The following is a 72,089-nucleotide window of genomic DNA, read 5'->3' on the forward strand; positions in this document are numbered from 1 at the left end:
AATAAATGTATGCCACATACAACAAATTCTTTTAAATTATATACTACATCAATAACAATTCATATTCTCAGTAGAAATGCTCTTATAAAAAACTCAGTACTTGCCAATCATGTATGTGGTCTTAGAATTATGATTCTAAAGTGACTTGATGAGCATTTTTGGTTAGAAAATAATAATATCATTTAGACGAGGTAAATCGTGTTAAATCATGTTTATATCGTACAGTGTTCATGTTAAATTTAGTCAATCCGAACGTGATCTATTAAGTTTTCTTATAGAAATAGATAAACTTGAACCTATTTTTTAAAGTATCGTTTAACTTATCATTTGACATGTTAATCCATTAAAAATATATTGAAATTTAAAAATTCAAATTTAATTTAAATTTCATATGATAAAATAATTTTTACTTTTTAAAAATCTTGTAAATAGACTTGTTCGTTTTAAATTTTTTTAAAAAAATTAAATTTAAAAATAATAAATTAGTATATATTTAAATAACAAACTAAGTATTTTTAATACTATAAAAACTTTTATGCTTACAAAAATACCCCTTTTAATGGGTTTATTGCGTATTAACTTGTTTACTTGTTAAAATCCATTAACTTATTGAATGATATTGATACAAATCTGATATAGTATTGTAACTCCAAACATACAAATTATTGTATGGATTTGTATTGTATTTTAATATTTTATGAAATTTTACTAGGTTTAATATCAGTTAATCTAATAAATTATTAAAACTCTAGTACAATTTTCCATGAGTGTGGCTACCATCATTAAATTTATGTAGCAAATTTTAGATAACAAATTATATAACACTAAATTAAAAGTTAATAAATTAATAAAATTCTCCTACAAAAATATATCACGGTAAATTGATATTTAATTTTTTATTATTATTTAATTTTTGAGAAATTGATATCTAAAATATAGTTAATAAATTTAGATTGTGTTTGGATTGAAGTGAAGAAAACAAATAATAAGTTTAATGAGGAAAATAAAATAATTTAAATAAAAAGAAAAAAATTATTAATAATTGTTGTTTGGATGATTAAGTAAATAGAAATGAAATGAAATGATAATTAATATTTTCAAAGAATGATGATAATGGTAATTTTAGAATATTAAAAAACTCATTAAAATTTTTTTCTTTGCATTTGTTTTTTGTCAATTTTTGGAGGAAAACAAAATTGTTAAAAGCCTCCATTTGATAAATGATAAAATTAATAGGAATTTAATTTATTTAGAAAACTGAAAATTTTTGGTGTTTAAACATTAATTTTGAGGTGGAAAAATGTATCCCTTCGAATTCGATTGCCATCTATGTAGAAAAGTAATTCTCACATATAAAAATGCCCTTTTAAAAATCTATGACAAAATATTTGTAAGATTTATTTCAAGCACAAAATTATTCTTAATTTAAAACATAATACTAAATTTAATTAATTACAAATCCAATTTTTTTTTTATTTTTTACTAAAGTTAATAAGTGAAATATTAATTTCAGAAATTAAAAAAAATTAAAAATTAAAAATTAATTTTTTTCAAAACTTTGGTACTTTCCAAATATAATGTAAAATAAAAAATCAATTCGTTTTTCTTTCCTTTCCACCTTGATAAAAGATTCAAATCCCTTCTTTTCTATTTTCTCATTCTCCATCAATTAAAATAGACTGTTAGTGAATTTTCTATAAATTATTTAATTATTATTTTTATCGATATAATAATATGAGTAATGTATCACTAATTTTTTTATTATGCAAATTTAAGTTTCTTAAATAATAATAATAATAATATATGTATATTTACATGTTAAAATTGTATAAATATATAAAAATGGGACCCAACATGGAGACACGTGTACGTCAAGTGGCAGAAAGAGGGAGTGCAGCATGTCCGTTCCTCTACGGGGTTGCGGCTCCACCAACTTTCCTTTGTAACCTTTCTTTTCTGCCTTCTCTCCTCTCTTTAAACAAAACCTCATCGTTTTCTTTTAACTAAGTCCCCTTTCTTTCCCAAAAACACACACCCCCTCTACGAATCGATAACACGAAGAAAAATTTGCATATTTATATAATATCCAATCACTCTCTCTCTCTCTAGGGTTCTTTCTCTCTCTCGTTCAGTCATGGCGAAGAAGAGGAAGTCTGACGCCACGCGCCTCGATGAGGTTGATCGGACCATGTACACAACCTTTTGCAGCGCTGCAAACTCTCTTTCCCAGCTCTATGCCCAGGCTATGAGCCATCAACGCCTTTCCTTCCAAGCCGGAGAACGTCACGCGCTGGTTCCTCCCACTTTTCTCTCCTCATAATTCCTAGTCTTTTTTTGTTAATCTTTTTCTTGTTTATTTAGTTTTGTTGCATTTTTGGTTTGATCTCTGATTGGGGTTTTTATATGTGTGTTTTTATGATGATTTTTAATTTTTTTAATTTTTAATTTTTGTTGTGAATTTTATGTTTGCTTTTTTGTGTTTGATTGCTGAGAAAACGAATTCGGGAATTTACTAGGCGTTTTTCAAGTTAAGATTTTGTCTTTATTTTTTAATTAATTAATTAATTATTTATATTTTGTGCATATGTTATGGATTTACGTTTTAATTTACGTATGTTTCATATTTGGTGATACTGAAAATTGTTTTGTTATTTCCAATTGGGAGTTTCAAGAATCTTGATCATCGCATCTAGATTGCCAATTGGGAATTCTATATGTTACCTTATCGAAATGTTTTAAGAAGGAAGCCGATTTCTGGGTTTTTTCTTTCTTTGCTTTTAGATTCTTGGGTTTTTGTGCAATTGCAATCCAATTCTGACTCCCCCTCTCCCCCTTCCCCTCTCCATCTTTTCGTACAAGATCAATTAGCTTTATATACTGAGTGACTATCAAAAATATTAATTGCAAAATCAATAGTATTGGAATTCTGAGGTTGACTACCTCAAGGAAATTTGGTGCAAAGTTTAGCATTTTAACTTTTCATTACGATACTACTACTTAATTCTTTTAGGGATGCATCTATCCTATGAAAATTGATCTTAATAAAACAACTTCTAAATATTTTAGCTGGTTAAGCTTTTTTTTTTTTTAGCTAGTTAACCCGATTACTTTTGGTTTCCATTATATGTTCTTTAGATTACAGTCCCTCTCTCTCTATTACACACACACTTACAATCGGCATATAGTAAAATCATACAAAGTGAAGCCTCAAATTATGGTATCGTGTATTTATGATATCGCTTATTACTCAGAAAAAATTGCTATCTTATCTCATAACTTAAATTTTAGCTTTCCCTTTTCACATGTCTGCAGACAGTTTTCAATTTTTTTCAGATCTTTCGGAAACTACCTGAGAGTTGTATTTGGTAATAATTATATATTGTTCTTGAATGAATTGAAGAGTCATGCTCACAGATGTCTGCGCTCTTGCACACGCACACAAAGTGTTATCCTATTTGGTAACTTGAATGTCAGCATTGCCATCTTCACTTGCCTGTACTCAGTTCTAGTTATTGTACATCTCTTTGAAACTACGTTACCCTAGCTTTTTGTTCTGGCAATAGTATGAACATTATATTGAATAAGAAATTAAGTTAAATAATAAAATGGTCCAAATTTCTTGCAGTTCTTGCCGCATTCATTCATCTATTGTGCTTGTGCAGTCAGTACTCCTATAATTATCTTAAAAAATGGTGTCTTACATTGTTTATTTAAAGGAAATATATTCATTAATCTCTCTCTCTCTCTCTCTCTTTTTGGATTCTTGGTCTCTTGTTTTATATGTATTATATATTATGTGTCTCTATGTGTTCATATATGTATCTATTTATGTGTTTCATATTTGCTGACACTAAAAAAATTGTCTTTGAACCTGTTTTATTTTGAGTTTTTACTGACCAGATTTTAAAGAATATTAATAATCATTCTGAGATTCTAGCAGGAAATTCTATGAATTTATGGTAGAATTGTTTGAGAGGCAGTTAATTGTTGGGAATTTTGTGCCTGCAATCCTAACTTATCTTATTGCTTTAATTTGCTAGATATGACCAAAAAAGTTAAGTGAGAGTTTCACAAGTCATTAGATTGATTCAAAACCTTTAAGTACCTTTAATATTTTCATTGTCTTTCAAAAGTCTATGTGTTGACATGTGATGAATCTGTTGATTAATCAATAGTACTGTGATTAACTTCCAAGTCTTTGAATTGTCTATCTCCACCATATTTTAGCTAAACAATTTTTAGGCATCATACTCTGTTAGGTCCTTGCACACACACACATATATATATATATATATATATGCGTGTGTGCCTCTATGTGTGTGTGCGTGTGTATACATATCTATATATGCATGTGTATATATATAAATTTTTTTTTTTTCAACTATGGTAAAATTTGTTGAATTATATGTTGATTGCAAACAAAAATATGCTAAGTAAGCATGTTAATGTTTATGATCTTATTTTTTGCTTTTGGTTCTTTTTCTTTTAAAAAACTCTTTCACTTTTATGCCTTATACTGGATGAAATAATGTTTTTCCTTAAAGAAAATAGGGGGAATAAGGATGGATTTAATTAACCTTTTTTTTTTTTTTTTTTGGTTTTTTGGGTGGTAGAAATTAACCATATTTCTACCATGTCCTTGACTTTTGACATCTTAGGCAGGTTGTGTTATGGTCTAGTGTGGATTTATATAATTTTGTTAAAGTATGGTACAATTTCATTTTATATAGATAACCATCCGTCATTGAATTCTCATTTTTTAATTGGGAGAGATTATTTAATCTTTCACACAAACGCATGACTACACAAGCGCTCACACACACAAATATATATTAAATACATATACATATATAGAGTGCGTCTAGAGTAAGGTCGGACCGCACCTCTACAATCAGGACCAAAATGTTTTTTAATTCACAACCGTTGGATTTTAACATTGTGTCTGGACAGCTGAGATTGAAGGTGGGTTCACGTGTGAAAACTTTGACCAAATCTCTCCTTCCTGCTCGCTCTTCCCTTCCTGCTGGCAAATCTGATCTCCTTCCTCCACTGGCAAAACTGATTCCCACACCAATTCGAACCAGGCCAAAAATCCTTTGATCTATGAACTTCACTTTGAGTGTATGTGTCCCCATCCTTCATTGCAGAAAGCTTTAAATCTTCTTCCTTTTTAAAGTTTATTTTATTTTATTTTACCTTTCGACTTGTGCAGGCTTCAATGCCATGTCTTTTCTTCTTCTCATACTTCAAACCAGGCTCCAATGGTTTTACCTATATATATATATATATATTCATATTTTAAAACTTGCAAATAACTCGTTCAACTCCTTAGAAGTTTATAAACGGCGTCCAACAAAAATCAGAATTTTGAACTAACACTACTGACGGCACACACTTCCTTCCATTTTTCACGTATTTTGTATTGCCCTGCTGTTGTGTTTAATATCAAGAATTCCATTATCTACTGGTTTTCATGATCTTGGTTTTTTCTCTCCTCTTTTTTTTGTCTCCCCCAAGCTTCACTTGAATTGTTGTTTAAAAGAATGGGTTGTTGAAAATTTATCGATTTCATTCTCGAAAGCATGGAAAAAAGATCAAAAAGGCGTCAAGAATTTGACAGCCACATTATCGTCTGCTAATGCCGGATACCAACAACATTCAATCTTTTTCTTTTTCCTTCTTTAACTTCACACCAGAAAGTAGTGGTCTTTACTAATTATTTCTTCCTGAAGCTTCAATTTGTTTAGAAATCAATCTCCCATCTCTTTCTTCTTTCTGCCTTTGCACCAGACATCAGCTACCTCACCAACAGTAATAATGGTTTTTTCAACCTTTTATTTATATATATATATATATATATGTATATATGTATATTATTCAAGGCTCCAACTTCTCACTAACTGTGCAGTGCATACTGGGGTTGGACGGAGAGCGGGGGAAGGAGATCAGATTTGTGAGCGGAGGGGAAGAGCGAGTGGGAATGAGAGATTTGGGCAAAGTTTTCACACATGAACCCACCTTCAATCTTAGCCGTCCAAATCCAATGTTAAAATCCAACGGTTGTGAATTAAAAAACGTTTTTGGTCCTGATTGTAGGGGTGCGGTCTGACCTTACTCTAGACGCACTCTACATATATATATATATATATATGTAAATTATATAAAGTGAGGCTCCAAATTATTTTATCGTGCATCACCTGTTGACTTAGCATCTTCTCTCATAACTGGAGTTAAAATTCCTTTCTTCACATGATTGAAGATAATTATAAATTGCTTCACATCTCTTTAAAACCACCCAAGGGTTGCAATTGCCGTTAACACTTCCTCTTAAGCTGGTATATAGATATTTTCAATACTCAGGTTGGAAAAGAAGTGCATGAATTAATTTTTAGGTACAACCTTTGTAAAATGGTCACTCTACTAATATTTTGATCTGAAATCTCAATTTGTCATATTATCACTATAGCATGCATCAAATTGCAATCAACTCTATATGTGGTACATGAAATGTTGGCCTGATTATCATAAAACTTCACAATAGGCTTCTTAATTCCAATACCTAACTTAGTCATGATACTTTTAATCCAGATAACTCTACATGTTGTATAAGTCATAGCTCTGCATTCAGCCTCAGATCTCGGTGTAATAATAGCTAGTCAGTCTTTTGTTGTGACTGGAATCAATAAAATATGTAATTTGAGTTGCTTATAACATCTAGAATCAGACCTTTACCATACAATATATGCTCTTATGGTTCCTTAAATTAGCCAGTCATAGCATATGGCATCTCATTGGACCTTCTTAGGATTTTGCTAGAGTTGATTGATCACTTCTATGTTGATGTTCGATGTAGACATTGGACATCCTCATGTATGTTATTATATAGAAAAGCAGTCTAGTTGTTTTGCTGAATGACTGTTATTGGTACTGTGTATGACACTCATTTTTTCATTTCCTCTTTTTCCTTCTTCAGGAGAAACTATATCAATGGATTTTGAGACAACAAGAGGAGGGGTCAAGAGTGGCAACAGTTGATATAGTCTCTTACTTGCAGGTATCTTGATTTGCAAAATGGTTCCTTTGTTATTGTTTCTTTATGGATGGATATATTCTGTAGTACTAGTTCATGTGCATTTCATTGCATTTTGACCTGCTGTACCATTTTCATTGATATATCCTTTCTGATTAATTTATCAATTATATACACATGCCTTTATCCTTTACATGATTGAACTGCAGCTGAGGTTGTTGTATTTGGTTTGTGTTTAGCACATCACAAGCATCATCTAGTTTCTTTACTTATTGACGGTTAGCTGTATGTGCCTTATACTAAGCAGAGAAGTTAGCTTACAGCAAGCTTGATCTAACATATTATACCTCATATTTTTTATTTTTTGTCTTATTGGTATGGGAAAGTAATAGACAATTATGTATATGTGTGGATGCAGCGTGTATGCGTTACCTGATACTTAATATCCTGCATGTACGACAGTTTTGAGGATATATCACCATTTCCTTGCTGTTTCTGTGAATACATTAATGCTCTAATATTTGTTATTTCTAACTTGTGCCTATTGAAGTTGGTTAACAATTGAGGCTAGTAGAGATGGGAATTTTTCTAATTGATATTGAGTTTGTTTCTACATTATGTTGTAGATGATTTACATGTTTAAACGCCTTGAAATTGAGTACTGGTTCTGGGACACTGTTTAGTCCTGTGGTTGCACTGAGCAATGTTACTGTCTCTTGTGGCTTAGTGAAATTCCTTGTAAGATTTTATCTGTTATAACAAGTCAAGCCCAGTGGATCATTTTGATTTTTATTATAGGTTCAGAAATCTATAACATAGTATATTTCTTCTGTATTTCCAACGATGGTTAATCTTATACAGGAGTATAAGGGATGAAGCAGGCCAATCTTTTTAGAAATGGCAAATATAACTTTTTAAAAGGAGGTATGTAGGTTTAGATCTCATGAATGTTTGATGCGGGTTGCTGAGAAACATAGTGGTGTAAATAATAAAATTCTATTTTCTGTAATAGCTGATTTGAAATTCAAGCTATGTTTGGTGAGCCATGCGAATGTGAGTGAAATAGCTTCTATACTTTTTTATAAATTAGGAAGGGCAAAACGAGTTTGAGGCGAAGTAGGATCTTTTAAAGCGATTGAACTGTAGGAATTATTAATATAAAGTTTCCTTGTGTTTTGGCAGACTGTTGTTCTTCCATAGCACTGTGAAGTGACATTCTGATCTGTCTCTTGGATGATTTTGTAGAATGAGCTTGAATATGGAGGTGAGGAGCCTCCAATGTCCCCAAGGCTGCCATTTCAACAACAGCATTCGCACTCGACTAATTTAGGACCAACTGTTACCTCTAATTTGGTTGCACCAGCCACTGTTGGACAGGGAGTTCGCTGGGGCCACACAGATCAACAGCCCAAGAACTCAGTTTTTTCAAATGCTCTGTCTAGCCCTGTTCGTCGGAGCCTTCACCAAGCGGCACAAGGCGGTTACAATTCAAATAATTTTATGTCGGGAAATGGCCCTCGGAATAATGAGACAAATTGTCCTCATCAAAACAGGGAAACAACTTCCCCAACATCTAATGACTCAATGGACATGCATGCTGATAGTCCTAGCCATGAATATCCTTACTGAAATAATCTGTCTGTAAGAAAAAAGGGGGGGAAAAACAATGGAAAAGAAAATGGCTTTGATTAATGAAATTTGTGTGGTCAGAAAGTGCTGAAATTCACAGAAAATCAGTACGAAGTTCAGTTTCTATTTATCGATAATCTATTTTAAGCTTGAATGTCTAAAATGGACCCGACAAAAGCAATGCTGGAGTATAGCTATAGTAATGATATAATTTTTTTATTCAAATTAAAGGTGTGGTATTTACATTTTGTAGAGGGAAAAAAAAAAAAAATGAAGAGAGGAGGGGGATATCTTCCCTAAATTCGCTCTTTTATTAATATATTTCATGAGATAAGTTTTGGATTTTATGTTAAAATGAGTAATTTTGCCAGTCAAAATTTAAAATGAGTGGTTTGGCCAGTCAAAATCATACGCTTTTAAGTAAAGATGGTTGTAGTCCAATCTTTTATTGGCAATAATTTGGAAATAAGAAGTTTTCATTGTTGTGTACGAAAGGATTGGATTAAAAATGGGAAAAGGATTGAGAATAAGAGAGTTCTTTTTGGATAAAGATTTGGGTGCTAGCACTTGGTGATCATTGCTCTCTTTATATGTGTGTGTGTGTGTATATATATATATATATTTAGACCCCCTCACTTTAGAATTAGATTCCACTTTTCCACATTTTTGGCAAATCATAGTTTAGATCTTATATGTTAGTTTTCATTAGCTATGATTATATTTTTATAGTATTATTTTATTATAAAAATGTTGATTTTCAAATTTTTCTTTAGCCTAAACTATACAAATTAAAAAGAAAAATTGATAAATGAATATATATATATATATATATATATATATATATATATATAAACTAAAAGAAAAATAACAATGACTTTTTAAAAATATAGATTTGAAAATAATTATAGTAAAATTTAAAAAGATTGAAAAGAAAATTTTCCTATTTTTAAAATTTGCCCTATTTTTTTTGAAAATGTGATCATCTGTATTTGGGCGGTTCCAAAAAACAACAATAAAAGAAGTTCTGACCACACTATATTAATTACTACATATATTGACACTTAAGTTACATTTGATATGCAAAATAATAATTCATTTAAAACTAGAAATAACTGTTTATAAAAATAAAAAATAGAAAATTGATTGATAGTTTCTATTTATGTTTGATAAAAATATTAATTTAAAATAAAGATTTAGTCTTTATAAATATATTTTTTTTCAAAAGTATTTAAATTTGGTAAAAATTAATTAAAAATTAAGTTTTATATTTATTTATATATTTTTAATATGTAATAATCAATTTAAATTTAAATATGATGAGGATATTTTAAAGTTTATTCAAATTAAAATATAGGAATAGAAATTAAAAATTCTAAAATTTAAAAAAAAATTGATATTCTTTCAAATGAAAATATATCTATTTTTATAAAATAACTATTCTCAAATTTAAAAACTTATCAAATAATAAAATAAAATAAACCATGAAATAAGAATTTTATTACTATGTTTATTTTATAAATCAAATATACTTTTAATATTTTTTTTGCTCCATACATCGACAAGACGTAGATATAAAAATTAAAATAGCATACATTATATTTCTCTAATTTCAATTTAGGCAACGAAAAGGTGGGATGACACTGCTATCGCTACGCCCTAAGGGCCTTCTTAGATCGTTAGACTATGTCTTAAGGTACGTATATTGGTGTGAGATTTTCCGGGCTAATCCTTATCCTTAAAGATTTTCTGGGAAAGTGCTCCGTAACATCTATCTCAAACGAAGGAAGGACATTCTATCACTGCTATCCCACTAGACCCAACCCCTTTTCTCGGACAGAGCAATATTATCAAAACTCATAACCAACCTGAGCTGACATTTTTTTTTTTATTATTATTTTATTTTGGGTTCTTCACTCGTAAAGTTCGTTTTCTTCCTTGTACAATTCATATACTATTAAGTATATATATTTCTTTTTGCTTTTGTAAATACTCTTTTTTTCTGTAAGAAGCAAAAAATGTACATATATTTGCACATCTCCGTTAAAACTATAAGGCTGATCAAGTATCTCATAATAAGATCTCCATGTAGAATTACTTCCTCCAAGTGCAATTAAAATGATGGTAACAAAGAAAAGCACACTATAAGGCTAATATTCACCAAAAAACCAAAAAACATTATAAAGCTAATAGAAACCTGGTATATATGTTTGTCACTAATAAATAAAAAGCACACCATAAGGCTTACAGAAATTCCAAAATGACTTTTGAGCCGTTGATAAGTTTGATCCATAACAACAATTAAAATATCGATATGACTTACCAATTACCATTGGCTAATGGCACGCCAAACAAATTATTCAAAGTACAAAACAATTCATCCCCCAAATAACTCTTCAAAATAAGCTCCTCTAACTCAAAACCATGATGGATTTTTTTCCTATGAAGTGAAAAGAAAATATAGCCTATCAATTTAAAAAATAATAATATTAATAAAATAATTAAGTAAAATAATTTATTTTTTTTCCTCATCTACATCAGCATCATCATAACAAAGTAGCACGCTCATCCACGGTAACTGTAGAGCCCGAATCTAGTATATAGTAACGCAACATTAATCAACAAGTAATAAATTTAAATAATATTTATAAACAAGTATTACATTGTTTTAGTACCTTTATACCTCTTCCTTTAACCAATATTGAGTGTACATTAAAGTCTCTATTGCCTTGTGATGAAGTTGGTTACGATGTGCACTCACGGTTGTGGGATTATTAGCAAAAGAAAAAAAAAAAAAAAAAAAACTCTTCTACTACTATTAAAAGCAAGCTTAAAAGCAACTATATATATGGATAGTTAAAATATCTCTAGCTATGTTATGCAAGGTAGGAGATATATTTGATCTTATTCATTCTCCACCAAGACAATATACTGAACTCTTGAATTTTAGATAGGAGAGATTCATCTATATAATAATTCAACTCTATGTTCAGCTCCTGTAGTACTAAAAACAAATAATTCAAAGTTATTTATAGGATTTCATTCTCATCTATATGCAAACTTGACATTAAGGATGACATGATTAAAAAACCTATTATTTTAGTTGATGTAGACTTGTTTAGCAAAAAAAAAAAAAATGTTGATGTAGACTTGATTGGTACTTTTTCACCAAATCATAACAAATTTAACAAATCCTCTCAATCCCAAAGAAGCATGATCTCCATAGATAGTAGAAAAGTAATACTCAATCAACTTCATCTTGTGTTTAGGATCCAACACAGTTGCTACTACCATTATGCGATTAATGATGCTCCTATACTTCTCAATTTTTTTCATTCATACATGTAGCCATCAATTGTATGTCATCATTTTGATATCCCAACCATCGAAAAGTTACTAACTTTATCTCATAAATATTTAAAAAGAAAAGATTAATTGTGGGATATTTAGTTTCAGAAGCAGCTTTATGACATTGTAAAACAATTTCAACTTCTCATAGATAACCTTACATATAACCCACTCATTTTCATTAAGAAAAGACTTATACTAAAAGTCATGTTGTTTTTAATATGTGAATACACCTTGTATATAAAGCACTGTTGAGCGTCAAAATGATGGAATTCCACCTTATGACATTCAAAAACTAACTTCTTTATGCTTGGATTTTCACTAGTAGGATGCATCTACAAGCTTCTCTTTCTTTCCTTCTTTTTTTTTTTGTTTTTTTGGTCGTTGATGTCCAAAAAACAAATATCACGAATCCTCAAAATGCTTTTACTTATCAAACTTAAGTTGATGTAGGTTTTATCCTATATTCTCGAACTCGATCCATACCTAATTATTTATGCCAGAACTTGCAAGTATTTTTGCCATTTCTAAGCATTAGATGTATAGAAACTGGACGTTTTTTGAATTCGTCCTAGTTATTTATACCCAACAAGAAAACATTCTCTAGATTAGAGGAAGTGATTGGAATTTTTTTAACATAGGAAGACTTTCAATATATATAATCTGGAAGTTTTGGATCAGTCTAAATCATATCAATCAAACACAACAGTCATGTTGGAAGGACGTTGGAATGAACATACAAAAAGCAAAAATAAAAATAAAAAATAAAAAATAAAAATGGAAAAAATGTAACTAAAATAAATAAATCATAAAAATTAGCTGATACTTATTTTTTCAATGTTAAAATGGGTGATTTGCCAATCCTTCTTTTCTATTATTTCTTTCAATATCAAATCAATCGGTTGATCTCACTTTCCTTCCCCCGGTACCATAACTGGAAGGGATAGCGTATTCGCAGAAAAGAGAGTACGGAACCTTGCCTTTAATTTAGATTTTGTTTAGACATGACATACTGTGATTAGAGTCACTCTAACAATAATGGGATACTTACATAAATAACCTATTTTATTTGTCCAATATCAAATTGGTTCTTTTATTAAGTTTTTAATTTATTAAAAAATTTTGACAAAATCGAGTACATAACATTAAAATAATAGGTCTATATGATATAATATAGTGAAAATTATTGTTAAGTTAGTTTTTGTGTGTTAGGAAATTTTTATAAGTTAAAATATTAAATTGTCAAGTGTGTCTATCTCAATCAGTACTGAAGCATGAATAACAAATATTAGTTAGCTATGATAAGTGATTTAAAAAGACTTTCTATTATTTAGGTGGTTAAAAACATACAATTCCAGATATTTTATGCTTTTAACTAAGTTTTATTAGTTTTTATACTTTGGGTATTCTGATTTTTATTTTGGTTTAATCTTATTTTTACAAAATATGTGAAAGTCAACATAACTAGTTTGATTTTTTTATTTTTTCATTTATTATTATTATTATTATTATTTTTTTACTTTACTATTGTTTGATCCAGGTTGGATGTTGTTCTAACAACCATTTGCCATTTGTCGATTGAAGACATATAGATTTAGTGTTATTCAAACAATATCTTGCCACGTATCAGTTCTTCAATGGCAGATCTACATTATTCGAACAATGTCTTGTCACATGTTAGTTTCTAGTTACTTGGATTTAGTGTTGTTCAAACAATGCATATATGTTATTTGAATAACATTAGACACTGGTTGGATTTTTTACACATTTGAACAATCCCCTTATGCTGGTCAAATAACATTCCCATATTCATTAAAAATCTATCATTTCTCAGGATTTCACAAGTGAAAGAGAGCTCATAAATTCCATGTTTTTTTTCCAATCTTTATTAATGAGAGTTTATTGAGCTTGAAAATTTATGGACCATAGAAAACATCATTTTCTTACCTTTTTGTTGTCATAGATTGTTTCTCTCACTGTGGTTTAAGTTTTTACCTGGTTTTTCACTGTATCTTAGATTTCGAGAGAAAGAGAGAGAGAGTCTTAGGTCTCTACCTTTCAAACATCCCATAAACACTTTCCTACATATATTTGTTGGTATTTCGGGATTTGTTGCTAGTTGCTACAAAGCTTGGAGGAGTGGAGCCTTTGCAAAAGAGGCCTTGAAAATGGAGCTGGTGTATCATTACAAGGAATAGTAGCTCAATGGTTAAGGCTTAAAGCCACTGCATCTACAATCAAAAGGCTAGTCATCTACTATTTTTGTTGCTAGGAACGTCGACACCATTCCTTATAGTTAGGATAGGTGTGCTTGTGTGACTATATATTTTTAATTATGATTTAGTCGATTTTTAGATTAGAACTGGTGATTAGCACTCGTGGTTTTTCCCATACAAGGTTTTCACGTAAACATTTGTATATCTGATTTTTATTTTTTTGCATTTTATACTCTTACACTTTAGTTTACATTATCTGTTTTTGGAGCACTTAGTCCTCATTGTTTATTTTATTGCATTTATATTATCTGTTGGTAGGAGGACTGGGTTCTCAATTGCTGAGATATATATACAAACTTTAATTCTGTAGTTTGAGGGCTTGGAGATATGATATAAAAAAGGCATAGGTTCTTGATTGTTCTTTTTCACCAAAAGGAAATCAAAAACTTTAAAAAAGTCTATTCAACCTCCCTTCTAATATTTTCCAGATTTTCAATTATAAAATATCCTTTTGAACTTTTATCTATATTTCCATAAAAAAAAAATAAAATTCATCCATATTTGAATTTGTCTTCTAAATATTTTTTGTGGATCAATTTTCTCCATAAAATAAATCATAACGTTAAATTGTCCACCTTGTAAATTTTTTCTTGTCATAATTTGACAAAATTAACCTTATAATAATTAAATTAACTAGTTATATAAATAATATATGCCTTAGTTACAACTTTTTTCTTGAAAAACTATAAGTTAAAAATGTACCCAAATCTTTTTTATTGGTGTTATTGTTAAATCTTTGATAATTTTGATTCAAAACAAGTTACAATTTATACATGTATTTTTCAAATACTTAAATTGAATATTAGATGGTCAATTTTGTCAAGTAATAGGAAAAAAATTAGAAAAAGAAAAGATTTTGACATTATACAATAGTTTGGAAGAGAAATTGCTTAAAAAAAGAAAAGATTCATGAGGCAAACTGAAACATATATAAAAGCTGAGGGAGTATTATTTTGTAATTTTTTCTATTATATTTCATTAAAAAAACTTCCTATATAAATCGTTCTGCAAGCAGCTTAGTTTGAGATTTCCAATATTAAATCTTAAGAAAAGTTGTTTATCTCAAAAAAAAAAAAACTTAAAACTTTAATTTTATTTGATGGGTAAGAGCAAGTCCAATTGTTACCTAATATCAAAGCCCATGCTACTAGGTCGCAATACTAAAAGCCCATTTGTTTCCTTCCAATAAAATAATAAATAAATAAAAAAACCTACTAATTGGTTTCAAAACGAGGCGGCAATTTTTCTATTTTCCTTCCAAAGAGATTTTCATTCCCAAACTTTTTTCACGAACTTCGTTCCCGCCAAGCATTTCGATTCTCTTTCTCTCTCTCTCTTCGATTCAGGTACGCAAACTTCCATTATCTTAGAGATCAAATCGAACAATTTTGATCTGAATATTCAATATTTGTTTGCCTTTTTCTTTAGCTTTTGTTTTCTTTGATTCTTCATTTTATTTATTCATTTTATGTCTTTTTTTTTTTTTGATTTTTTTTTGATTTTTTTTATAAATAAATTGGTTCAAGAACATGATTATCTTGATGAATTTTTGTTTGTAATAAATTTGTAACCTTTGTTCTCTTGAATGACCAAAGACCGAATCCTTGATTTACTTGGACTCTGTGTCTCAATATAATTTTTTTTTTTTAATCTGAATTTACAGTGTTATATGTTTGCGACTCATATTTACAGGAATTTGGGTCCGAACACAAATCAACCTTCTTTTGGTCATTTTATGCTTTCATTGTGTATGCCTTGGTGATCCCCTTCAAGACCCAGCATTTTACCTTCTTTTTGATTAGTCTTGAAAATGGCGGTGGATTTGTAGCTCAGAGAATGGCAGTGGATTTTATACTTTTTAAAATAAACTAGCGCAGGATAGTTGATATAGTTTAGGTTAATTTATATTCTAGCTTATAAGTTATAATGTTCCAGGCCGGGTGTTTTGAATTGAACCTTTTTTGGTTATTTAGGAGTGAGTTTGGCAATTTGGGTAAGATTTGAATGGTGACATTACTAATTAATTCTATAAACTAGTTTTTGTATTTACCCTGTTTACTTTTTGGGATGTTGACCTTATTTTCTGGTTCAGATTGGATCAAGCTTTTATGATTCTTCTGTGGTAAATTTGGTCTTATTTTGTAATCCCTTTTGTTTTTCTTTAGAGAAGGATGAAGATTGAGTGTGTGACATCTTTGCAGGAAAGCTGAACCACCATGAGAGCAGCTAGACTGCAGAACAAGAGGACAAGCAAGGTTCCCAGAGGGTGCAGTGCTACTTTACGTGGTACTGGAGCCAACAAATTTAGAAGGACTGATCAAGGTGGCCACAATATAAAAGGTCGGAACATCGTTAATTTTTTGTTGAAACTTAATTATACCAAGAACCATAAATTTTTTTTCTATTTTTGATTTGCTGCATACATGGTATCATTGATTTACACACACACACACACACACACATAAAGTACTTCTCAGATTGATCATTCTGTATGTTCTTTTATGGGTATGCTTCATTTTTAGTTTTAAACATATTAGAGATATTATCTTTTGAATTTTCAACTAAGGGGTGTACCTTCTAGGTCAAGGTGAATTTCTAGACAAGAAAGATGAGCAGGCCTCTTCTTCTAGTGCAGTTGATGGGTTGTGTATGAAGCTTCCAAATGGAAGTACATATCTTTCTGGAACAACAGAATTGCCTGGACATAAGCTTTGTCCAGGACAAACATATGTTCCTCATACAAAGATCAAGTTACAGCTTTTCCCGATTGATGAAGTCACTGGCAAGGGGTTGGAAAAGGTAAACTTATATATGTCATAAAGCATTGAACAAGACCAAAAGTGAATTATGAGTTAAATATGTTTTCAGAATATGCTACTGATCTTTCTTTTAATGTTACTCGTTTTACTTATTCGTATTTAGGATGGACATCATCCATATTTGGAACTCACCCTAAAAGCTCGGAAGAAGATTTCTTCTGTGATTAAGCACCTTAATAGCAAATGGGGAAATTCAAAGATTGCTCTTGGTGAGCCAATGCTAGTCCCATATAATATACGCGAGCATATGTCTGGTTGCAGAAGATGGACATTGCATGACAGTGACATTAGTGCAGGAGATGTCCACGCATCTATTGGAGGCCCTGCAATCTTCCGCTTAAGGTACAAGGACTTAAAATTGGTTTCAATGACTTATAGTTATTAAGTTATATTAAGCTTCTGGCTTGATCTCATTGCATTTTCTACTATTCATTTTAAGGTATGGCTGGTTCTCAACTGTTGATCATAAAAGCTCTGAAGAGTGTTCTACATCATCAACTACCCGTGTAGATTGTTTACAATCTGAAGGCACACATAGAGGTTTTACCACTGACACAAAAAAAACAAATGAAGAGGGAATACAAACTGTGGTAACAAGTGAAGATGCCAAATCAATCAGGGTAAGTAAAAGGTTTTTTTTAATATTATTTAGTTATAGCTTGGAAGATTGTACATGTACATTAAGCTTCCACAAACCTTATTTTTTGTAAGTTTTAGGCATGTAGTAGGATTGTCAGATGTGAAAGCAATGTAGAGAATGCATTATATAGAGTGTAGGATGTTCTTGTGCCATTATGATACTAAAATAGTGCATGGTTTCGTTTAGAGGTTCAATTGAAATTTGTTTTGTACATTTGAGCTTTTCTAAAATATGCTTCTTTCTATAATTTGATTTAACCAGGATGATGGACAAAGGATGGAAAGTAACCATGGACTATCATCAGTTCAGTGGGTTGATGGTCTAACTAATATAAGCATTGGAGGCCTCCTGTCTGAAGCATCTTTACAGGCCAAGTTCAATAGCAGTGATCCAAAATCAATAGGGAGCGCTACATACATGCATCATACTAAAATAAACCCTGATTCAAGATCATTGGGATTCTGGGATGATAGTTTAACAAATATTAGCATTGGTGGCCTCTTATTTGAAGCATCCTTAAAGGAGAAGTTCAGTAATTCTGATGCTAAAGTTATTGGAAGCAATAGAGATTTGCAGGCAACACGATTAATTTCTGATTCACTTGATGCTTTTATTTCTGCGCAAAATTGTTTTCAAGGTTCAAGGCCATCTACTCATGACTCACGCTCATCTATTCTGGATGCTGAAGAAACATGCCATGCATTCCCTTTTCAAAAAGTATCTTCCTCAGGAAAAGTTTTGGCTTCAGGAGGAATTTCTAGAGGATGCAGCCAGAATTCTGGTTCCAAGTCATTAAGATTTCCTAAATTGGCAGAGGTTAGCATGTTTAATGTATTTTGAAATTAATTTTAAGCCGCATAACCGTTTGGCTTTACAATCATCCCTTTATTATCTTTACCAATAGCTGTGCTTTCCTACGTGAGTGCAAAACTTCATAGATAGATGTAAATATGCATGCACCGCTGCATGGCTGTGTGTGTCCCACACTGCCATGTGGCTGGCTGTGAGGGCTGCTTCATGGCCCAGGATGTGCAGGGATTTTTTTTTTTTTTGTGAACTATTCCTTACAGCAATACCAATGAGTTTCAATGTATGTTAATATCAATGCATTATTTCAAATAGTAGATTGAGAAATTTGGTATATTGAATTGCTAAAAAGCTCTCAAACCTATAAATATTAAATTTTTGCTTACCAATAATAGTTTTGTTTAATACAATTAATTAATTAATTAATGTTTTGATAGTTTTTGCATATGTTGAAACCTCGAGGATGTTGTAGGAATTGTCAACTTCATATTGTGGGTTGATAAGTATCAATTTCATCTACTGTAAGAAAAATGTATGATTCCTATGTTCATAAAGAGTAAAGAGATTCCTTGCCAATGATAGATGTGGACAACCTGTTATGCCCCACTTCTTATATCAGCCTGTATATATATATTCACTTTGTTTGATTATCTTTGGAGAGATCTTTTGAATTTGACTCATATAGAGTAAGAGAGTTTTTTGAGTTTAGTAGTTTCATTTTCATATTTTTCTTCGGTGGCTGAGTTTGTGAAGTGAGGTTAACTTTATCTGCTAGATTTCAAACATTTATCCAAAGTCATTGACTTCATTGGGGAATGGGGTTTTGCTGAAAGTCTGACACTTCATCTAAAACATTGCAACAATTTTTTTTTTGTTTTTTGGTTACAGGTCAAGAGCCAAGCGGGGGCTCCAACTGAGCAGGCTTGTCAAGAGTCTGAGACAGATCTTTCACTTTGTTCACGAGCATATAACGATGAAAGCAGCCTTGGGCTGACTGGCATCAAATGGGTACTTCCATTTCTTATTAAATTGGTTAGTTGATTCTTACGTACAGCTTCTTACATAGCTAAGTCAAAAATTTTACTGCTGTTATACAGAGTGATTCATTGGGACCCTTCGATCTTGGCCAACCTGCCTCCAGAAAAATTATAAATGGAGATAGTATAAGCCTCAGTGGATTTGTTAAGTAGCTGTTGGGAAGTTCAGCTGTTGGAAACTGGAACTTCTTTCCTCCCAGTAATTAAAACACATACAAATATGAGGAAACTAATAGGTAATGTAGTCAAGCTTCAAAACTGGATAATTGTCGGAGCATATTGATTGTTTGTCATACTGCTCTATGGGCAATTTGAGAGCTTTGCAGTTTTTTAGGTAAATAAAATAGTGTAGAATTCATTGTCGGCAATATTATTGTAGTCTAATTTCTTTATCAAGAAAATACCGTTTTTGCCTAACTTTTTTGATGCATCATAAACTTGCTTGCTGGAAGCTGGAGTTCACTAGAATCAATTGCAAGCAGAGGGCAATTTTATAATAAAGGGAGGTTTGACAATTGTATTTGAGACTTAAGTGTGAGTTTGCTTGCTTGCAATTGTATTAATTTTTGTTTCTTTTTTGGTTATTACTAAGACAATGACCTGGGATTTAAATCCCAGAAGAGAGAAAGCCAAACTATTTAGCTTAAGGGAATATAAATGATGATTCTAATTTCAACTACATTAGTGCACCGAGAAACTAACATTACACTCTTGACTGGCATCCATTCTTCCAGTCCCGAGTTCCAAACCAGTCTATAACTATTTATTCAAATGCAGAAAAAGGTTCAAAAAAGTGTTCTCTTACAGGAATATAAATTACATAGTAAAAATGCTCGGATGGCAGATAAAAAATGTTATTGGAATGTGTGGCAAAAAGAAGACAAGCTCTTATTTCATTTGCCATCTCAATTTGGTTGGATCCCTCATTTATTATTATTATTATTATTTTTTATTATGATATATATGGATTTAAATTTAAATTATTGTATAAGAAAATAGTGGCTTTAGCCACGGATAATTTTGGGAGATGTGGATATCCCAATTTACAATGCACCTGCTGATGTGGCAATATTGCTGGCAACCGTCCATTTGCTCAGTAGTACTTGACGCTTTTCAGCAAATTAGCTTCAAGACCCGCCAAAATCGGGTATTTCATTTTTTGTTTTTCTTTGGTGGGTGCCAAAATTGGGTATTTCAATTTCTTGTACTTTTCAAAAAACTCCCCACTTCCTTGAGATCACAGTCCGAGTCGTTGATAATGGAAAAAGGGGAAAGGAAAAAAAAAAAAAAAAGAAAAAAGAAAAAAGGAAAAATATCTTCCATATCCATTCTCTGATCTTAATGGCGTAGAAATCGGAGGCGAACAATGATCAATAACATTCTTATCCTTTACCATAATTCCAAGCTATGGCGGCCAAAGGACGGCAGTATCAACTTTCTATTCGCATTTCTTTTTTCCATCAAAACTTTCTCCTCATGGCAAACACTTTTGCCATCTTTCTCACTTTCACCATTACTATGTCACCTAGGTGGTACCGAAACATCATCGGTTCACCGCAAACGGTTGGTCGGATAATGCTTCCAGAATCATAATGGGTTGTATTCTGGACAAGACTTCTACAAATTCGCCTTCTCAGGAAGGCCTTGAAAAGCTGAAATTGGACGGTGGATATGTTAAGGGAGGTCATGAAGGGAGACCCATTAACCGAAAGCAGCCCGGTAAGGATCCCAGAAAGCGGCACCATCAAGATAGGAGTGTCAAGAAAGTGGTTGCTGTTAATGGTGGTGGAGAGGCGCAGAAGGAGAGTGATACTAATGGAGGGGGTGGTGGGAATGTTGTTAAGAAAGTACAGAATGTGAAGAAGAAGAATATTGAAGGATATGAGCTTGTTAATGGGTGGCCAAAGTGGCTTGTTGATAACATACCTGAAGATGTTTTGGCTGGTTTGGTTCCAAAGAGTGCTGATTCCTATGAGAAACTTGCTAAGGTCCTAAATTTGAACTATCTTCTTTGGATCTTGGATTTCTTTCTTCCTTTCTACTTAAAATCTGTTTTTGGATTTGGGTTTTGCAGATAGGCCATGGAACATATAGCAATGTTTATAAAGCTCGAGACAGAGATACAGGAAAAGTTGTGGCCTTGAAGAAGGTACGGTTTGATACATCAGACCCAGAGAGTATCAAATTTATGGCAAGGGAGATTATGATGCTGCAGAGACTGGATCATCCTAATGTGATCAAGCTGGAAGGGCTTGCTACATCAAGAATGCAATATAGTCTTTATCTGGTTTTTGATTTCATGCAGTCGGATTTGGCCAGAATCATTAATTGTCCTGGACTGAGGCTTACTGAACCACAGGTTCATTTTCATTTTCTCAAGTTTTTTTCGTTTTCAGCAGCTGAGAAATTCATCAATATGCAATACAACGGATGAATTTTTACCAAAAAACCTTTTTGCTTTGGTCATAACATGTTAGTACTTAATATGTTACGTTTGATTGCTAACCAAATCTTGTGACTAAATGATGTCCAAAAGGAGAAAAAAAGTAAAAGCTTGTTGCTAAAGGTTACGTTTTGGTTTAAAAAATAAATGTATTTGGTTGGTTATATAATTACATACTTTTTTAAGTCAGAAATTTTCATACTTTTAGTTAGGAAATTTATAGTGGCTAAAGATCATATTTTTTCTGCAGTGGTGATTTTGTTATGTATCTTTCTATATGTACAGGTCAAATGCTACATGCAGCAGCTGCTCTCTGGTCTCCAGCATTGCCACGAGAGGGGAATTTTACACAGGGACATCAAAGCTTCCAATCTGCTAATAGACAAAAATGGGATGCTAAAGATAGCAGATTTTGGACTGGCAAATTTCTTTCCTCCCCAACAAAGACGCCCACTTACAAGCCGAGTTGTGACACTCTGGTACAGGGCTCCAGAGCTGTTGTTGGGTTCAACAGACTATGGAGTTGGTATAGATCTTTGGAGTGCAGGGTGCCTTTTGCCTGAGATGTTTACTGGCAAGCCATTGATGCCGGGGAGGACTGAGGTGACGAACCTTTTCATCTTTTAATCTGTTTGACTTTGCATATGATCAGGTTGGAAGAGAAAAATCAAGGTTTTTTGTGTGGATTTCAGGTTGAGCAGCTTCATAAGATCTTTAAGCTTTGTGGTTCACCCCCAGATGATTACTGGAGAAAATTAAGACCCTCAACAAGCTTCAGACCACAGAACTACAAACCTAGTTTTGAAGATGCTTTCAAGGTCTTTCCTAGTTCTTCATTTGGTCTCTTGACAAAACTTCTTGCTTTGGATCCAGAATCTCGTGGCACTGCTGCTTCTTCTCTCCAAAATGAGGTGATTATATATACACATATATATGTATGTAGTCTTCCTATGATGCGGATATCCACTAGTTTTTAACTTGAAGATACATTATGCAACATGTTGCCTCAAAAATTATATATGTATATCTTTGTCTAGACTAAGCCTGTCTGACCTGTTCCAAGACTTGTTCCTCACTATAATTACTCTTAATTGCATATATTTGAAATAATGAGACACAATGAAATAGATGATCTGAACTGTTTTTCTCGAGGAATATTAACTTCTTGGAAAAGTATTAAAGAAAACACAAACAGGTGCTTTTCAAAAATGCTTTTTATAGTGAAGCATTTCATCATACTGAAGGCATTTACAAAAGGAGCCTTGCACCAACCAATTCTAGCTCTTTAATTAGTTGAAATTTCGGGTCTGTATTGAAGCAAAATCAGTGTATATAGCATCACTGTTAAAGTATAATAATTTTATAAATGTCCTAATAAGGTAAGGTTCTGTGGTTTCAGTTCTTTACTTCATATCCGTTGGCATGTGAACTATCAGCTTTGCCAGTAATGTACCAGGAGGAAGCTGAACCAATTCGAGCCAAGGAACGCAAGAAGCATCATCGGTATGATGATGATGTTGATTTGTTATTTATTTATTTAATTTTATCTTTCTTCTAATTGCCAATTCTTTAATAGCTTCACCAACTTATTTAAGAAACCAAATGCATGATTAGTTTCACCAAATCGTACCAAAACCTCAGTGTTGTCTTATAGGAGATGAATGAATTCCAATTGGGATATCCAAAAACACAAATTGATTAATTTAACTTTGTTTCTTTCTTCTTCTTCTTCTTCTTCTTTTTTTTTTTTTTTTTTTTTGGTCATGTTATAGTCGGAAGGTTTCAAAATCAAAGCAATCTCGAACAAATCTTTGTGAGGTTTATAAGGGGAAGGAGGTTCCTGAACAATCCAAGGCAGATTTTGAACCTTCTAATAAGGTAAATTTGCACCAATTTGTAAGTCCATACCTAGTAACATTTCTAGTTTACTTTAATTTAAGGGTACTCTGTTTCAAATGTTGAATTGGATTGGATTGGACTATTTTAAATTTAGAACAATTCTCTTCCCCTTTTTGTTTGTCTAACAGTGCATATAATTATGTGCCCATAATTAAAGTTTCGGGAGGCAAACTGAATTAGTCAAAGAAAAACAAAAAATTTAGAAAAAAAAAATTACATTAAAAACATTTATGTGTTTAAATTCTTTTAAGTTTTCAGATATTGCAATTTTCATTGAACTTTATTTGTTTGTGTGTTAGTTTTCTATGTGTTTGTGCCAGAACTTTTTGTTTGTGAATACTACTTATTGCTATATTATTAGCAATTATCATCAGCAATTCCACATGCAGCTGATGACAATTATTGATCGACTTTATTTTAGATAACATTCTGTTGCATCATTCGTGATGATCACTATGGATGATAAATAATATTTCTACTTAGAAAATGACTGTGGTCTCTCTCATTATATGGGGTGAGATTTAGCTTTCTTTAATTAATTTTCTCTTTAATTTTCTTGCAGGAAAAATTTGCAGATCTCGGCATGCAAAGCCAAGAGATAAGCAGCAGCAGCTACGTGCACAGCCAAGAGATGAACAATAGTGAAAGCAGCACTTCATCTTCTACAAAACCAAATACGTATGATCATCATCTTCATCACAGCTTGCAAGCTTCTCTTTCTCCAATTCTTCGTGATTTTCATCAGAAAAGAACTGCCATTACAGAGGGTCATCCTAATGCTCTCAAGAACATAAACCCTAATGCTCTTAGAAGCCTCAGGAACTTCACACTCTTGCAGGCTTCCATCACTGATATCATCAACCACAAACCAGGAATAAATGCCACATCTTCCCAACTCCGAAGGTCCATTTCTACATTGGATTTTCGAAATCTTGATCCGGAGAAATTATCTTCGCTCTTTGCATCGTCTGACAAAGAGTAACTAATAAATTCTATAACATTTTTTTCATCTTCTTTTTCTTAGTTTTTATCATACCTATCTTTCTAAGCTACATTCTGGTCTTAGCTTTTGCCTTATACCAGCTGTGCTATAAATAATGGATTCATATTAAGGACCATTTTGTGTCTGAATTACTTATGCATTGGGACAGTTATCTGGAAAAAATAATAATAAGCTTAGGATGAAAGAGAGGGGATCCAGCTGTGTAACAATTATTTAATGTATGTAATGATTAATATTCTCTTTTTTTATTCTTGCAATATATAAATATATGTGTGATTGAAGGAACTACAGCTATTTTTAAGGTTGTTTTTTCTCTTTGATACTGGGGCACCCAATATATAGAGTAAAAATAAAGATCAAAGTTTGGCTTGTACATATAATGATCAAAGTTTTGCTTATGCGGTTAATATGTATTCGCATTAAGGCTCCAATTTTGAACCTTTGGCATAAATAGTGACTTTCATACTAGGTTATTTCCTATGGGATTATTATTATTTTCTGTAAGGTTACTTTTGATGTTTAGCTCTTAAGATGATCAAAAGGCATATTCAGTTAAAATCTGCTTCAGCTTTTATGTAATATATATTACTTTCCTTGCTATACATAAATAAAGCCTTTAAATTACCCCCCCCCCCCCCCCCAAAAAAAAAAAAAAAAAAAAAAAAAGAGAAGAAAAAGAAAAAGAAATAGAGGCTTTTAATTAGTGGAAGTTTAGATATATGATTCTCGGTAAACAATGGGAAATCCGTGTGTACAACTTCATCAGTTTAATAATATTTGGGTTACATAGAGGATGAAGTTAAAGTTTGCTTCAGCTTTTATTTTGTTTGATTTTGGGTACTTGGTATTAGAAATTAGCTAGGCTATGATAACAGTTAAGAGGCTAATATAATGCAAATTATAAAGTATATATGTATATATGTATATATGTATATTTAGTGGCTTGTTTTAATTACAGTTAGAACCAATTTGCAGGTCGCTTCGCCGGTAACAGTTTGATTTCCTCTGTAAAAACTGAGAAATGGATTAAATCTCTTTGCTGGTTTGGCATAAGATTTGTTAAAGAAATAAATAAAAGTTTGTAAATTTCTATAATCAGGATAGATTTATTTAATTGGAATCGTTTAATAGTACCAAAATTACATTCCCTGCCAGGTTTAGATGTGTTTAGGACGGCCTTGCAGAATAGCACAAAAAAATAAAATCGTTGATTTTTTTAATGATATCGAATTCAAATTTTCCTATTTCAAAATATATATAGAAAAAGATAGACGAGTTCAGAATGAAAATATAGAAACAAAAAGCAGAAGCAAAATTAAACAACTTGGAATATACATCACTTGGTAGATATAATATATCAATGGATTTGGATGTTGGTTTAAAATGTTGAACTTTGTTGGATTGGACTAAACCATTTTAAATTATCATCGAACCAATTTAAAATATTTAAAATATCTAATCCTGTATTTTTCAGCATCGTAAAATACATACTAGAAATTAACCTTAAAAAAAAAAAAAAAAAAAAACACAAAACACAGAAGATGAGGATCGATCATGTATGGATATTGGTTCAATCGTCATAGTAGGTGTCCACAAACTTGCTCTTGATCCATTTGAAGCTGTTTCGCAATGAAGATTTGAACTTACCTTCTGTGGTATACATATTATAAGCTGCTACCCTCTTCCTCCTCTTGAGCTCTGGATTAGTACCATATAACCCATCTTCCTTGCTGCAGCTGCTCGGACCATTGAAGCTGTATGACTTGGACCGGTTCTCGAACCCGAACCGAGCTTCTTCATATGGGGTGTAGTATCCTGAAAATGATTTGCTCCTCTCCATTTTTGATCACAAAATTGCTTGTTTAGAGATTTTTCTTCTAAAATTTATATATGCTTGGGTAGATAAGAAATTAATTAATTTATATCATTTGAAGACCACGCAAATGAAACACTATTTTTGTGTGTTATAGTGGAGAGTGCATGGGCTATGACTGGGATAAGTTTGATGATTAAAGAATTGAAATTTTCATATTATTTGTTTACAGCAAACAGATTTGATGGCAAAATTATATGGGTTTAGTATATGTGGCAGACATCTATTAAATCCAAGGTCAAGTGCTTGAATTAATAATGTCAATATAGATGGAAAAGGGCCATTCAACCTCCATTATTGGCATTTGGGGATAAATATAATAAGGCCATTTAACTTCCATTTTGGAGCTTTACAAGTAATTATTAAATAATTTAAAGCAACTTAAATGTTTGGTAAAATTTTAATTTCTTATTCTAGAAAACCATCATTTTTTAGAAGTTGCATTTTAACTTCTTCTAAATGTCTATAATTAACGTATCAATTTTAATCCTTGTTAAAAAATTAATGTCATTTTTGTTCTAAATTTATTGGTATTCTAGTAATAAAAATTATAAATATCATTCTATTAGATTTGTCGATATCGATGGATTCATGTTAAAATATAATCTTCTACATTTTTTGTTGGCCATTGACAGACCATGACCAACAGGTATGATCAACTTTTTTTTGTTTTTTCTTTAACAAAATACTTTTTTAATTTTTATTCTTTATTTATTCATTTATTATAATTTTTTTTTATCAATATTTACTATAGTTGTTGTGATGAAAATAAAAATTGTGCTAAATACTTAATAATATATGTTATAATAATAAATGATAATACTATTAGTAAAAAGAAAATATATTTTTTAGTCATTACAGTAACAACAATTAAACATTATTATTTATCAAATACTCAAATACCAAGTGTGAATCGTGTAGCAATTATAAATAATAGTTTATTAGACTTTCAAATATTAATTTTTAAATCATGCAAAAATTATGAAATAATAGTTTTGAAACATTTAACTGAATTTTTTTCAGTTGATTTTTCTATAATACAACTTAAGTTGATTTTATAGAAGCTATAACAATACTGAACTAAGCTTAAGATATTGGAGGTTTTAATTTAAAGTCTATTGTAACTTATATATATATATATATATATATATATATATATATTATATATATATATGATTTTAATATAATAAAGGTTTTATGAGAACATAATAGTGATATTTTATGTGATAAGTTATGTTATCCGTATTGATTTGAACATAGAAAAAGAAAGTATCTATCAAGTTTAAAAATATTCAGTTAACCCTTTTTATGAAAATTGCCGATGGGTCTCAATTAATTGACTCTTTTTATTTGGAAACAATCAAAACATATTTAAAAGATTAGATATTATTTAAATAACATAGGTTTACCGAACAAAATATCTTTACTATAAGGTATTTCTAATCCTTACTACCCCTATAATTATGTGTGTGTTTATACAGGTTTTACATACACATACATACAATATATTTAATTTTATCAATTTAAAAAAAAATTATTATGATTATAAATACTTAATATTGTTTTTCAATTGATATATTATACTAAAACAATGCTATTTGTCACAAATAGTGGTTATTACAATAAACTAATATAATGATTACTAGTTGATAAAAGACATTTTTAATATAGATATTCAATTAAATATAAAAATAGGAAAATTGGATACATACATAGGAAGAGAACGAGACAAACAAAATTTTAACTGGAAAATTTCATAATTTCTAGAATAATGAAAAAGAAGTATTAGTAAAACATGAGGAAATGTTTATGTGATTTGCAATATATATAGAACATTTTAATTGTTTAGAAAACTAGAATGAAATAAACAACTTCAAAATTTGTCTTCTTTCTTTGTTAATAAAATACGAAAAGGATCTATATGGAAATTTAAGTAGATTTTTTAAATTTACTATTATCATTAGTATTTTATAATTTTGGTAAACGCTCTTCTCAATGCTTAATGAAGCAGATTCCACACAGTGGACTTTTTGTTTTTTTTGGGTGGTCGTAATAAAAGTTGGCTGATGTGGAGGAGGAATCACGAGTGCATAGGTGACTGAAAACATGGTGGCTGGGTCTGTTCTATTAGACATTCCACCACCTACACTTTTATTTGGGTATCCAAATTATGGTGGCCCCAAAGGAAACTAGGATTGTGCCTTCTCGAACTTACTAGGGTTAGGTTGGTTAGACTATGGTAGATATGGCTCACCATAAATAAGCTCTTAAGTTAAGGTGGCAAGGAGCAGTGGCCCAATTGAATTTTGGGCAATACCATACGGTTGATTTATTTTATTTATTTATTATAAGTGGAAGATGAGAAATTTCGAGGAAGAAGATGAGCAGAGCAAGAAACGACAATGTTAATGACAGGATCTGTCCTTGAATTCCTTCTAAAAATTTTAGATGGTCTTGCTTAATGAAGTTTTATTGGATAATTATTAGGAAAAGTCCGATAGAATTTCATGCCAAGCAAAAACAATCTAATACATCCTAATAGAATATTTTCTTCATGTATATATATAAAAAGAACCATGAAAGCATACAAATTTCTACCTACAGCTACAACTCATTATACTAGAGACTATTACTATATATCCATACTAAGGTTATTACTGTGTCATAATTTTAGTTAAAAACATTCTAAAAATAATTATAAATTTAAGTCATACAATTTATGCGAATAAATCTAGATAAAAATAAGGATATATAAGAGAAAGATAAATATTACTGTCATTGTGAAGTACAAAGATGAACAAATGATGCATCAGGTAAACTATCCGCTAATTATCTGGATTTAAGAGAAAGAATTAAAAACTAATAAAATGTGGGATAAAATATATTTTAGTGAGTAACATAATACAATAAGAAAATAATGATTTGTATTTATAAACATTCCTCTTTAGGACATTACATTCCATTGTTTTGAAAAATAATCATTTTAAAACCATTTCACAAAATCCAGTTTTACCACAAATCAATATTATAAAACATGTACTTTATAATAAAACCATTCAAATATTATAAATCAAATCAATATGATTTAAATGTTGGACATAAAGTAATACCAATATAAAATCCATAAATAATTGTAAAAAATACGGTAAAATCATAAATATATAAAAAAATCAACATTATACCATATGATATATTTAATCTAAATGGTGCACAGTCCTAAAATACTATAAGACAATAAAGAGAGAGAAAAAAAAAATCTATAAAATGAATCTATTTCATGACTCTTAGCGTACTAAATGCATTGTGACAATACAAAACTTATGGGAAGAGCCCAAGTTACAATCCTTAGCATACGAAAAGGCTACGTGACAATAATTAACCTATGAGAAGAGCCCAAATCACGATCCTTATTCTATAGGAATTAAGGCAAACCTATGCACTAATAATATGATAATAGAAAAGAGACAATGATACTATAAGGTACATCAATTAAAACTTAACAGTGCAATATCCATAAACAATATTTTCATTATCATACTTTTCCATTTTTAAATGAATATTATATCATAAACTAGAATATATATCCAAAAACTAAACCATTTATTTGATATTTCACCAAGTTAATTTATAAACCATAAACTTTGCATAAATATTTCAAAAACTTCCAAATCAACATTTCATGTCAAAACCTTATATGTGAATATGTAATATAAACATTAACAGTGAAACATATATAATCATAAATTATTTTTAAGCATTTTGAAAATTTAAAATATATAAACATGCTTAGAAAATTTAGAACACATATATGTAAAAGTGGGCACCCATATACGCATAAAATTAGCATTTAAATACCAAACCATATGTAAAATATTCACATCATATATATATATATATACACACATAGCAAGGATCATATAATGTCCTCAATATGATATCTAACATGAGATTTTAGATTTAAAATTAAATTTAATAATTATCAGTTTTCAACAAGATTCGCTTTTTTAAAATAGGATTTTAATATATTGTTAAACATATATTTTACCACTTTTTGAGTTTTAAATTCTAATCTTGACGTGGTCTAATGGTTATCAAATGTGGACCTTATTTTATTAAAATAATGTGGTCCTTATTTGAGCATAGTTGTATATATATATATATATATATATTGCACTACTATGTTCCAAATTTATTTAAAAAGTAAATTACTCACATATACCGCTGATGATCATTTATGTTCTTTCGTAAGGTTGCTTATGGACACAGTATGAGTGCTTATAATATAATAATAATATTCCTTAAACTCCATAGATTAAACTAAAGACAATGGTGTGTATCAAATATTTTAAAATAATTTATACAGCCATAAATTACATAAATAAGATACTAAAGGGTCTAATTATACTGTGAACCATTAATATTCGGTAATATCGAAAATTTAAATTTTTTACCTGAAGGCTAATTTTATGATATTGGAACTTTCAATGGTTCCTAATAGCATCTTGGAACATAATTCTAACATCAATTTGATCCTAGATTGTCTAACACAATACAATTTTATTCAGTATTTAACCAATTAAACAAAAATGGAATCTATAAGTCAACCTGAAATGACCAAATTTCGATGAGATCCAAGTAAATCAAAAACTCACTACCGTCGTCAGAAAAGTCACTGATTTGGATGCTTCTAGTGACGCTTGATTGTGAAATTTTAGGACTAAGGTCAGCATTGAAAGGGCTTTCCTCTTGGCTAGCACATGTGAAGTATTTTGATTAGAAAATATATGAAAGCCGGCGTGAGGAGTGTTCACAAGGGTTTAGGGACAAAATGGAGATTTTTAGATTTATGAATCCCAAGGCACACCTCACAATATTTATATAAGGTTTAGGATCCACTAAAAGGTAAAAATTGGGATTGATTTGGACACTTGTATAATACTGACACTTAAAACTTCTCAAAATCATTACTTTTAACCGTAACTCAGAATTTGATGTGCTGCCAATTTATGAATTCATGTTGATGAGCTCTACACAATGGTAAATTGATCAAATCCAAAACTTGACCAAATAAAAAATAAAACCCAGGATCCATATACAGTTCGCTTGGTCAAACTTGCACAATAGGAGCATTTTGGTATGGGTTATTATAGTTAATGTTGTGAATTCATTTTCTCTTTAACATTCTTCCTCTGTGTTCTCTTTGGTCTTTCATATGAGTGACGCTCCATTTGCATATAGTTCAGTTTGTATCCATTTTTATTTGATGTTCCTTGTTTTAGTGCTATTTTGTTAGTATTGTGTCTTTCCTTCTATTATGGCGATGGGAGATGTGCAATCCATATTTGAACATATACTAAATTCTTTTGCTAATGAGAGTTTGCCTTTGGTTGTGGAGGATGGCCATAGGTATGTCTTCATAAGAATTGTGCCGGGAGCATTTTTAGGTACCTAGTTTAGTCTCGCATAGGGAAGTACCACTTAGCAATTCTTATGGGAAAGCCTAATGGACCATTACCTAGATCATAGACAACCAACACATGCAATATAAAATAACACCTTGAATTATAGATAAAGCCATGACAACGTGCTAGTTCCAACTATAGCCAACAATTACAGCCTGTTATACTACATGTCATTACCGCCCATACATACGAGGGTCACTGTTGTACGATAATTTATATTAGAGCACTTTAAGAGATGGGACTATAATGTCCTAGGCCATCTGAGGAAGATATTGTCACTACTTAGCCTATATGAAGCTCTCATATTATCTAAAGAGCTCAAAAACATGCTTATGCAGGGTCTCTACTTTTAAATTAAATTGTACAAATAATACAAATAAGTCTAGAAAAAAAAAATAAAAAAATAATGAATTATAAAATACTGCTGCTGTTGTGGGATGCATAAACAAGCAACTAATTTATGAGGTTGTTTATGCATTACAATAATAAAATAATAATTTTATTTTTGTAAAATTTTATCTCAAGACTTCACATTCCACTTTTTTGAAAAGTTTCCCTTATAAAACCATTTCACATAATCCAACTTATACTCTAAATCAATATCATAATAAGATCATTTAGTAATTAAAGAATTTAAAATATTATTTGTCAACTGAAACATAAATTTAATGCTGAAAAATAAACAAAATAATTAAATTAATAAAAAAAAATCATGAAAATGTAGTAAAACCACCAATAAGTGTATATAAGAAAGAAAATCATATAATGTACCATACGACATACCTATCTTTGCCAGGTGGTGCATCACGTTTTGGAACACTACTATATAGTAATGAGATACAAAGAAACCATCATCATGACCCTTATGCATTTTAAATGCATCGTGGCTAACTTGCTATCGTATGGTCATAAGGGAGTGAAACACAACTCAATCATTACTCTAAGAGAATGATACAAAACCCAATCATCATTCTCTTATATTCGAATACACAAGATAACTAAACATGGATGTGACTAATAATATAGAATAGAATCATTGATACTATATGGTACATCATTTAAAAAGAATAATACTATATTTATAAACAATTTTTCAATATTATACTTTTTCACTTTTCCAAACAAAATACCTTACCATAATTCAAAATTTAAAATTCAAATTCAACCATTTATTTAAATATTCCAAAGATTCCAAATAATCATTTCATGCCAAAACATAAATACCAATAGTGAAATATATATCACCATAAACTACTTTTGAGCATTTTCAAATATAAATTACTTAAAAATGCTTACAAATATACAAATTTCAATCTGCTTTCTTAAAATCAATTATTCTTTAAAAGGATAAAAACATCAGTTTAAATACCAAGATATTCAAATACCAATATTTACAAGTTCATTAGGAACTTATTAGAATTTGAAACCATTTAAAATCTTGTTAAAATTCAAATGAAATGATGACATAGATATGTAAAAGCAAATATTCATATATGCATAAAATAAACATTTAAATCAAACCATTTATATAAAATATTCAAACTATATATATATATATATATATTGTACTAATATGCTTAAAACAATTTGAAAATATAAACCACTTTCAAATACTATCTGTAATAAGTCCTACTCCTTCACAGGATTGCCTTTAGATCCAATAGAGATGCCTATAATATAATAAAATAATTTTTAGTCTTTAAAAATCAAATCAAAGAAATTGGTGTGTACCAAATTCTTAAATAATTTATACAACTATAAAATTACATAAATTAGACGTCGAAAGGTCAAATTATACTGCGAACATGTAGGACCTGTGATCCAAAATTGGAATTTTCACCTAAAAGCCAATTTTATGAAATTGAACCTTCTAATTGGTCCAATAAACTTTAGGAACACAAATTTAACATCAATTTGATCTTAGATTATTCAAACACAATGCAGTTTTACCGGTAATTAACTAATTAATTCAAAAATAGAAATATACTCAAATGTTTTCCAAAATTAACAAATACTAATCCCATGAAAAGCCCATGAGATGGGGATCATATTGATATATTCACCTTGGTCTGAAAATCTTGCCGATAATTGAAAAACTCATTAGAAATCTCGGTCAAACTTGATGTTGATGGATTTCTTAAATCGTGGGGAATTTTAATAAGCGGAGGTTGAAAATGGGTTCAAAGAGTGCAAAATAAAGGGGAAAAGGCATGGGTCGGACTGAAATGGCAAAAAATCTGGTCAACCTACCAAAAACCTTGCAATGGCATTGTCGTGGCTTTGCTAGCCCAATATGTGGTGTGTGTGGAGAATGGCCACTAAAAATAGGTTAATTGGTGAATATCTAATTGGAAAGGGTGCTGGAAAAGTGTCAACCTAGTTCAATTTGTAGGTTTGTTGGGTTTCATGGGGTTGAGCGTTTCCGAAGGCAATTTGAATATTTTGAAAATATCGGGTTCCCAAGGCATGCAATCCTAGGTATACATAATGATAGGATCGCTCATTGGACCCTTCTTGGACAATCAAGAGGGTCTCATTTTGGAAACACCACTAAACCTCTATCGAGAGTTCAATGGGAGCTCCTCATAAATTGGATATAATTGAACAATATAGATAAGGTATCATAAACATTTTTAATAAAAATCTCACAAAATCAACAATAAAAGATAATATAAAAGTCATACATATTATATTAATTCATAGGAGCACTCTAAGGAGTACAAATGAGTAAATGTAAAATATCGAAAATGCTAAATATAATGTATACATCAGAATTAGTAAAAGAAATAATATTTACTATCATTAGAGTTAAAGAAAAAAGAATAATACATCAGTAGAGAAACAACATACGAATAATGAAGATGCGACATGATGTACATAATCTGTCAGTTGAAGCCTAGGGATACAATTTTAAAATATAAAACTATAAGACGAGTTCAATGAGTGAACAAGTAAAATATTTTGAAAATAACTATTATTTTTTAAAATCCTTTCTTTTATGACCTCACTTTCACTCTTTGAAAGTTATTATGTTTTGATAAATAATTTTTATAAAACCCATAATTGTCCTTAAAACATAGCAATTTCTGAACAATTAATTAAGAAAATTAAAATTTGATAATATGCATCACCATATAAATAATTAATATTTTTACTAATCATAATTTATAAATATCGGTAATAAAAAATATATAAAAGCATATAAACATATATTGTATCTGCAATATACTAATAATATTCCAGTGTACCATATCTATTACCATAACTTGTCACACAACCACAACTAGTGTCTTAGTGTGTCGTCGACTACCCGGGAGGGGGAAACTGTCAATGTAACCCTGTGTATCGTTGAAGCGTCGCTGATTAGGACCTTTCATCCAACCATAATAATCAGGTGATTAAGTAAGAGATGGTCAAATAAGCGTGCATAATCATAACCCAACAAATTCATATTTATGGTAAAGTATGGTACACAATAATCCATAATCTATATCTAAATTATAATCCAATATATTTAGATAACTATTCAAAAAATACCTATAATCATCATATTAAAGTTACATTATATATACCAACATAAACATGTATATATATACTTGTATAACCATAAATCATAATTATTTATGTCAAAATCATTTTTATCTAGCATAATATGATAAATTAAATAAATATTTCTTAGCATGTGATAAAGAATATGATTCAAATAATTTCATAAATAAAAATAATGATATTAGGTTAATTTATATATCATATAAAATCAAGCATGTAATTTCCAAAAGCATTTCAGAAAATAAAGTTCACTCATAGATCATAACTTAAACTAGCTCCTTTGCAAGATCGCCTCCAATATTAATTTGTCTAAAATAATAATAAAATATTCTTTAGACTTCAAAAATTAAACCAATGATATTGGGTGCATAATAATGTCCCAAAATAACTTTAATAAATTAAAAATTTCTAAAATTGAACATCAAACAGTCCAATTATATTGTGAGCCCTAAATACAGGACTTACAAAATTGAGGTTTTTCACATGGAAACCAATTTAATGAAATTAAACCTTCTATTGGGTCCCATCAACACATAATTACATTAATGCAAGTTCAATTTCATCCAATTTTTCCAATTGTGTCCAAATACAGTCTAATTTTATTCGGTATTAAATTAATTGACCTAAAAATGAAAAAATTATCAAACGATGTCCAAAATTTAGATTGAAAAGACCATGAGATGAGGAATATGATGGCATAGTTATCTTGGTTAAAAAGCCTCGCCGGTGGATGGAAAACATGTAGAAAAATTTGGGTAAACTTGGTGTTGATAGATCTCTCAAACCATGAAGAATTTTGACAATTGGAGGTCGAATTATAGATTAGAGGGTCCAAAATGATGGGTTGGGGGTATGGGTTGGCTTGAGATGGCCAAAAATTTGCTAACCCATTGGAGACCCACGACTCGATGTTGTTGGTGTCGGAGGCCTGATTTGGGTGTGTTTGAAGGTGGCTTCTCGTGAAATTTCATGGCCGAGGTTGCTGTGGGGTGGGCTTCAATCTTGACCCACACATGGTGATCTTTAGTGTTCAGAGATAGGTGAAATCCGGTTGAACTGATTTGGGGCGAAAACAGATTGTGGATACCCAATTTGGGCTTCTCAGGTCTGGAAAGGGTTTACGAGACTTTTTGAGTTTTTTTAATTGTTTAAAGAAGGCGCACTCCTAATGCATATATATAGGGCCTTGGCTCACAAATAGATAAAAATTCAATACTACTTTGTACATAGATAAATACTAATATTTAAAATTTTTCTAGAACTATAACTTTCCAATTGCAATTCAGATTAATGCGTGTTACCAGTCTACAAACTCGTATAGATGAGCTTTACATCTTGGTGTAAGAGTTAAAAAAATTCATTTCTGAAGAAAAATCAAACTTGGTCCTATTTAAAAGTTCAGTTTGATCAAATTTGGTCAAACCACCTAAATTTTCAAATCCAAAATGTTTTCTTGGGATGGGTCATTACAAACAGGTCTTTGGGTTTACTAGTAAAATAATATCAGGACTAGTTTGGAAACTTATATAATCTTGATGTTTAAAACTTCTCAAAACCATAACTTTTAACCGTAACTTGAAATTGAGTGTGCCATCATTCTATCAACTTGTGTTAATGAGTTTTACACAATGGTATATTGGTCAGATCCAATTTGATCACAAAAAAATCAATTTGGGAGCCATAAACAGTTTAATTGGCCAAACCAAATCAAAATTTTAAAATTTCAGGCATTTAATAGGATGGGATATTACATGTCTTCTCTCAAAACATGTCTTCTTGTTTACTTGGCTATCTGCTAATCCTTGTATACTGTGAATCTTATTTGATGGTTCTATGGGAACATGCAGATTATTCGCTTGAAGGGTGATCTTCTTCTCTTCAAATATTTTTTTATAGTCAGATATGGAGAAGGTATTATTACGGGGTCCCTAGAACTTTGATAATGCGCTTCTCTTATTAACAAAGGTTGGTGGAGAATTTACTCCCAATGAAGTAACCATTATGACGATAGCTTTTTGGGTTTGTATTTTAAATTTTCCATTTTTTTTTCCATATTGAATATTATGCTTAAGCGATAAATGGTAGAATTGAGATTGTTCTTAAAGTAGATATGGGGGAGGATGCTTTCTATTGGAAACCTTTTTTAAGAATTCAAGCGATTCTGGATGTTACCAATTGAAGAGGGGTTTGGTGGTTATGGCTACAAAAGACACCAAAAAGCTATATGAAAAACTTCTTGACTTATGTTTCCAGTATGGATATTTGGTTCATGTTAAAATGATGTGTTTTGATATTGATTCAAGGGGGTAAATCAATTCAGTTCTTGGCTAAAGGCTGGAGGCACTAATTTTTTATTTTTTTTCAAATTGAAAAGATAGTCGTTCTTCAAAAAGTTTTCTTTGATCCTCTTTTATTCGGTTTGATATTGGTAAGAATGGAGGGGTGAGTTTTTAGTCAGGTGAGTTTGTTAGTCGTGGTTTTGCCAGTCATTTCCATTAGCCATCGGTGAAGAAGATAATGGATGGTTCAAAGTCGACACCTGCGGGAGACCCATGTTGAGCTGACATGGACAATCTATCATTTTAGAATAATGGTAATGGTACAAACTTTAACGTCTAGTCAAACACATTAAATGCTGCAGCAAATCTTGCCAATGATTCTTCTGTAATTTTCAACCAGTCTTTAAAGTTATGTTGGAAGAATTTAATTCCATGAAAGTTAATGTTTTGGGAGACCCATCTCTCAATCATGAGGGAATTAATCTGAAGGTTTCAAAATTAAAAGATGCTAACTTTTTAGGTGCTAAAACTAATTTCAAGGATGTAACACTTTCTTTTGAGATTGGAAATATTTTCTACTGACAATGAGTTCAATTTTATTAGGCCCAGGGCTACTATCCCAAAAAAGGTGGATTTAGTGAATGGGTATGGGTGTAATACAAGTGGGCCTAAGGTTAAGAGCTCTTCTGTTGGGTCTTCTTCATTTAAGTCTTTTTCTTTTTGGAAAAGGAGGGCATGAACTCATGGGCTTTTTTCATCAAAGTCAGTGGGTTCATCTACACAAAGGTAAGCATTCACCTAAAAAGTTTTCAGATCTATCTTTTGTAGCTTATCCTTTGAAGAAAGTTATATTATCTGTGATTGATAGTTTTGAAGTTGTTAAAGGTGACGTTACTTTTACAAGTACAGTGGGTGTTATCTTTGGTCATGTTAGTCCTCCATCTTTTGATCAAGTGTTTTCAATTCTTACATCAACTGTTGACATGGTGGGGACTACTGTTCAGCCCCACCATGAGTCATAAATGCATTGAGTTAGAATGTTCGACAGCTTGGGAACCACCGGACACTTTGAGCTCTTTGCCTTCTAGAAAGGTAACAAGATTACTATCTCGTTTTTCTCATGGAAACAAGGATTTCTATGAAGAAGTTAGATTCTATCAAGTGTTCCTTAAATATGCATGGTTGTTTGAGGGTTGATAGAGTTGATTTTGGGGGAGGTTTATCTCTTTTTTAGATAGACATAGTTAAGGTGGCTATATGGTCTTAATCCTTTAGCCATATTGAAGTGGTGATTTCTTGTTTTGGTATTGATACTTTTTGGCTTAATGGATTTTATAGTAATCCATAAGTCTTTGAAAGGTTTCATTCTTGGAAATTATTGTAAAGGCTAGTTGGTACAAGAGTGGATATGAGTGGGAGATTTAACAATATCATTTCTCAATCAGAGAAAATAGGTGAGAGGCAACAAGATGAGAACTAATGACTAGTTTTTTGGATGTCATCGGTCCTTTTTTCTTACGTGGTTTGTCTTCCTTTGGATATGAGTATACATGGAATAATGGCATATTAACAAGTGTCCAAACTCATTTTGATTGGGCCTTGTTGAATAGTTTATGATTAACTCAATTTCTTCAAGCTCATGTATCTCATATTGTAAATTTTGTTTCTAACCATATGGTTTTATCTATCCTTTAAAGTGCTTCTCCGGGTGTTCTTATTTGTTCATGGGAATATACGTTGTTTTCATTTTGAGGCATCTTGGACTAAGGATATGACATGTGAAAAAATTATTTAAAACTCTTAAAAAACCATTTTTTAACACCAATATACAACTCTAAGATTACCCAAATTGGAAAGCCCATTGGATGGGGAACGCATTGGTATATTCACTTGGTTCAAAAAGTTTGATTGTGATAGAAAAATCCTTTCAAAGTTTTGGCTAAACTTGATGTTGTTGGATTTCTCAAACAGTGAGGAATTAGGCCAAAAGGAAGGTGAGAATGAATTTAGAGCGTCTAACATAAGGACAATGTTTGTCTCTGCCGAAAATGGCCAAACTCTAATGGAATCCAAGCAAATAAGAAATTTGTCCCCACCATCAGAAAAGTTATGGATTTTGCTGATGGTGTTAGGCTGTGAAGTTTTAAGGATAGGTATGAAATTCCTTGGATTTCCAATGTTGGGTCACATATATCATAAGGTGGTTGTAAATAGGTTAATGCCAGTGTGACTCTGTTGATGGTGGTGATTGGTACAGGTCAAATTGGTTTGGGTATGGGTTGCGACATGGGTTCTAACGGTTTCAAGAATAAAATGGAAAGTTTTGTATTTTTTTTTTATCCTAAGGCAAGGTTCCCTTGGTATATATCCCTTGGGTCAAAATAATGACAAAAACTGGGACCAATTCTAATAATCAAAACTTTATAAGTCTGTAATTTTTTAACCATAAACTTAAAATTAAAAATCAATTTATGAACTCGTGTCGACGGGTTCTAAACAATGATATATGCATCAAACTCAGAACCAGACTATACAAAATGTCAAACTTGAAACCCACGTAGTGTCGAGTTCGTCAAACTAGTCAAATTTGTAAAATGGGAGATGTTGTTAGAACAAGTTGTCAAATTAAGACTAACGCTTTTTGGTTTATTTTTATCATCATGGATTGATTTTGTCCACATTTCTGTGAGTTTTTTTTTAATGATTTTTCTTTGGGATTTTTAAATTTTTCATATTCATACTCAGTGAAAGAAACTCATTGGTTTTCTCACCTTCATACACCTTCAATTACTTGTCCATTATCATATTCTTCTTGGATTGTTTTGATTTTTTGTTGAGACAAAGTCTTGGAGGTGCGTTTCCCCTGCGAGGGAAGGCTTGGGGACAGTGGCTCTGGAGTCATCCTCGTGAAGAGTAGACGTTGCAAGAGTCTTAGAGAACAATTATCACATGCCAACATAAAAGATCGGGTCACGCACAGTGACTAGGGATATTGGATATCATCCTTACACTAAAATTGTATGTGCTTTGTATGATTTTTCTATTTTAGTGGATTTTATGTTAGAGGCAATGACTACAATCATGATTTTTTTCCTATTTAGGAGTTTCCACACCTATTTAGGAGTTTCCACATAAAAAAAACTGTGTATTCAATATTTAGTTTTCCATCATTTAAATTTTGCATTTACTACTTTTTATATATCTATTGTAGGAGAGCTAAATTCTCAAATTCTGGTTGTATATAGCAAAATTTGAAATTTTAGTTTAGAGGTTTGTGAAGTAGGTCTAGACTTCTATAGATACCTATTTATATATAGTTGCAGAAGAATAACATAATTCTTGAAAATGCCTATTCAACCTCCCTTTTAGATTTTTTTCTTTTTGTTATTTCATAATTATCTAAACATAGGAAACTTCATATTTTCCTAAAAACTTTAAATAAAGAGAAATTATTTGATAGTATAGGTTTACTATGTCAGCCATAGGCTTGTCCTATTATATTGCGCCAATTCTTTAAATATGACACATCATTTATGTCTTTTTTAAGATTCGTTATAATTGTACTCTACATTGGAAAGTTATTTGTTAACAAATCAGATTTCTTTAATATTTCATCCAAAAGAAATCAGTTCCTTTAATATGAATTTTTAATATATTTAATTTCTTAAACAATCTGAAACAAAAAATACAAATATTATTTCTTACTATTTATAAGCATTTTGGAAAAATTGGTATAGTTATATATATAGATATACACCTTATTTTTCTTATAAAATAGTATCAATACAAAAAGAAGAATTAAAAAAAAAAAAGAAAAATATTTCTTTCATTTTCAAAAAAAAAATAAATAAATAAAAAAGATATCCCTCTCAATTTATCATGTTAAGATCATAAAGTATGCGTGTATATATATTGGATGAGATATAAAATACATAATAACATTTTTTAAGGTTTACATATATAAATATTTATATATATATATATATATATATATATATATATGTATATATATATGTTGAATGGAATGTGAAATGCATAATAACGTTTTTTTAAGATTTTTTGAATGAAATATATTTTCTTCAAATTTGTTATTTTTCGAACCAAATTTAAATAAAGAAAATGCTTTTTTTTGGCATATAAATGATTATTTTTTAGAAGGAAACTAAATATATTAATAAATAGATTAAATCAAAAAATTAATTTGATGAGAAATAACTTACTAATTTGAAGTTTAATTATATAATCTAAAAAATTAATATGAATGACATGTCATAGTTATGAACTGACGTAATATAATTGGATCTATGGTTGATGTGGTAGACATGTCTTTTAAATTTCCACTAACTGTTCTTATTTACCAAATAAGACATAACAAAATTCAATGATCACTATAATTAAAGTGTACCTTAGAATAAACTAGACGTGCAACCTAATTAAATAAGTGGCATGTTAAATTATAGAAATAACCTTTTTTTTTTTTTGGTTTATATATATATATATATATACACACATATGGATGTGGGGTGGTTTACTTATGTGTTAAGAAAGTTCAAAATCTAAATGGCCTAGGGCTTTTTGTTGATTTGAAATTGTGCAAACTGTATAGAATTAGATGCTTGATTTGTTTGGATTTGCATCTAATTTTAATAAAATTTAGAAATTGTGTAAGAAAAGATTAATGGGTTCAGTCGGGCTGATTTTTACCCAAATCATTTTTTTTGGGATTTATTTGTGTTTTTTGTTGATTAGTATTTTCGGTATTTTGATGAATGTTTTTTGTGCCTCTGGAATGTAGTGACATGTACTATTTGAGAATACTTCTTAATATAGTTTGGGCACCAAGAAATTTAGAAGAAATAATGCATATAAATGGCATTCAATATAATTTGTTGAAAAATGTTTGCTATGCAATTGGTTTGTTAAATGATGATAAAGAATATGTCGATGGGATAGCTGAAGCAAGCCACTGGAATCTGCATACAATTTGAGAAATCTATTTGCAGCTTTATTGTTGTAAAATTTGTTAACGAGGCCTAAATTTGTTTGGCAACAAAGTTGGCAGTATTTATCAAATGATATACTTTACTGGCAACGCAACATGTTGTATCATCAAGGTTTTATATATTCATTAATGTTTTTATTTACATACTAAGAATGATTAATTCAACTTGATTGTTTATTTATTCCATTTCATAGATTTGCAATTGACTGGTGAAGAGATAAAAAATTATACTTTTTTAGATATTCAAAAGATTTTATGGAGCAATGGAAAAAGTCTTCTTAACTTTCCAATGTTGCCTTTCCTTGACACTATTGATGTTTCTATCTGCCAAAATAAACTTATACAGGATGAGCTGCGTTATGATAAAGTTGTTTTGGTTGAGGACCCACAATAAGTGTGTATTAAATCTCACAGCCGAACAAAAAAATGTTTATGAAACTATTATAGGTGCTGTTGAAGGTGTCAAACCCAATCTATTCTCTTTGTATGGATATAGAGGTACATAGAAAACTCTTGTCTGGAAAATTTTATCAGCAACATTGAGGTAGGGAAGGAAAATTTTGTTATTTGTAGCATCGAGTTGTATAGCATCTCTTTTTTCTGTTGGGAGATAGGACAGTACATTCAAGGTTTACTACACCTTTTATTTCAAATGAAGATTTAACTTGCAACATTAAACAAGGTAGACAGCTTGCTTAGTTGATTATCAAAATTGAACTTGTCATTTGGGATTAGACACCTATGATGAATAAATATTGTTGAAGCGTTGACAGGTATATGAAAGATATTTTAAGTTTTAGCAATACATTTAGTTTGGAGCAACCTTTTTGTGGTACAACTTTCATGTTAGGAGTAGATTTCAGACAGATTTTATTCGTCATCCCAAAAGGAAGTAGGTAAGATATTGTGCTCGCAACTATCAACTCATCATATTTATGAAAATATTGTAAAGTTTTGAAGTTGACAAAAAATATTAGACTTCAAAATCTTTACTTAGACATTGATAAGGATGAATTAAAAGGTTTTTCAAAATGGATATCAAGCACTAGAGATGGAACAATCGACAATTCAAATGATGGTCATCTGACGATTGATAATCCCGATGATCTTTTGATAAACGATCTAGAAGATTCATTTGCATCTATTATAAAAAGCATGTATCCTTGTTTCTTAAAGAATGTTAATGACCCATCGTATTTGCAAGAAAGAGCCATACTTACTCAAATTCTTAAGATTGTTGAATCGATAAATGAATACATGGGTTTCCTTAATTGAACTAAGGAAAAAAACATATTTAAGTTTTGACGCAACTTGCAAATTGAATTCCAACATTGATCTTATAAGAGATCTTCATACATCAGAATTTTTAAATGCTATAAAATGCTCTAGGATGCCTAATCATCAATTTAAGTTGAAGGTTGGTGTTTTCGTTATACTGTTAAGAAATATTGATCATTCTTTGGGTTTGTGTAATAAAACTGGATTGGTCATTATAAGGCTTGGGAATCATGTTCTAAAGGGCAAAGTTATTTCGAGAAGTATTGTATGGTATAAAGTGTTCATTCTAAGAATGACTATAGCTAAATTGAACCCAAGATTACCTTTCAAGTTTTTCTAAGGACAATATCTATTGGTTGTATCATATACTATGACTATTAATAAGAGCCAAAAATCAATCTCTTTCACATGTGAGACTTTATCTTAAAAAATAAGTTTTTAATAATGGACAACTATACATTATAGTATCTAGAGTTATAAATAGGAAATGACTGAAGTTACTAATTTGCAATAAAGATGGAGAAGCAGCCAATTCAACTACTAATATGGTCTTCAAAAAAATTTTTCAAAATTTGGACCAGTTATATTGACTTGAAAGTTTTAATTTAATAATATTGTTTTTATAATACTTTGTATTTGATTTCATTATAATTCCTTTTCATAACTCATTATCAAAATAACATATTACGATTATACATGCTATGTACTGCATGGGTCTATAACTAGTATCCTATCAAAATAAAGCACTCCTAAATTGAGTAAAAGAAATATAATTAAATAAATGAGTCAAATAGTCCAATTAATTAATAAACTATAGAAAAAGAGGTTTAGGAGCAAAGTGCAAAAGGGATAAGGATTAAAGAACAATAGTGACAAAGTGGTGAAAACACTTTATTTATATAGGGCTATTCAATACAACCCTGCCCTTTTATATGGTGCGCCAAACACATCCACAATAGTTATAGGATTTTTGCATGAATGCCTCTCGATCTTTACATCATTTTGCATTTTGCCACCGATCCTTTCTAATTTTTCTAGCACTTTGCCCTCAAACATGTGTCATGCAGTAAGTGATTAATTGCAGACCAACCATAAATAGATTATGGCCAAGTGGTGCAACGAAAAAATGGGAATGGGGTTATAATGCAAAAACAAAAAAATTTAAGGGCAAAATGCAAAAAGGGTAGAAAATTGGGAGGAACCGTGCCAAAAATCATAAACTATATTTTGGTTCCTTTGGAAAATGAAAACAATGTGGATGATAATGATTACACTAAAGGTAGTCCAATAAAAACCAAAAGGTTGTAAAATAAAATAAATAAAAAATATCCAAAAAACTAAAGGACTATACAAACATAAAAAAAAATAAAAATAAAATTCATTTTGGTCTATAGCGCAATAACATTAATGATAAGATCTATCGAATAAAATAAAATAGTCCAAAATTTATGAGTGATGATAGAGGTACTAACTAGTTTATCAAAATATTTACTAAAGTGTGTGCCTACAGTGCATGTTTAGCTTTTATTGGTTTAAATTTTAATATATCTAAATATAGATAAAGGAACCTTTTAAAAGATAAGTGCAAATAAATATAAACTAATAACAGAATAACTTATCACTTGAAATCTTTTGGTAGATTAGTTGCTACTTCTAACATTATTAAAAAATTAAAGGAATCAAAATATAAACAGTAATCTACATGTACCAATATGGTGACTAAAACATTTACCAAATGATATTTGAGAGTCATTACATATATATATATATATCTATAAAATCAAGATCAAATTAGATTTTTAATATCAAGACTTATTTTCTCAACTTTTGGATTGTATCAAAGGATAATATATAACTTTTTTTAATTACCAAATGTTCAGACATAGTTCACTTTTTCTAAATACGATTTTAGTATGTCACTAAAATAATATTTTACTACTTTTTAAATTTTAAATCCTAATTCTTGAGGTGATCTAAAGATCAATAATAGAAGAACTGATTTAAACATTATCAGGTCAGTCTTGATGTAAGTCTGACTATATATATATATATATATATATAGTTTTGATTTAGTGGAACAACTAACTCAGTGTATGATACCGATGTCAAACATATAATAAATGGGGACAAAAAGAAAATGCATAAATTTTTTATTATTTTTTAAATATGAATCTAATATAATTTACACACAATGTGGCAATTGGCTATCATTAAATATTCACTTTTTTTTTAATAGAGTTTTAGTATTAAAAAATAAAAATAATACTATAAATTAATATTGTCATCTATAATTTATCAATCATACACTTATATAGCCAATCATAAGATTAGCTAGATGGCTTATTAGATTGTACTTGATATATATATATATATATATTTGTATTTATATAGATATATCAATTATATATCTATATAATATATAAAAGTATAATCATATGTACCACGTGTCAGCACACAATTCTTCTAAAAATATTTTTTTTATTTATTATTTATTATTATTATTATTATTATTATTATTATTATTTATTATTTATTAGTTATTATTCATTATCTTACCTTTTATGGATACAACTAAATATATATAAAATTAAATTTTGATATAATTTAATTACATACGGTAATAATTTTGAAATATTTTTATTTTATTTATTATTTATCATTCATTATCTTACCTTTTGTAGATATAACCAAAATGAATAAAATATTTGATTTGATATTATTTACCCAATATATATTTATGGGTTTGTGTAGCCATAATTAAAGATATATACTTGTGTATATACAATATATATTTAATTAAAGATTTAGTGAATATTCCTTTGCATGTACAATTATTTAATATTTGATTTTATTTTATTTACCAAATAATTTAAACATATTTGGCTATAAATTAGTAAGTGACACCTCCTGATATTTTAAAATTTTGATATTTAATATTTTGTTAGTTTTTATTTCTCTCATATTTTTGTTTTAAGGTTTAAGTTTTTTTTTTAATTTTTTTTTATGGATCCTAAACATGATCATGTTAATTATAAGCATGTACGTAAGCCATGCTATAGATTTTAGGAAGAAATTGATGATTTTGAATCAAGATATGATGTAAAAATTATTATAAAAGAAGAAGATGATTCTGATAAAGAGTTCTTGCTTATTGATTGACCTTTGTCTATCAACTTTTTTAAATGATGGATAAGAAAAAGATAAAAATGAGAAGGAGTAGAAGATTATTTAGATCGAGGGCATGCAAGAAAAAACAATACGATTGTTCTAGCAATTAAGTGGTGCCGGAATTCCCTGATTTTAAGATGACTTTATTAACCAAAAAGCAACTTAAGGAGATAAAGGGGCTGCCCAGATATTATAATTTTTTTTTCTTATTATGCTTTTTTCTATTGGGATCGAAATAATATAATGTTTTTATTTTAGTTAGTCTAAATTACAATATGATTTTTTTTAGGCAAACAATATATATATTTTTTTGTGGTTCGTTAATATAATTCTTCTCTTCATTTGTTCATAATTATTCTCTACATTAATATAATTTATGGCTTCACTAATGGAATTAATTCTTCTGAGTGTCACTTCTTACATTGTTTTAATTGTTAGCATTCATATCCGTGCGATGCGCGGCATGTATAACCATAATAGATGATATTAAATATAATCTATAATAATTAATTATATTTAAAAATTTATTTAAAAGTTTTATTGCTAAGAAGTATATTTGGAACTTTTTTTTTTTTAATCTATACTATAAAAGTTTATTAAGAATTATAAATTTGTTTTTAAGAATTATAAATTTGACTTCTATATATAATACTATTCAATTATGAAATTCAAATTCAAAAATTACTTATATAAATTACCTATATAATTATTTCCATCTATGAAATTTTCTTATTTAATTTTTTGATTTATGGAATTTAAATCTATATAATATATAAAAGAAGAAGCGTATGCGCCACGTGTCAGTATTCCCTTTTTCCAAATTCTCTCCAAAAGCACCATTTTTTTAATTTTATTTTTTTATTATTTATTATTCATTATTTTACCCTTTATGGATATAACCACATATGTATAAAATTAATTTTGATATAAATATCCATAACTAAATTACATATAGTAATAATTTTGAAATAAATTGAAAATAAATAAAATATTTGATTTGATTTTATTTACCAAAATATATTTTTATGGCCTAATTAGTATACATATATATTATAATAGAATTATACATATATATATGGCTTCATATTAGATGGCCCTATATATATATATGGCCTAATATATATTATAACGGAATTATGGTCTAAATATATACATATATATTATAATGGAATTGTGGCCTAATATCTATGTTAATAATGTCTATTTAAAAAATATAAAAATAAAATAAGAAAAGTAACTACTAATAAAGAAAATGTTGATCTATTTAATTAATCCTAAAACTATTTAAATTTTACTTATTTTACTTGATGATAAATATCAATTTAACAACAAAATCATCTCTTACCATGATTATTTAATTTGTAAACTTTGTCTGTCACATAAATTTATTGATGCATAGATTTCTCCAAAGTATATAATAGTTATTTTTATTGGTTTTTTTTTTAATTGAAGAATGTACTTTTAATGCTTACTTTTATTAGAAATATATGTAATAAAAGATTTTTTTATTATTAAAATATTTTACATAATAATTTGACAAACTAATACATATTCAACAGGGATATGTAATAAATGAAATTTCATTATAAAATAATAAAATTAAAATGCGGTAACTAATAATAAGATTAATTTTTTTACTAATAAATTTATAAGAATAATGTATTTTTTTTAATATTTTCCAAAAAATGTTTAAGATGTACTCGTGTATATATATATATATATATATTAACAAAGGAAATAAATACTTAAAAAGATTTATATAAATATATATATATATATATATATATTAACTTGCATTTAAAAGATAATCTTAAAATTATGATAACATATGCATATATATAGTCAAATATCATTTATATTTTATTTTTTCAATGATAATTCGTCAAAACATTCTCCTCATTACTGTAGTATATATATATATATATATAATAACTGCAATTTCAATTATAAGATTAATATCTTTATTTGATATCTTTAAAATATATGTGAATAGAAATAAATTAATAATGAGATTAATCTTCTTATTTGTTTTTTTTTTTTTCTAAATCTTAAAAGATAAAGTGAAAAATATGCATATAATAAATAAATTTCTTATTACTAAATATATTTTACTTAACATTTCCATATACTAATACATATTCATATATGTATATTAATAAATTGAATTACATTATAAATAGTCAGATTAAAATATAGTAATTAATAATTGTATTGATTGCCTTCTAAGAAATTTAAGGTAAATAGTGCATTTTAAAAATATTTTCCAAAAAATGTTTAAAATGTGCTTATATATATTTATGTCAATAAAGGAAACAAATGCTTAAAAAATAATCTTAAGATTATGATAATAGATATATAACAAATAATATTATATATATATATATATATATTCATACCATATTCTCAATAAATAATAAAAGTACAAAAATACAAAAGCAATGATAAAGAATATTACATGTATTCAAATTTGAGTACATAAATTTTATATACTTAGAAGAAAATATTAAAAATTATAATCTAAATCTAAATATTTTTATTAGTTTTTGTATTTGTTTTATTACAAAATAATTAGATTTTATATACAGTGATTGATAATGAAATTAATCTCCTTATTTTATTATATAATAAAAGATGTTCTTTTTATTAAATATATTTCACATAAAAATTCTATATACTAATACATATTCATATATGTATATGTAGTAGATGGAATTTCAATATTCTAATATATTGATTTCAATTATAAAATTGATATCTTTATTTGATATCCTTAAAATATATATAACTATAAATAAATTAATAATAAAATTGATATCCTTATTTGGTTTCTTTTTAAAATTTTAAAAGATAAGGTAAAAAAAAATGTATGTAATAAAAGATTTTTTTATTATTAAAATATTTCACATAATAATTTCATAAAATAATACATGTTCATATATAGATATGTAATAAATGGAATTTTATTATAAAATAATAATATTAAAATATGGTAACTTGTAATGAGATTGATCTTCTTACAAAAAATTTACGTTGAATAGTGTATTTTTTTAATATTTTCCAAAAAATGATTAAGATGTACTCATATATATAAATATATATATATATATATATATATATGTTAACAAAAAAAAAAAAACAAATGCTTAAAATTATAATGATATTAATATATAATAATTTTAAATAATAATAATAATAATAATTAATTAAATTACATTATGAGTATTTAATATATGGAAATGAATTATTTGCAAGGACTCAAAATTCGTTTGAATTAGAATTTAAATTCTATAGATAAAAAATATTATTTAAATATATTTGAATTTGAATTAAATTATATAAATGAATTTGAATTTAAATTTCATAAATGAAAAAAATTAGATAGAAAAATTCCATATATGGAAAATATTATATCAGTAAATATTTTTGAATTTGAATTTAATGATTGTATAGTATTGAATATAGAAGTCAAATTTATAGTTTTTAATAAACTTTTATAGTATAGATTGAAAAAAAAAAAAATTTAAATATATTTAATAACAATAAAATTTTTAAATAAGCAGTTAAATATAATTCATTACTATAAAGTATTTTTAAAATTATCTATGATAATTAGATATACCGTACATCGTACGGGAATAAATGCTAGTATATATATATATGCAAAGAACTTTGCTTAGCCCCATGCTCATGAAATGACACTGTTGCCGTGGATGCTTAAATAATGTTTCTAATATCAACACTAATATCATGACTTTCTTTTTCAACCCTTAGATCGTATTAATAATTAAAGTTTAAAATTATATTTATTAATGACCGAATCCTGGTATGATTCACTTTCCTAAATAGGATTTTTTTTATTTTATTAAATGCATATTTTATCATTTTTTTGAATTTTAAATCTCAATGATCTAAAGACTAATAGAAAAAAAAAATCTAATATTAAAAATATTAAGCTGTCCTGTAGTGAACTATATATCAATTATTAGAGCAAGACAACTTATACTTGACTAATTTATTCCTTAATTACAGGTGTTTATATTTTGCATTTTATTATTTACTAAGAATAAGCCAAAAAAGAAGAAAAAGGAAAAGAAATGATAAGAAAGAAAATGACAGAAATACGTTTATAGAAGTTACACACAATATCTATGATATGACGTCTAACTATTATCTTAGTTATTTCCCAAAAATGATTGATGTCTAACAGTATCTAGATGTTCCTATAGATTATTTCACCAAAATTACCTGTTTCTATTATATTTGTTTTACAAGAGATCTCTGTGTTTGTTATTGAAATAAATCTTACAACCCAAAGAAATCTCAATTTCATACATAGAGAAGGCAAGACAGTAATTTGAACTAATTAAAGGAAACTGATTATCTAAAAATTGGATTGCCTTCTCCCTATCTATTTATAAACGCCGAATATATAAAATTGTGGATATTTTAAATAATTTATGCTGAATATATAAAATTGTGGATATTTTAAAAAATATTATTGGTCTTCCCATTGTGGCATTTCAATGGTATAATATACATAATAAGTATATATTTTGCATGCTAGTCTAAATATCTGAGTGACTGTATGTAATTAACACTATAATCTTCTAATTTGCATTGATTAATTCTACTTTCCATGATGTTTTTCACGGACGCAGGAGCTTCATATCAACCTGTTGATGATGTTTAGTATTGTCTCATCAATTTTAAGCACAGGAGATGGCCAAACAACTAATTTCAATGTGTTGGATTATGGAGCAAAGGGAGATGGAAAAACCGACGATTCTCAGGTATTTAATTAATTTTGATTAACTAATATTTTACTTTTAAACAAATTCTCAGGTATTTAATTAATATTGATTAACTAATATTTTATTTTTAATGTATAATTTATAACCTTTTTATTTGTACCCACCGTTTTAAAAAGCATTCAACTCGAGGTAGACATGCAAAAGATGTCTCAGATACAAAATTTGGGCATGGATTCGTGGGCAGTATAACTTGATGCGTTTTTTTGTGCTTTAGAGGGTGGCATATGCCTATGTAGGAATACATATATATATATATATATTTTGATAAGAACTTGTTGGAGTACTTTAATCCAACTTTAAAAATAAAAAATAAAAAACCTATTTCACCATCATTTAGAACTTTTAGGTTATTATCTGTAAGTTAGAAATTTGTACAGTTGCATTATATATGCTTCAACGCCTTAAGGCGTAAGCCTTACTTCATGGCAGATCAAAACAGCTAGCTGGCCTTTTTTTAAATTGTGGATAAGAAATTTATATATGGTCACTAACCCTCTAAGGTTTTACATGTTGGTCATATATATCATATAAAATAAAAGGCATTCTTAAAGGCATGGGAAGGTTTGTGTACTGAAGCTGTTGAAGCTCCTCCTGCCCTTATCATACCAAGTGACTATTCGTTCTTATTGCAACCTCTGCTGTTTAGTGGCCCTTGTAAGTCCAACACTGTTCATATTCAGGTAAAATATATAGTACTGCTTTGTTAGATACTTTAGGTTTAATTTTAGTTTGATTTTTTTTCTAATAACTATGTAGTCAAATTTGAATGAAGTTTATTCGGTAATATGTCTATCTTGATCAATATTAATGATGACCAATAACAAGGATATTCATTTTTAAAACTCGAGCATACAAAACTTCTCTACTTGAAAGATGAATTAATTATAAATGCCTAACACAGTATTTTATTTATTCCACAAATAACAACTTTTTTTTTTTGGGTTATTATTTATTTATTTTTTGGGTTATTGGTTATGGGGTGGAGCGCAGCTTATGGGGAATGTTGTGGCACCAGACAACCTTGATGCATGGATAAATTGCAGTACATTGTACAAGTGGCTGGCCATACATTATGTAGACGGTCTCATCTTCAATGGATTTGGACATATCAATGGCCAAGGTTCACCATGGTGGGATAATGGAAATGTAAGTAACATTTCGTATAAAAGGAGGCTTATTGCACCCTTGTCTATTGAGTTGCTGGGGTTTGTTGCATTTGGCTCTCTAAGCATTAAAATTGACAAAATACTCTTTTGAACTTTAAAAATTATGCATCATAATCATAAATGGGTAACACCCTTTATTTTCACTCTTAGGTGATACATGAGAATTGGCAGTATTGTTATTTTTTAAGAAATATCTTCATCAATGTCTCTTTAACCATGGTTTTAAATATCTGAAAATTTATGTCGAAATTTTCATTTTTTAAAGATTGAAAGGAAATTTAGATTGAAAATGAAAACGGATAGAATTGTCATAATATCTATCGAAGTATTTGAATTTTGCCGAAATTTTCTATGGAAATTTTCATCAAAATATCTACATTAAATTTTAAATAATTTAGTTAAAAATCCATAATATCCATTAAAATTTCAAAAATTTCCATGTATTCCGAAATTTTCATAAAAATTATGGAAATATCTATAAAACTTTTATGATTTTTTATTTAAAAAATTCATAAATATTATTAATGTTTAATAAATTATTTTATCAACTTAACTTTAGTGATAGTTTTTATTTTTTTTATTTTTATCTTTTAATTATCTTTCAAATATTTAATGATACAAATCAAACAAAGTGAATTAAATTGAATAACTTTTATATATTCTATTTATTGATAAAATATATACATACTTTCTATATATTTTGTATAAGATAGATTCATTAGGATCTTATTATGACAAGTTAATAGTTGATCGTATAAGAATAAAAAATAATAATATAAAAATACAATATTATATAGAATTAATATTGATAATATTTAAATTAATAATATTAAGCAAATAAAAATAAAAAGATGATAGAATATATTATTCTAAACATCAAGAACAATTACATTTTATACAAAATTCTTATGGTTGATATATTAATAATTATATGAAAAATTATCAAAGAGATACATTTTTTAATAATTGCTTTTCACATTTCACATCTCAAAATAGGAATGAAGAAAAAACTAACAATTTTCAACCATTTAGGAATTTTATAAGTATTGAAATAATATTTATGAAATATAATGTAATTGTAATAATTGTTTTATCTTAATTAATAAACAATTTTATTAAATATATATTTTTCCATATTTTTATTAATAATAAATTATTTTTAATTATTAATGCTTACTATAAATTAAATTGATTAAAAAAAATAATATCTATTCAATATTTTTATAATTTTATAATTAATTTATTAAATAAGCGGATTTAAAGTTTCAATTAAAATTTTTATTTTTTAAAATAAATTTTTATAACTTTTTGTGCGTTTTTATCAATATTTGATACTTTCCAATAGTTTCATGAAAATTTTCATATTTTGAACTTTTGATATTTCCATTAATATCAAAATTTTAAACATTGCCATTGATTATGTCCAAGTTGCAAATTGTTCCTTAAAACTTTAGAATTTTTTTTTTTAAGTATTATAAAAGCATTTTGAAGCCCAATAAAAATATGATAAAATTTTTCGGAAGACTGAAAAAATTAAGGAAGTCACAAAAACAATTATAGAAGCTTCATAAAAATTCAAAAAGTTCCAAATTTTTTTTATTATCCCCTGAAAAATTTAATTTTTTTGAAGGCTCTAAAATAATTTAATAAGCCCTAATTTTTTTTTTTAATTCTGGAGGCCTAGAAAAATTAATAAGCATAAAAAAATTTCCAAAAAATTAAAATAATTTTTTCCAACGGCATAAATATAATGAAGGGTGGAAAAAAAATTGATAAGCCACAACAATATTTTTTGTAGCACCGCATAAAGTTGATCGCCTTTTAAAAGTTTTTCTAAGATTTTTTGAATCTTAAAAATGTTCTTCTAGGACCTACAAAATTTTTACAAAGCTTGTTTTATTTTTTTAAGGCTGTGTATATTTATGGAACTTTGAAAATATATTTTTTGGCTTATTGAATTATTTTGTTGCTTCTATAATTTTTCAGTACTTTAAAAAAATTATCTAGTACTTCTCAAATTTTTATGGACTTCAAAAAATTTTTGTAGGCTCCTCAAATTTTTCCGGAGCTTTTAAAATTTTTCTAGGGACTTTACAATTTTTTAGGAATTGAAATTTTTGTTGACATTTTTATTTTTATTTTATTATTTAAGGGGCACTTTGCAACTTGGGCATAGTCTGATTGACTTTATGATGCATACCAGTGAAAGTTCAAGGGTAATGCCGTTAATATAAAGCTTATGGGATAAAATGCAATAACTCCAATAATAAGCCTAAATACAAAATATCAATTTCATTCTTACTGTTTTTGATGCCTGAGCATGAAATTGGATTTCATTTAACTTTTCATTACCAAACATGAAATTGGATTTATATTAGACCCAAATTGGTTTTTTTATAAGAGGATCCAAGAAAGTCTATAAAATCTGTCTGCTATTTAGCACAATTAAAGGAGAAAAAAAAAAAAAAAAAAAGAAGAAGAAGAAGAAGAAGAAGAAGAAAAAGTGAGTTTGACCAAATGGGCAATGCTCGAAGAGTGAGCTGTTGGACTTGATTCAGGATGATTACTTGAATCTGTTGCAACTTTTATAAAAAAGCCATTGCATTATACTTGTCCATCTAAGCAGTGAAATCAGTATCTGTGTCCTATTTTCAGGTGGAGCGCAAGAATTGCTCAAAGCCAACGGTAAGTTGAGAAAATCTTTAATTTCAAATTGCGGATTTTGTTTTTTAAACTTTTTTCAGATGTCATTTTTTTTTTCTTTCTCAGTCAAAAATTAGTCGTACCCATGGTAATTGTCTTTCACACAATGAAAAATTCTCTTAAGTCCAAATTTAAATTAATATGGAAATACAAAGCTTTTTGACAAATAATCTAATCTTTTTTATTTATTCAATCTAAAGATTCATATTTGTCCTTTAAATTTTTTTTTTTATATATTTCGTATTGAAACATTATTTGTTATTTACCTAAATTATTTATCATTGCTATAACTACTCCTAATTAAGTTCAAATGCTCTTTTTCTCTCTTATTTGGTTTATAATTTCTAATCTTAACACATGAATATTTTCTTTTATTCTTACCTATAACCCCAAAAAAAAAAAAAAATTGTACATATTATGCATATGAAGAAGAATTTCAAGGTTTTAATGATTTTTGACACAAAAAATTATACGTTTTTCTCATATAAAAAAAGAGTTTAATATTTATATATATGTAAAAGAAGTGTTTAAGATTATTTGATTATTTAAATAGTATATTGTGGAAAGGTTCGAGGAATACATGTATCTATTTAATATATATATATATATATATATATATATATAGATTTATAAATCACAATAATGAAGAGTAAAACGGAAAAAAAAAAAAAAAGGAGAAGAAGAAGAAGGATTGGGGATTAAGAAAAGAGAAAGATGAAATACATGGATCTACTTCAAATAATATATATATAAATAGGGAAAAAAAAAAAAGAGGATTAGAGATTAACGCGAGAGAAAGATGATTGAGATTGAGGAAAGAGAAAAATTATTTTAAAATTAGAGATTAACGCGAGAGAAAGGTGTTTGAGATTGAGGAAAGAGAAAAATTATTTTAAAAGTAATAAATAATTTAGTCAAAAAAAATGTATATGAATATGAGATATTTAAGGGTTTTTGATATAAAGATATAAACATTAAAATTAAATAAATTGAAAAAATTAAATTATTTGTCAAATGCATTTGTGGAGAAAATCCTCGCCTACATATATATATATATATATATATTAAAATTTTGTAATTGTTTTTAATTAACATGTTGCTCTTTTGATAGCCAATAAAACCACTTAAAGCCTATTTGAAAGGAATTTTGAAATAATTAAAATCACTTTTAGAAAGATAACTTTTTTTGTTTTTTAAGTTGTATTTTGCTGAAAACATGAAGGCTTTTACTTGACCTTTTATTTCTAGAAAATCATTTTTTTGGCGATTCAGTACTGCCTATCATAGATTTTTATTTATTTTTCTTCTTTTTAGGATTATTCAAACCTAAAACCTCATATATGAATGAAAGATTATGCCCCATAACAGTTGATTGTTTTGAAATCACTTTTTAAAAAAGAAATTGTTTTTAACCCTCTGTGGGTGTTTTTTCCTTTTGTGGATAATATCATATCATATTATTCTCCAACATCTTTAAACTTTTACTTTCGTTTACTCTCTTTGTTAAGGATATCACTTTTTTATCGTCCACAACTTTTTTTTTTTTTTTTTGACTTGAAAAATTAAACTTAATAATTGGCTAAAATCAAATAATGCGGTGCGAGTGTTAATTTTGCAGGCCCTATATTTCCACAGTTGTAATGGTCTTCAACTAAGAGGGATTACACATCTTAATAGCCCCAGAAACCACATAACCTTGAATGGGTGCAATAACGTAACTCTGTCGAACCTTACTATAATAGCTCCTGATGATAGCCCGAACACTGATGGAATTAACCTCAAGGATTCAACCAATGTCACTATTCAAGACACTACCATCGCAACTGGTAATTAATTATTTTATTTATTTATTGTATTTATTTTTAGATGTAAGAGATGGAATATTATTTGAGTTCAGTATAATTGTTTGAGAAAGTAGTGATTTTGCCATTAAACTATTACAATCATTTTTTTTTTAAATTTATATTTATATTACCTTTGTATATGCTATCATAATATCAAAATTTATTCATTATAGAGAACGATTTAGTAGTAAGTTTTATTAACTTTTGTTCGAAAGTGATTTCTTCAAAGAATTTTTTTAAAAAATCATTCTTAAAATTAATTTTTATTCCCTTGAAACGGTAATATATAGGTGATGATTGCATTGCTATAAACGAGGGAACCTTCAACGTCAATATAACCGGTGTAGCATGTGGACCAGGTCATGGAATCAGGTTTAATGATCAATTTTCTGTTTCTTGGTCTTTGGTTTATAATAGTCAAAAGAAAAATGCTGGTTTTTTTGTTTTTTGTATTTTTTTTTTTTGGGGGCATCTTAAGATGAAAATCCGTAATTCATTTGGGAAAAAGTTTAAGAAATAAAAAAAGTTGGATACCCCTAGCCCTCTTCAATAATCAAATAAATTGCTTAGAAATTAATTAGTATATGCATTCTAATTAATCTGTCTTTGTGTCTGTGTAACTAGTATTGGAAGCTTAGGAAACACCGAAGATTATGAAACGGTGGAAGAAATACATGTCAGAAATTGTAGCTTCAATGGAACTCAGAATGGAGCAAGAATCAAGACCAGACAGGTATAATATAGACAAATGGCACTGCTCCAACCCAAAAAGAGAAAATATTAATTACAAAATTCACACTCCTAATTACTTTTGATTATCCTATAGCACACACTCACACACGCCTATAATAATTTTGTGGTGTAGACGTCTGCAAAAGACGATATATAATATTTTTAATGATGATTTTTTAAAAAATTATCATCTTTTCAGACATCTGCAAGATAAAAACATAAAAACATTCGCATCATAAAAAGACCTCTACACATACATATACACATATACATATATATATTAAGCTTTTATTTATTTTATTTTTTAGTTTCTAAGCATGAAATGTCACCCGCTTACATATCACATAATTTTATTTTTTTAGTTTCTAAGCATGAAATGTCATCCGGTTACATATCACATAATTATCAAGTCCTGTTATTTATATATATATATTTCAATGGTGCACAAACTTCGATGGAATTGATGACATCATAATATGGTCATTAAGGAAGAAAGAAAGTTAATTTTGTAATTTCTCATAAGGGAATATACACATATAATATTATTCAATAGATATATATATATGAGAATAATGTTGTGATACATACATGTAAATAGGATGGAATAGGGCATGCTAAGAAAATATCCTTCGAGCACATCATATTTATAGCAGCTGGAAATCCTATCATTATCGACCAGAATTACTTTGGTGCCGAAGGAGGGTGCAAAAATAAGGTAAATTAAACGAATCAATTAGCATAATAATTTATTCGGAATTATTATTATTATTATTTTTCCATTGGACAGCCCTTTGATTAAATTGACCAATTGACGCATATGTGAAAAATATTAATTTCAGTTCCAAGTGAGTGATATCACATATAGAGATATACAAGGAAGTTCTGCTGTGGAGGAAGCGATTAAGTTGGATTGTTGCGGTATAGGTTGCCCAAATATTGTGATGGACCATGTCAATTTAACCTCTTCCCTTCCAAATCAAAAGGTTCTTGCTGTCTGCAACAACGCTTCTGGAACCTCATCATCTACTTTGCCTGATGTCCCTTGCTTATCAAACTAATTAAAAAATATCTACCTCCACATTTTCAATTTGTACAAATTAGTTGAATAACCACTCTTCCTGATCAAATAAAACTGCCCAGTTTCTTTTAGGTTTATCCTATCAAAGAAGAGACTCAAAGTCCCAAATATATGTCAGGGATAAAACAACATTTAATATCTAAAATGTCAAGGATATAAGTCATGTGATATCCTTTTGTTGTCCAATAAAATAAAATTATATGTTATATATGTGTTGGGAATGCAAACCAAAGTCCCACATCGATGGGAATTATAAAGAGTAAACATCGTATACCCTAAATGAGCTATTTCACCATAAACAATTGGTTTTTGGTTGGAACCTCACTTGGGCTTGGTTGAGAATGGATGGCTTGCACTTTCTCATCAAAGAGGTATCTAAGCTTGCTTAGATTAATCAAATGGTGGTGGACCTCCACTTGATGATGGTATCTACGTGTTGAGGTGAAGGTTGTATTTTCGTGTTGAGGTGGAGACTCCACACGATAAAACACCATGATCGGTGGTTAGAAAACTTGATGATGGAATTTTGTGATCGATTGTATTTTCATGTTGAGTTTCGTGATCGGTTGTATTTTCGGGTTGAAGTGGAGACTCCACACGATGAAACACAATGATCGGTGGTTAGAAAACTTGATGATGGAATTTTATGTCGAGGAAGTTCCATGGTAACACAGCTTAGTCACCTTCGAATGGAGACCTCTTAGTGAGATAGGGATAAAAGATGGGGGTTGTTATGGAGAAAAGATGGTGGTTGTTATGGAGACTCCATGATGACCACATGGTAATATAGTGGGCTCCTTTTGGTGAATTGGCCCTATAGTAAACTACGATGAAACTCCATGTTTGGCGGTCATCGTGTTGAGGTGGAGACTCCATGATGACCACATGGTAATGTAGTGGGCTTCCTTTGGTGAATGCAATGAAACCCATGATCGGTTGTACTTTCGTGTTGAAGTGGATACTCCATGCAATGAAACACCATGATTGGTGGTCAAAAAACTTGATGATGGAAATTCCGTGTTGAGGAAGTTCCATGGTAGCACAGCGTAGTCACCTGCAATGGAGACCTTTGGGTGAGATGGGGATGAAAGGTGGTGGTCCTCAAGTTTAAGGAGGTGCTACCTTGGGAATATGAAGATATCTTGACGAATGGGGAGAAAGGGCAGTCTCAGGTTGAGGGAATGCCAAATAGAAATGCATGTGATGAAACCCCATGATCGCGATCACCCCATGATTAGTGGTCAGAAAATTTGAAGATGGAAATTTCATGTTGAGGAAGTGGTGGAAGTTCTATGGTAATACGACTTGATCACCCATGATGGAGACCTCTTGGCGAGCTAGGGATGAAAAGTGATGGTTGTCGAGTTTAAGGGGGTATTGCCATGGAAATATGGAGATATATTGAAGGATGGGGTGAAAAGGCATTATTAATTTGAGGTGGTAACAAATGGAAAGACTTGTGGTCCTTGTAGGAAATACAAAAAGCATATACCATAAAGTCCAAGTAGGCTACTCCACCCATAATCAATTAATCTCATTTAGATCAGGGTAATTGAGCTTGGGTCGAGAGTGGGTCGCTTGTGCTCTGTCATCATTATGCATTGGAAAAGTTATCCCAAAATTGCTATTAATCTACAATTACCACATAAATATATATATATATATATATATATTTAAACGAAATGTTAGTAGTGAAAATCGAATGGCCTTTCCCCATTTACATTAACATTATTGATTCAAGAACTCGACGTCCATGTTTGAACCATATCCTTATAATAATTTGCTACCAAAATCAACACCTTTTGTTCACTACGTGAACAAATCTTATGAAGTTTCATCTAACTAAACTTGATCATGGCCCATGCACTCCCTGATACGAACTTAGGTCGACTTGCTCCTAAACCCATATTATATTAGCTCGGATCACAATTAAGTTCAGATTTTAATGGCCATCTTAACCCCTAATCAACTTGTGATTAGAAACCTTGGTATATGATGAAGATGCCACAATAGATGATGGATATCTGATTGATAAATCAAACTAAAACACTCACTCTCTAATGGAGTTTTAAGTGTTCAAAGAAAATAAAGAGAATTCTATCTCACAAATAATTTTTTGTATAATATTTACACGGATTTCTCATTGAAAATAAGCCTTTAAATAGACTTTAAAAGAACAAAATAAAACTCTAAATGGATTAAGAAATTTCGGCCAACATAGAATCAAATTAGGAAATTGCCTAATTTCACATCCTTTCCTAATCTAATTTGTATTAATTAATTCCTTTAATTTTAATTAGGAATTAATTAATTTACAATTGAAATAATAAAATATTAACTTTGCTAAGTTAATTTGTCTAGCAAAATAATTAAATAAAACCAAAATAAAAGCTAGTTTCCTAAAACAAAAAGTCAAAATCAAATTAGGAAACTAGTTGATTAGTTTGACTACAAAGGTATCTTTGATCAATTTCTAGCTTCTAGAGGCTCCAAATCAGCTCCCATATGCCAGGTAGGATGCCAAATAAGATTAATGATGATTCCCACGTGTTGCCCTTGCTTAGAATAAAGAGAAAATGCCAAATCAGTAAAATACAGTAAAGTCAGCAACAAAAACAACAATTTCGCCCAAAAACTCCTCCTATGCGCAAATGCCTTTTTTGATTGCTTTTGGTTTTACTTGTTTCCATGACCTCTTAATGGTATGAATTGAATTCAAGAAGTGCTGAACCCATTCCGTGCTGCCTGGAGTCCATATTTGCACCAAAATAGCTATCCGGGTTTATGTTGGCCTTCACCACCTGGATGCATAAAACAGATCTTGTATATTCGGATATGGATAAACCCTTTTGAGAATTGATAACTCCCGCCAGGTTGTTTTTAAATCTCTTGGCTTGTGCTCTAGTGATTGGTCCGGTCTTCATCTGTATTGGATTAGCACCCTAACAGGTAGTTGGTTGTATGGGTTTGAACGGATTCTCGTCACTCCTCCACTAAAACACATGATTAAAATACTAGTAAATTCAAGAAATTCTACTTAAAAAGTGGGTTTTATTTAATCAAATTAATAAATGGAGAAAATCACATAATTGATTGAGGTTCTTGATCACAATTATTAAAATTTAGTGATGATTCTTCAGTTGTTTGGGTTCCGTTGACCTTGATAATATTTGCTTTATCTCATCAATTTTTACCCATAGCATGCCATATAAACCTGCTACAATTAGTATTGATCCCATCAAAATGTTTCATGAAATATACTCTTTACAATGAATTATAACAACATATTGTATAATAATGTAGAAAAAAAGAAGAAGTGGGTTCCATAACGTATATGAATATAAAATTGTGCTATGATAGAGGATGTCGCCTGTTGGATTATATGTAATTTGAATAATTTACCAATGATTTAATGTAATCAGATAACTAATGCCCATTATAAATAATTTGGGTTACACAACCTAGGCCTAGCATACTAAAACTGTATATATAAAATTAATGGGGAAAAAATATAACATATATATATATATATATAACAAGTCTCTTATCAAACCAGATAATATTATGCTAAGGTTTTCTATTACATGTGTTGAATTTGTTTGAGCTTGCTTATTGGATTGGACCTATTGGGTTTTTTAGATATTTAGGGTAACGGTGTTTGTTTAAATTAACGTACAAATTTCTATAACTTGGGCATGCCAATCACAAAAAAATATTGGAACGAGTAAATTAGTAAAAAATTAAATTACAAATTTCTATAACTTGGGCATGCCAATCACAAAAAAATATCGGAACGAGTAAATTAGTAAAAAATTAAATCAGACAATCATATTTTGGAATAAAAAATATTAACAATCTTAAAAAATTCTCTATTATGCTTATAATAAGAACTTTAAACTAAATCTCAATGAAGAATACCATAAATTGAAATTAATTGAAAAAATAATGTACTGATAGAAAATAATTGAATAATATAAAATCCAAAAATAAAATAAAAAATAACTACTAAAAATATAAATCCTAGAACAAAGTGAGAAATTAAAATTAAAGGCAATCCTTGGAATGAAAATTTGAGTGCAATCTTCAATTTGAAGAGTCGTCTTGCATTTGTTGAGGCGTGTCTTCTTCAGTCTTCAAAGCTCCTTTATATAAACTTTTGTCAACTCCACATGAGCTAGGGATCCTGAATCCATTGGCATTAGACTTTTATTATAATAGGATTTCCAAGTACATTAGAAATCCCAATCCAACTTAATTTTTTTAAAAAAATGTTTTCGTATGATTTCCGACAAGCCATTGGCCAATATCTTAGTTGATATTATCTTATAGCTGGCTAATTGGCCAACCCCAATTTCAAGTGACCCAACTTTACAATTTTCAAAATAGCTTGGCCAATGCTAGCTACCAAATTTCAAACCATTAAAATAAAAAGAAAAAAAAATGTTTATTTTTATATGACCCAAACATTGCCCCTTCATTATTTTATTTTATGTAAAATAAAATGAAATAATGAACCTTAATAAATTATCTGCCTATTAATTGTCCATAAAAAATTCGTGAAAAAGAATATTTTGATCCATTAGCTTAAGAAGTACTCTGGCTACTTGTAAACCAAAAACAACTTGGTATTGGAAAAAAGTAATAAAACATTTAGCTATTATAAAAGTAACCAGACGATAGATTACTAGAATTGAGTCCAACTTTTTTCATTGGCTAAGATATTAACCAAACTTTCTATCAGCCAAGCAAGCTCTCATCCAATAAAGTTTTTAGTCAAAGGAAATTTTTGGCCAAGGGACTTTTCGGCCAAGGAAATTTTGGGCTAACACTTTTTCTTAAGATCAACTATTCCCTTAGCTAACGTGTTCCTTTGCCACCAATCATTATTCTCAATTGATGACCCAGCAGCTAGCATTTCCTCAACAGCCACGTCACTTTTTAAAATTTCATTAACAAACCTTTATCTACAAAACAAACATCAATATATATATCTATATATATTGTCATCAAGTAAATGATAGTGGCTTGCATATATAAAATCAAACCCACCATTTAACATGCAGTGGTTATTGCCCCAAAAAAAAAAAATAATAATAATAATAAAAAAAAATAAAAGAATCCACTTGCCACCAAAAATGTCACCTCGCACTTTTTTTTTTTTTTTTGGTAAAATTAAAACCAACATAGAAATACTCCTCAAGGCAAGTGAACCGGATGATTATCAATCGAAGCGAGTTGAAACGAAAACTAACGGCACACCATGTACAAATGTTGGCTCACCCATTTGGTAATTAAACCTAGAACTTTACCATTTTAATTCAAGTCCACCAAATGTAACTATATGTTTACTTCTAGAACACAAAAGTAACTAACTCTCACTTATTCCAAAGTAAATCTGGGACCTTTTAAGATCTATAATATCTATATGCTTCTTAAATACTAGCTATGGTAGATCTTAATAAAAGGGTTTGTTAAATTTTCCTGGGAGCTATCTTATTAACCATTGTATCTCTTCTCCGGACGAAATCACTGATCAAGTGGTACTTCTTTTCTATGTGTTTTTATTGTTCATGATACCTAGACTTTTTGCATTGTGCTATGACTCTACTACTGTCACAATAAAGGATAATGGGCTAATCTATACATGGTATCACTTGAAGGTCTATAAGGAATTTCAGTCGTGAAGTTAGCAATACAAATTTGTTTGATGCTTATCCAACTAATGGCTTCTCCATTTAAGGTAAACACATAGCCTGATGTTGATTTATTAGAGTCAATATCCCCTTAGAACTGAGTCTGTATAACCAAAGCCTTTTAGACTTCCACTAGAATACACCAACACATAATCCCTTGTTCTCCTTAGATATTTAAATATATGCTTTGATAAGAACCTAGGTCAACACGCGCCTAAACTCGTATTATATTAGCCCGGATCTCTATTAAGTTCAGATTTTAATGGATTGACCTCAATCCCTAATCAACCTGTGATTAGAAATCTTGGTATAATGAAGACACCACAATAAGTGATGGGAATCCTATTGATAAGTCAAATCTAAAACACTCACTCTCTAATGGTTTTTTAATTATTCAAAGAGAACAAAGAGAAATTTAATCTCACAAAATAAATTCTGAATATTATTAAAGGTGTGTTCTTCCTAAAAAATAAGCCGTTAAATAGGCAAGGAGAAAACAAAATAAAACCCTAATTATTTAGGTAAAACTGTCCACCAAAGAATAGGAAACCTAGCTTGGCCGAAATTCACTTCCTTTCCTAATCTAATTTGGATTAATTAATTCCTTTATTTTGAATTAGAAATTAATTAATTTACAATGAAAATAATAAAATAATAACTTTCCTAAGTTGATTTTTCAAGAAAATAAATAAATAAAAACCAAATAAGACTAATTTCCTAAAACAAAAAGTCAAAATTAAATTAGGAAACTAAAATACTATCTTTTTGACTAAGCTGTCTTTGACCAATTTAAGCTCCAAATCGGCTTCCATATGCCTTTTAGGATGCCAATAGGATTATCATTGAGTCCCACACGTTGCCCTTGCTTGGATCAAAGAGAAAATGCCAACTCAGCAAAATATAGTAAAACCAGCAAGCAATACAGCAAAACCGGCCATCTATCTCCCTTGTGCGTACAACTCCTTTTTGTTTGCCTTTGAAGCTGCCTTTACTTGATTCCATGACCTCTTAGAGATACATATTGAATCCATGTGGTGTTGGAACCATTTCTTGTTGACTGGAGTCCATTTTTGCATGAAAATAGCTATCCAGGTTGGTATCGGCCTTCACCACTTGGATACTTAAAACGGGTTTTGTATCTTCGGGTATTGACAAGCCCTTTTGAGAATTAATTACTCTCTGTATAAAGGCAGCTAGTTTGTCCTTAAATCTCTTAGCTTGAGCCCTAGTGATCGGCCCGATGTTCATTTGTATCGGGTCAACTCCCCAAAGGGTTGTCGGTTGTGCTGGCTCGGGCGGATTCTCATCATTCCCCTCCACTTGAAAAGGATTTTTCTTCAAATAAAGATCATCACCTGTAGCAAAAGGAGATAAATTGCAACATTAAATGTGGCACTAACATTGTACTCACCTATTAAATAAAGTTTGTAAGCATTCTCGTTAATCTGCTTTAAAACTTGAAAAGGTACATCCACACTCGGCATAAGCTTTGACTTTCTTTATTTTGGAAACTTCTCCTTTCATAAGTGCAACCAGACCAAATCTCCTGAGTCAAACATTATCACAATAAAATCTAGAAATACATGCTTATTATGGCAAAAATTACACTTTTTAAAGTTAGTAAATAATCTCTTCCAAATTTTCAAATTTCTATAAAGTAAAGCTCTCAACAAGGTAGATAAAGTTCTATACAACAAAAGCATTTTTAAATAAGAATCTTTATAATTCATGACCAGCAATGGATTTTTACTTAACATGGCTTTATTAACATCCCCAAAACTAAGAAATTTTTATTTATTTATTTATTTATTTTTATTCTTCCTCTCTTTTCTTTCTTTTCCTTTCTCACTCACGGATACAATGGGTTTTACATCACTCTCGGCTTTTGCACCAAATTCCTCACTCTTGGGTTTATTATAATTTTTCCACTTAACCTGGGTTTTAGAGGACTTATCTTGGACAGCAAGCTCACCTTTTTGCTCTTAAATGGATGGTGAAACCGTTGGTTCCATTTTAGCCTTCTCTTTGAGTCTCTCAGCTTCCCTCCTTTGTTGCATTTGTAATTGGTCTCTAAAAACCTCCTTCGGGATCAGTGGTTCCAGCTTAACCTTATTTCCCTTAAACTTAAAAACAATAGAATCTTCTCAACCATAATGAATAGCATTTTTATCAAATTTCCATGGTCTACCTAATAGAATATGTCCGCATGCATTGGAACAATATCACATAAAACGCCATCCACATATTTATCTATGTTGAATTTTACCTTAGCTTGTTTATTCACTTCCATCTCATCACTATCATTAAGCCATTGTAATCTATAAGGTTCAGGATGTTTAATTGTCGCTAAGCCTAATTTATCATCCACAATGTTAATAATTACATTTGTACAACTTCCACTATCAATTATCATACTAGAAATCTTACCTTGGATTTCACATTGGGTGTGGAAGATGTTTTCACTTTGAACTTGATCCTTATCCTTGTATACAGACAGCACTCTCCTAGAAACCAAATTTAATTCGGTATTGGATGCATGTAGGGTCTCAGCTTCATCCTCAAAGTCTTCCTCTTTTTGCTAGGTTTCATCTCCATTTTCCTCACTTTCCGATTCTAGCTCACCATTACCCTTTAACACGATGATTCTTCTATTCGAGCATTTGCTAGCGATGTGTCCTCATTCCTTGCACTTAAAAACACACAATATCATGAGTTCTACAAGGTTTAGGATCAAATTTACCTTCATTCCTTGGTGCTTGGACAGATTCGGTTTTAGCCTCCCTTTTTGGCTGTGTGGTACTTTCTTCTCCAAGTTTTGGCTTTTGTCTTACTTCAAAGGTGGGATTGCTTTTGCAAGCACTTGGATTTGATCTTCTGCTGTTTGAAACTCCTCCAAGCTATGAACTTTTTCCCTTCCTCTTGAATTGATTCTCAAGTTTGATAGCCACATGCAACATCTCTTCCAATTCCACATATTGTTGCAATTCCAATTCGTTGGCTATATCACCATTCAATCCACCTAGAAACCGTGCCATGGTTGCCTTTCTTTCTTCATTCATACGCAATCTCATCATGAGCATCTCCATCTCCTTGTAATAATCCTTAATGGACCTACTACCTTATGATAATGATTGGTGTCTTTGATGTAGCAACCTATGGTAACGAGTTGGTACAAATCGCTTCCTCATGGCTCCTTTCATATGTCGTCAAGTAGTAATCAATTCATCACCTACTCTCCTTCGGGTATTTTGCTCATTATTCCACCATTGGGGTGCATAATATCCAAATTCCATTGCTGCCAACTTAACTTTCTTAGCCTCCGAATAATTGTGACAATAAAAAATCATCTCCATATGCTCCTCCCATTCCAAGTAAGCCTCTAGATCACTTTTCCCCATGAAAGGTGGTATGTTTACCTTGATATTCCCAATATCATCATCTTCATTCCTTGTTGGCCTCCCATGGATTGGCCTTCCTTGAGGTTCAAATATTTCATCATATCCCTCATCCAAATCATCTCTAAGATTGCCTTCCCTAAATTCTTCTCTAAGTCGCCCTCGGCTTCCTCGACCTCGACCTCATCTTTCATGAGCTTCAAACCTTGTATTTGGCCCTCCTTGTGATGTTTCTAACTTGTCTGTCTATCCTTTGATTTATGTGACCAAATTGAGCATTCATCTGCTGTAATTGCTCCAAGATGGCCCTCATGTCCGTGTGCTCATCTCCACTCCTTAAAGCTCGAGAATCACCTTCGAATCCTATAGATTCTTCTTCATTAATTCTCAATGGTGGATCTCCTCTTCTTACCTTTGAATCTACCATATTAGTATAAATGACACAAAACATAAAATGAAACCTCACCAAATTCACTCTCTTACGTGTTTCACTCAAACAAGGTCTCTACACTCATATTTGTACACTAGTTTCAACTTTTAACCTCTTTTGAGCTCACACTTTCTTGTCTTTTTCTACTCAAAGAATTAAGTCAAAGTTCTAATTAAAACACCCATAAAACAGCAATTAGATCACAAGTATATTTTAATTAAACTTACCAACAAAAATAGTAGTAAAAAGTAAACAATATCGTGTGAATTTTTAAACACCTAATTCTCGGCTTTTTCTAAACAAAAATAAGGAAATTTAGCAAAGCAAATTTTGGAATAAATAAGAACTGGACCAGATGGTAAGAAATTCAAACACAAACAAGAATCCATTTGCACAAAAATAAAGAATAATTGTTGGTTGTTGTCCTTTGTAATTCAAGTTTTTGTATCAAATCCTTTAACTAATGTTAATCCAATATTTTTAGCACCCAAAATTCAAATATCCAGAAGCAAAAATAAATCTCCATTAACCCAAAATATTGAATAAATAGTCAATGATTCAGCAGTTGAAAGAAATTTCCAGCAAACATCAAATTCAACAAACCAATTTTTTTTTTTTTTTTTTTACTCATAGAATGTAAAACAACTTCAGTAGCAAAGATCAACACCAAAAATAGCAATTCCATACCAAAAATCCACCAAACCTGTTACCTCCAACAACAAAATACAAATTTACAATTTTTCTTGTAAATCTATATATGTTGCCACAAACACACTTCTTTTTTTTTTTTTTTTGAATATATGAATGCAAATATTTAATATCAAAATAGAAAATAAAAACCAACAATAAACTAAATTACTAAGAACAATAATGAAAGCAACCAACAAACTAGGAAACAAAAATAAGGTAAAACAAGGAAAACCTAATTTAATTAGGAATGAAATTTTATTTTATTTTTTAATAATATGCAGAACGGGTATGATGATAGAAGCAATCTTAACCTAATAATAAAATTATAGATTAACACAAAACAAAATAAAGCAAATAAGATAGATTAAACCTAAGCAAAATTTGGCTCTGATACCAAATGATACGAACCTAGGTCGACACACGCCTAAACCCATATTATATTAGTCCAGATCTTAATTAAGATAAGATTTTAATGGATTGACCTCAACCCCTAACCAACCTGTGATTAGAAACCTTGGTATAATGAAGACATCATAATAGGTGATGGGAATCCTATTGATAAGTTAAATCTAAAATGCTCACTCTCTAATGGTGTTTTAGGTGTTCAAAGAGAACAAAGAGAAATTCAATCTCACCAAATAAATTCTGAATATTATTAAAGGTGTGATCTTCCTTAAAAATACTCCCTTAAATAGGCTAGGAGAAAACCAAATAAAACCCTAATTATCTAGGTAAAATCGGCCACCAAAGAGTAGGAAACCTAGCTTGGCCGAAATTTACCTCCTTTCCTAATCTAATTTGGATTAATTAAATCCTTTATTTTGAATTGGAAATTAATTAATTTACAATGAAAATAATAAAATAATAAACTTCGTAAGTTGATTTTTCCAGAAAATAAATAAATAAAAACCAAATAAAAGACTAATTTCCTACAACAAAAAGTCAAAATCAAATTAGGAAACTAAAATACTATCTTTTTGACTAAGCTGTCTTTGACCAATTTAAGCTCTAAATTAACTTCCATATGCCTTGTAGGATTCCAAATAGCATTATCATTGAGTCCCACACATTGCCTTTGCTTGGATCAAAGAAAAAATTCCAACTCAACGAAATACGGTAAAGCCAGCAAGCAATATAGCAAAACCGACCATCTTCTCCCTTGTGTGCACAGCCCCTTTTTGTTTTCCTTTGAAGCTGCCTTGAATTGATTCCATGACCTCTTAGAGATATGTATTGAATCCATGAGGTGTTGGAACCATTTCTTATTGCCCAAAGTCCTTATTTGCATGAAAATAGCTACTCGGGTCCGTATCGGCCTGACCACTTGGATGATTAAAACGGGTCTTGTATCGTTGGGTATTGACAAGCCCTTTTGAGAATTAATTACTCCATATATAAAGGCAGCCAAGTTTTTCTTAAATCTCTTAGCTTGAGCCCTAGTGATCGGCCTGGTCTTCATCTGTATCCTGTCAGCTCCTCGGCAGGTTGTCGGTTGTGGGGGCTTGGGCGGATTCTCATCATGCTTCACCATAACCTAGTATTCCACTCTAGGATTTAATTGGAACCAACTCATTATTTCCACTACATAGCAAATATCAGGCCTTATGCATAGCATAGCATCCATGAGACTATTAACTAATGAAGCATAGGGTTTCTTACTCATGAATTCTTTCTTTTCGGGAGTTTTTGGTGATTGCTCCTCTAAAAAATGAATTCCATGTTTGAAGGGTAAAAATCCTCTATTAGAGTTTTCCAAGCTGAATCTAGCCACTATTTTGTCAATATAGGAAGCTTAAAATAAAGTAAATATCTTATTCTTTTGGTCTCCTAAAAGTTTGATCCATAGAATAAAATTATGTTCTTCTAAGTAACTATTTACACTTGATAATATCTTCATGTAGTTTTTGATTAGAAGAATATCATCTACATAAAGAACCAAAAAAATTACTATTGTACCTTGAATCATTTTGTACACACATAATTCATCAGACTTTTCTTAGAGTTGAAT

General features: G+C 29.6%; 4 protein-coding genes across 8 annotated transcripts; all 4 read left to right on the plus strand.

The window, feature by feature from the left end:
- The first annotated feature begins 1,957 nt into the window (after positions 1-1,957).
- On the plus strand, positions 1,958-8,822 carry LOC107425560 (uncharacterized). Its single transcript, XM_016035568.4, has 3 exons — positions 1,958-2,293; positions 6,974-7,054; positions 8,276-8,822. Exons 1-3 carry the CDS (start codon positions 2,135-2,137, stop codon positions 8,657-8,659), a joined length of 624 nt encoding a protein of 207 aa, XP_015891054.3. The 5' UTR covers positions 1,958-2,134; the 3' UTR covers positions 8,660-8,822.
- Positions 8,823-15,512: 6,690 nt separating this feature from the next.
- On the plus strand, positions 15,513-20,262 carry LOC107425556 (TSL-kinase interacting protein 1). Of its 3 annotated transcripts, none has more exons than XM_025076258.3 (8): positions 15,513-15,626; positions 16,482-16,620; positions 16,862-17,079; positions 17,203-17,441; positions 17,539-17,719; positions 18,001-18,555; positions 19,435-19,554; positions 19,644-20,262. In XM_025076258.3, the coding sequence occupies exons 2-8, from the start codon at positions 16,497-16,499 to the stop codon at positions 19,734-19,736; spliced, it is 1,530 nt and encodes a 509-aa protein (XP_024932026.3). In that variant the 5' UTR covers positions 15,513-15,626; positions 16,482-16,496; the 3' UTR covers positions 19,737-20,262. The 3 variants fall into 3 exon arrangements, with proteins under 3 accessions (XP_024932026.3, XP_060675145.1, XP_024932027.3); XM_060819162.1 differs by having other exon boundaries at positions 16,880-17,079; XM_025076259.3 differs by having other exon boundaries at positions 15,515-15,626; positions 16,446-16,620.
- A 494-nt stretch (positions 20,263-20,756) lies between these two features.
- LOC107425557 (probable serine/threonine-protein kinase At1g54610) lies at positions 20,757-25,176 on the plus strand. 3 transcript variants are annotated; one of them, XM_048479588.2, is made up of 7 exons: positions 20,757-21,571; positions 21,658-21,942; positions 22,312-22,629; positions 22,719-22,937; positions 23,426-23,529; positions 23,799-23,922; positions 24,488-25,176. In XM_048479588.2, exons 1-7 carry the CDS (start codon positions 21,176-21,178, stop codon positions 24,905-24,907), a joined length of 1,866 nt encoding a protein of 621 aa, XP_048335545.2. In that variant the 5' UTR covers positions 20,757-21,175; the 3' UTR covers positions 24,908-25,176. The 3 variants fall into 3 exon arrangements, with proteins under 3 accessions (XP_048335545.2, XP_048335547.2, XP_048335546.2); XM_048479589.2 differs by having other exon boundaries at positions 20,762-21,571; positions 23,799-23,904; XM_048479590.2 differs by lacking the exon at positions 23,799-23,922 and having other exon boundaries at positions 20,759-21,571; positions 24,488-24,663.
- Positions 25,177-32,121: 6,945 nt separating this feature from the next.
- LOC107425538 (probable polygalacturonase At3g15720) lies at positions 32,122-59,853 on the plus strand. Its single transcript, XM_048478909.2, has 12 exons — positions 32,122-32,207; positions 40,063-40,244; positions 40,349-40,416; positions 52,198-52,329; positions 52,890-53,030; positions 53,341-53,496; positions 56,172-56,201; positions 57,838-58,045; positions 58,354-58,435; positions 58,688-58,796; positions 59,394-59,510; positions 59,635-59,853. Exons 1-12 carry the CDS (start codon positions 32,122-32,124, stop codon positions 59,851-59,853), a joined length of 1,530 nt encoding a protein of 509 aa, XP_048334866.2.
- Positions 59,854-72,089: the final 12,236 nt, after the last annotated feature.

Source organism: Ziziphus jujuba, chromosome 7 (assembly GCF_031755915.1).
Source record: "Ziziphus jujuba cultivar Dongzao chromosome 7, ASM3175591v1".
NCBI lineage: Eukaryota > Viridiplantae > Streptophyta > Magnoliopsida > Rosales > Rhamnaceae > Ziziphus > Ziziphus jujuba.

What these genes read in the sequence shown, in the direction of transcription:
- LOC107425556 (XM_025076258.3), top strand. Translation starts at nt 16,497, where the DNA reads ATGAGAGCAGCTAGACTGCAGAACAAGAGGACAAGCAAGGTTCCCAGA. An exon ending in AGGTGGCCACAATATAAAAG is followed by an intron (nt 16,621 to 16,861) that starts GTCGGAACATCG and finishes TGTACCTTCTAG; the next exon opens with GTCAAGGTGAATTTCTAGAC. An exon ending in AAGATGCCAAATCAATCAGG is followed by an intron (nt 17,720 to 18,000) that starts GTAAGTAAAAGG and finishes TGATTTAACCAG; the next exon opens with GATGATGGACAAAGGATGGA.
- LOC107425557 (XM_048479588.2), top strand. Translation starts at nt 21,176, where the DNA reads ATGGGTTGTATTCTGGACAAGACTTCTACAAATTCGCCTTCTCAGGAA. An exon ending in CCTATGAGAAACTTGCTAAG is followed by an intron (nt 21,572 to 21,657) that starts GTCCTAAATTTG and finishes TGGGTTTTGCAG; the next exon opens with ATAGGCCATGGAACATATAG. An exon ending in AGGTAAATTTGCACCAATTT is followed by an intron (nt 23,923 to 24,487) that starts GTAAGTCCATAC and finishes ATTTTCTTGCAG; the next exon opens with GAAAAATTTGCAGATCTCGG.
- LOC107425560 (XM_016035568.4), top strand. Translation starts at nt 2,135, where the DNA reads ATGGCGAAGAAGAGGAAGTCTGACGCCACGCGCCTCGATGAGGTTGAT. An exon ending in CCGGAGAACGTCACGCGCTG is followed by an intron (nt 2,294 to 6,973) that starts GTTCCTCCCACT and finishes TTCCTTCTTCAG; the next exon opens with GAGAAACTATATCAATGGAT. An exon ending in ATATAGTCTCTTACTTGCAG is followed by an intron (nt 7,055 to 8,275) that starts GTATCTTGATTT and finishes ATGATTTTGTAG; the next exon opens with AATGAGCTTGAATATGGAGG.
- LOC107425538 (XM_048478909.2), top strand. Translation starts at nt 32,122, where the DNA reads ATGGGAGATGTGCAATCCATATTTGAACATATACTAAATTCTTTTGCT. An exon ending in GAAAAACCGACGATTCTCAG is followed by an intron (nt 52,330 to 52,889) that starts GTATTTAATTAA and finishes ATAAAATAAAAG; the next exon opens with GCATTCTTAAAGGCATGGGA. An exon ending in CAAGAATCAAGACCAGACAG is followed by an intron (nt 58,797 to 59,393) that starts GTATAATATAGA and finishes ACATGTAAATAG; the next exon opens with GATGGAATAGGGCATGCTAA.